The following is a 68,972-nucleotide window of genomic DNA, read 5'->3' on the forward strand; positions in this document are numbered from 1 at the left end:
GCATGAAAATGTTAGTTATCAGCCGAACACCCACATCAGTCAGTCATGCCGATAATGACTTGAACAATAAAAAGCAACATTAGCCAGTTCAGCTGTTGTCTCCAGTTGAGATTAGTGTGGCTTTCAGTTTTACTTGGAGCCAATTCTCTGCTTGTCTGCACTGAGCAAAACAAAAAAAAAAAAAACATACAATGACATGAAACCATTCAGTTGCTGTCTTTCTGTCTTTAGCATTCTGTCACTCTGTGGTGAGACTGTCAGCCCACAGACTCCCATTAAAGCAGCATGTTTCAAATATCTCTTAACTACAATCTTAAAATCCTCAGGGAAGTTATTAAAAAACACTTCCAAACAATCATCTCTCCAGAATTAAGGGGAACTCTTGAATTTCCTATTCTCGCTCAGTTATAAATCAATTCATTACAATATAATAACTTAAAATCAGAAAATAACTCGTAGTAATGTTAGAGAAATGGCACTGAAGTCCAACCCACTCATGATCAATGAGCAACCTTTTGATATAAGTTAAGTTTTCTGTAAAAAAAAAAAAAAAAAAAAAAAAAAGTGAGTACAATGTATGACAGCAATATATCAGCAATATAATCCCGCTCCTAAAACTATGGCAGAAAGAGGGGCGACACCAAATAACAGGAGGAAACACAGCAAAGAGCACAGGCTTCAGAGAAGAGAGCTGGTTTGGCAGTACAACAATTCAAACAGCCGTGGAAAAAGAGAACATGTAAGGTACTTGTAAGGTTAATGGCTCAAAGATCAACATGGATGAGATAAAGTCAATCATGAGATAAGATACACATTGAGTAAGACTATAAAACAATAACCAGACAGCATGAGGATCACCTTGCTGACAGGATCATAGTAGTAATATTAAGCTTACAGTAGATTTACCTGAGTTAGATACCTGGAGACAGTGGTTAAACAAAAACACTAAAGGACGACCCGACTTCAAACTCAACATTCTGCACACTTCTTGTTTTACACAATGCTCACATCAAATCTGGGTCAGTTTAACCTCCAAGAGGCCTTTCTGAACCCTAACTTAATCGCTCAATTCTCTGTTTGTAATCTGACAGTGGACCAAGTCCAGTTAACCCCTGTGGACAAGCAATAAAGACACACCCAGGATGTGAAGAAAAGAAAAGTGCTGCAGCACAATGATTGTGCTGTGTCTAACACTTTAGCTTTAGATAGGTTAGGTAGTTTTCTAGGCAGTCTGCATAGTCCAGTAGTTCACCTCAATCTGAACCCAAACATTTTCAGCATTCAAATCTGTGGATTGGCCAAAATCCTGATCCTGTGGCACTGGCGCTAAATTCAAGGATCGGCCATCCATCAAAAAAGTTCCTGTGAATCCTGAGGACTGGGCTGCAGCGACTGGATGAATATATCGGCTATCTACGATTTTTTCATTTTATTCAGCCAATTTAATGAGTTATCTCCAAAGAAGGATGTGAGCCACTGCTCGGGGATTTGGGCAAAGCTAACTGAATTAGCAGAATATAACTTATTGTGTTGTTACGTCTGTTTTGGGTACACCAAGAACTCCCATCCAATTGGGGTTTAAATCAGTCTTTGGAAGGCACCACGCAATGCTGACTAAAACATAAAAAAATAAAAATAAAATATTCCCATCAAATGTATTAAAAATTAAGTATCCAGCCTGTTTTGAAAATGTAAGGAGTAGAAAGTAAAATAAATACTTTAAATACCTGAAAAAACTGTATTTGTATGTACTTAGGTAAAGTACTTGTACTTAGTTACTTCCCACCTCTGGTGCTGACTTTTAGGGTTAGGCTTTTCAGGCTTTTCAGTTTTTTATGATGATCATGTTCAGTTTTAAGTCACAGTTTGGTTGGGTTTAGATAACAAAGCTACTTGGTTATGTTTAGGAAGAAGATCACGATTTGTCTTTACTATGCAGGTGTAAATAGCAACATTTACTATTTAATAGTATTGCTGGCTACAGAAGCCTGGTAGACTATTTACACTGGGAAGTTAATAGCCAAATTGGCTACTTTATCCAGGGTGCAAATAGCACTGCTGGCTACTGACACCTAAGTGCAAATAGCATCTGCCTATATATTATCACATCGCCCAGCCCAGCCCTTATTTGAGGTGTACCAATATACAATTTTAAAAGAAAGCTAGCAGCTCATTTCAGTGGCCATGGTATAAAAATATGTTTTTGTCAAAGCTCATTTGAAATGGACTGAAGGTGAAGTCATGTGACACTGCAGAGCTCGTCTGAGCGTCAGTGAATGCAGCTGAAGATGTTGTGTTTAAGTACAGGGTTGTAATGCCTTCATGGATTGATTAGTGCATGTAGTGCTGCTGATCACAGGGAAAACACAGCTGTCAGCCTCTAAAACACACACACACACACACACACACACGCACACACGCACACACGCACACACGCACATACACACACACACACACACACACACACACACACACACACACACACACACACACACACACGCGACTGACGGAGCATCACAATCAGGTGAGATGATGATAATGACGATGGTTCTGTTTTAATATTCACTTCTTTGATTCTTCCCTTCCTCCTCTGAAGAAGTCTGTCTGTTGAGAGAACAGGGGAGACGGGGGAGACAGAGGTTCACTGTGCAGGTCAGGAGGTACAGAGAAGTGAGGGTGGAGGAGTGAGAGCTCAGGCGGCCTCACACAGGATCTGCTCCAGCACCGTCAGCAGGTGTTTGAGGCCGTAGATGTAGCCGTGATCGGGGCTCTCGCTTGGGAAAACGTGGGCAAAGTCAATCATCCTGACCTCCACCTCTGCGTCTCCTCCTCCTCCACTCCCCTCTGTTGTATCAACTCGTCCTTTCAGCTTCTCCTCCTCCTCCTCCTCACTCCTCTCCCTCGTGTCGCTGTCCTCCGTCTCTCCGTCCTCGTCCTTCCCTTCCAGTTGTGATTTGTTTCCGTTTCCATTTGGTGGTTGTTGCGGCTCACCTGTCCGTTTCCAGGCGGAGTTATCTTCCTCACACACTGCAGGAACCGAGCTCACTGTCGTCTCCACGGCACTGCTGTCTCCACTGTTGCCATGGAGATGAGCCTTGGCACAGTGGTGGTGGCCACCTTTAGTATGGTTGGTGTAGATGGTGGCCAGGCTGTAGTCCCAGGGCACAGACACCTGGATGTTGTTGTTGTTGTACTCAGCCACTTCCCCTTCCTGTCCCACCCCTTCCTGTCTGCCTTTCCCCTCCCCGCCCTGGCTGCCATCACTCGCAGATGACAACATGGCGGTTTTCCCCGCAGTCGGGCTCATCGAAGGGGTGCTGAGAGGGGATGAGAGGGAGGATGAGGAAGAAGAGGAGGGCAGGCCCTCGTAGACAAAGAGAAGGGAACTGGCATAGAAGGTCAGCTGGTGCTGGGACTCGAACCAGCGGAGGATCCGCTGCACTCTGCAGATGCTGGCTGACACCGCATCTTTCCTCAGACTGATGCCGTTATGGAAGAATTTAGCCAGGCCTGAGGAGAGGAGACAGAGGACAGGAGAGGTTTAAATATTTGTCTCATTGGCTTTTCCTCTCTATATGTGTGATTCATCTCTTCCATACCTGTAATACACATCATTTCATACAGAGAGGCCGAGTTTCCATCGTGAGCACTAACATCATAACACATGAAGAACACTGGGTTCATTGAATCCACAAGAGTTTCAACTCTCCAGTCAGACCCAATTTATGACATTCCAATACTGTTAAAGGGATAGTTCACTCAAAAAGGAAAATTCATTCATCATCTACTCATCCTCAAGCCGACTGAAAGTCAGGTTTAGTGTTCCAGTCCACAAAACACTGCTGGGGATTTACAGAAAAACAGCACCACAGAAACAGCTGGAGTTAATGGTGACCAGTTTTCAAAGGGGAAAAAACAGAGAAAACAACATAAAATGCCTTCATACTGCTCGTCTGGTGGAATCCAAGTCGTCATTTACACAATGTTTGTAGCCTGAATCTTCACTGTAGATCCTTGGCTTGGAGCCACGTTCACATGCACACTGTCTGAAAAGGGTGTGTGTGGTGTGACAGCATGCATGTGCACATGAATGGCAGGTCAGAGCTTTATGAGACTTGGATTACACCACACAAGCAGTGTGGAGGCATTTTTAATCTTTTTTTCTGTTGTTTTTTGTGTTTGAAATCTGGTCACCATTTACTTTTTCTTCTGCAACACAGTTTTCCTGTGAAACTCAAGCAGTGTTTTGTGGACTAAAAAACTAAACCTGATCTTCAATCAGCATGAGGGTGAACTATCCCTTTAGCAATGTGGCTTTCTGCAATTTTCAAATCACAGGAGGTGCAATATTTGTTAAAGGCAAAATGTGTCAAAAAACGTTTAAAGTGTCATGAGGCAGAAATGCTCTGTCTTACAAATCAGATTCTACAGATGTAGAACCACTGGATATCAGTGTCCTCACTCTAGCTTTAAAACTGAGTCTCTCAAAGACAGTGATGGCAGCCGTAGATGTGAATGTCCCTGCTGAGTTGTAATTTGTTACTCAGACCCATCTGGGAAGTCATCTTTAGCAACTCTTTGGAAAAGGGCAAGCACTTTCAAAAGAAAAAACAAACAAACAAACAAACAAACAAAAAACCCTTGGTAGGTGATTGGATGAACCATCTGTTTATCACGTCTAACCCGGGCTAACTTCAACCAATCAGATCAATGATCTATATGACGTGACAAGAGAACGCGGAGGAGGTAACACACCACGCCAGTAGTCCCCTCCTAGGATGCTGAGTGCACCACTACTGGTGCAGACACAGCAAATAACTTGAAGCTTGGCAAGATGGATTCTCACATGATCTCACGATTCCAGCTGCCTCGCAAGAAAGAGTTAAAGAGACTGGGCAACTGATCAGTTATTCTGAAAGGTTCCTCCTGTGCTGTCACTCCTTCATTGTCAGTGGTACATGTGTTAGTGAAAACCTTTGGTAAAACCCACGATATGCACACATACAAATGCACAAATGCATAAACAGACACACATACCATCTTTAATGGTGTCCTTCACCAGTCCCCTCCCATAGTGCTGGTCATACGAGTCAAATGTGTCACTGCACACTTTATACACCTGAAACACAAGAAAAGAAATCAGATTAAGAGCATGTTTTTTGGAGTTGTGTTAGTCCCTGCCCCTAAAACACACAATATGCTAATATTTATTACTAACCATATAATTGATTAGTTGTCAACTACTAAATTAGTTGTAGACTATTTTGACAATGGGCTGATCAGTTTTAGTCATTTTTAAGGATAAAAAAAACCCTCAAAATTCCCTGATTTCAGCTTCTCAAATGTGAATATTTTCTTGTTTCTTTACTCCTCTCTGACAGTAAACTGAATATCTTTGGGTGGACACATTATGACACATTTGATGGACACATTAATCAACAATGACAATAACTGATACAGGACAGACTTGAAAAATAGACCCAAACATACAAAGCACACAGATGTACATGAAGTTTGGACCTATTTTTCAAGTGACGAGATTGTGACAGGATTAATAAATTGATTAATTGTCTTGAGTCATTTTTCAAGAAAAAAGAAAGTGTCCAAATTCTCTGATTTCAGCGATTGTGAAAGTAATCAAATTGCCATTTCACGCAGTTTCAAGCACATTATGTGTGTATGTACACATAAAAATACTGATTCTCTGTTATTGTGTTCATCTGTCAGAAGTCAGAACTTAAATAACGTGTGTTTAGATGCATGTTGACCAGGAATAACCAAGACTCTCTCTCAGTGATATCACACTGGCTCCATCTGCTGGTCAGCAGCTGTACTCACCCCTGCCTCTGTAACACCACACTGAGTAGCTACAACTACACATCCAAGCTGCTGCATGCTGAGACATCACAACACAAGCTCAGTGCAGAAGACATGCATAAGAGCAGCTCACTGACAATCAGCTGCATACCAAGAAGATTCAGAGTAAAGCCCAGACATGACATACTCATTTTCATAAACAAAGGGCTAACTTTTCTTTTATAATGAAAGAATATGTTGATACAATCATGATTTTAGATGAGAGCATGCAGATTATTGAGAATGATCTACGGGTGTAATTCCTACATCTTTTCAAAAGTCTAATTCAAGCACTTTTCAGGAATTTTCAAGGTGTGTTCTCAAGCTTTTCCAGCACCTTACACTTCACTAGAGCAGAACTCACCAGTCGTGAGACATGTTAGTGAATAAATTGCCCCAGTTCATGCTGGGAGAATTACAATCACAGGATCAGCAATCTGCCCCTCATATTAGCACTGATCATGATTTCAACTCTCTCTTGTGTTTCTTTTGTATCAAAAGAAGAGCGCACTGTAATTCAAGAGAATTACATCCAGGATGAAACCTCAAACTGTGTTCAGAGAATGAGCGGGATCTTTTTAGCCCAACAACACCATGTTAGCCTGGATTCATTAAGCTGCATTTAAGCAGCTCTACAGAATGAGGAGCTTCATAGTTCTGCATTTCAACGAGGAGGATTCTCTCCTCAGCATTTCACCTAATCACCTCCTAATCTTTTCCTTTCAATCTGACCCTCTGCTCCTCCGCTATCATCCCTCCATCAGGAGGATCATTAGCACTAATTAGCCTCCTCTAAATCTAAACAAACACACAGCAGAGATTAGTATGGGAATTTTCCAAGATCACTGCCAGGCACATTCTGTTCTACTGTACCACTACTGATTTCTCTCTGGTTTCTAAACAGCTAAATCACATCTTGAGCTACTACCACTCTAAAACATACTAAAATCCAATCAGTCTACTACAGAGACCAAATTTTTCAAAGACACCAAATACTACATGTTGAACAGCAAAGTAAATATTCAAAATTCTTCTACATGCTATGACAGTTTTTCAAAAAATAGATGGAAAAGTAGCAATATCACACCATGCTTAAATACCACCATTTATCACAATAAATTAAATCTCCTGTATCATGATACATATTGTATCACAAGATTCTTGCACAGCACCGCGCAGCACAGATGTTTTTTTAAAACAACCAGTCGCAGCACAGGTGGATTTTAAAGTAGGGATGCACATGATTAGTCCACCATAAGATTAAATGTTGCCACCCTCACTAGTCAGCACCAGAAATACTAGTTGGTAACTAGTTGCCTCTAAGCTTTTATGCAGTCGCCCATCACTAGTCGGGGCTGCAGCACTGTCTTTCCCAGCACATATACCCCAATGGCCCAGGCAACCCCACATGTTGTTATCAGCAAAGTAGGACAGATGACAGCTTGTAAAGCCAGCACAGCTTGGCAGTGTTTTCATATAGAAAATGGAAATAAAGCTCAACGTAGGCTGTGTCAGAATAAACTGGCATATAACCACTTGACTGCAGCAACATGTGACCACATTGAGCACAGAAGCAGACATTAACCTGCAAGCAGAGCAGCTGCTGCTGCTAGCACTGCTAATGTTAGCCACACTGTGTGGCAGCTGACATCGGCTCCAGGTGAACAATGTAGTTTACCCTCAGACAATGTGATCCTTTTCAGTGTGAGAAGATGAAGCATTTACTGAGCTGCTGTCATGTTTTGTAGGTTAATATTCAATGTTCGTATTGCACTGCGTCAAGTGTCACACATCAGCTGCAAGTGAGTGATTGTAGACTGTGACTTCAAATAGCCCTTAATACACACAGTATTTTTGGACAATGTTCAAAATTTCAGTGTTCTAAATTAATAAATTGTGCTCAATTTCAACAGTTTTCCAAGGGTTTTCTTACTGTTAGAGTAGTCAACTATCTAAATTAAAATTTGCATTAAATCAACAGGCAAATTAGTCGCCAGGAATATCTGTATTCTAAAGCAGCCTATCACACCATGAGTGGTTTTTGAAACAACAAATTACAACACTAGGGTTTTTAAGAAAATATTAATACACAAATTATGTTTTGTGACACTGCACTGATTCTCAGAAACACACAAAGAGTCGTGGCAGTGAGTTATCCTCACTCTTCTGATTCCATAATAAAGTTAACTTTTTGAACTGACTGTAAGCATATTCTGGTGTGTTCTTCATACTATGACAGTTTTTCTAAAATGAGATATTAAAAAATAACAATACATCACCTTGCGTACAGTATAACAATCTATCCCCAATATACTGAATCATAACCTCTGTATCATGATGTGTATTGTATGGACAGATTCTTACCAATACACAGCCTAAGAGACATAAAGCTGATGTCCAGTGACTCTAATTTACACAGAAGATCAAGTTAAACACTATCAGGCTGTTCAGGATAAACCATCACTCAGTAAGTTATTTCTGACTGTACACAAAGACTGGCAGTTAGAAATATATTACTTGCTTCCTCATTACAAAGTTCATGACCTCCTCACACACACTTCCTCTCCCATATCTTCATCCACTACTCACGCCAAGAAGGCAGCTGTCCTGTCTGTCCTGTCTCTTGAAGGTTATGTCATTTGTCTGTGGTTAGATGTGGTGATATGGACCTAGACTGGACTGGGTTGTCCTACACACTGAATAACTTTTTGAATACAGGCCTGGGAAATTATTTATTATTATTTACTAGGCATATTTACTTAAAGCTCAGTTTTCTTTTTCATTTTCAACTCCAAACTTAATAACAAACCAATCCTCTAAGCCCTAGATTCTCAACCTAGGGTACATGTACCAGTGGTGGCACATGAGTTACCTCTAGTGGTATGTGGAGGAAAGTCAGAAATATTTTTTAAAAACTAAATTAGCTTAAGTTACTTTAAAACATAGAATACTATCAAAATACTGCAGAATTTTAAATGAAAATACATAAAATGTGAGATCAGTGAAACGCAATTTAAAATAAATTCTGTCATTCCTCTATTTTTGTTTTAATATCAGCCTGATTACCAGGAGTTAGGAGCTAAACTGTGTTGGTGAGATACTAAGAGGAGGCGAAATGTAGAGACTGCAAACGGATGGCGCAAAATGAGACAATCATGGCCCCAAACATAAACAGTTATGAAGAGAAATACAGATCAGAAAGAAAATATTTCCAGCAGCCATGTTGAAAATAAAGTGGACGACAGTGAACTGAGCACAGGCACTACTGGTGATTTAAGCTCCAGTAACGTGTCTACAGCAGCTGTAGGCACCAACCAGGACAAAACAGTAAGGTGCTTCTTTCTGAAATGGTACACAGTGTCAGAAGAAACACTGCTCTAAGCATTTGTTATATTCAAAGTAAAGGGAAGATCTAAAGATCTAACGTTACAGATAATGAGCGTCAGCGCTCCCTGGTAGCTCAGCTGGAAGAACGTGCTGCTCTGTGAAATTTCACTATCAGGGCAGGTTTTTCAGCTGTATCGCCCAGGTCTACCTTATTTTATAGTAAAATCATACTGAAAAAATGTGTATCATATATGATACAGCAGGTGCATAAGATGATTTATTTGTGAATCCTTCAATCATTATTCTATTGAATTTCATGATGCAATCTCCATTATTCTACCACAACATGCTCTCATTTTAATCACTTGTGTGTTGCAAACAGTTCTGAGCAAGTGAGCACTTGTTAATAATTATCTTCTTAATTGATTTTCACTAAAACAATTCCCTGCTTATCACAATTGCATGTTATACTGATCAGTTCACTTTATATTAACTGAGCTGTTGCCGATCAAATGTGAAATAAAAAGGTTCCTGTTTGAAAAAAAGAACCAAACCAGTTGAAATATGCCAAATTTTCAAAAAACAATTAAAAATAACTGTTTAAAAATAAAAATTGTTGTGATTAATACATTTTCATACATGCTGGATGTATCAAATATGGATCATTGGGTGTTTTTGTTTGTTTCTTGCTGCAGGCAGGATGATGATGAAGATGAAGATGGTGAGAGTAGGCTGCAATGGAAACTGATGGCAGCGATAAACGTTTCGCTATTTGACTCTCTTCCTTTCCAACAGATAAGAAGTTCTCCGTTTTCTTTCCTGTCTTCTGTCTGGTGCACCCATGTGGTCGAACTAATGAGACACTGACATGATGTGTGTTTCCTGCTCCACAGCCTGAGCTCAGGGGTACATTCAGCAACAGCTTCAGATGAACAACAGTTATTTACACAGACAGACGTCACCTTTGTGTGTGTGAGTGTTTTGTGTGTGTGTGTGTGTGTGTGTGTGTGTGTGTGTGTGTGTGCACTCAGACCCACAAGAGGTGAATAATGAGCTGCTGAGCTCAGTAAACAACTGAACATATTTCACATCTCACATGGGTTAAACATTGACCCATTTCAGATTGTTCAACAGAATCTCATGATCATCACAGTGTGTGTGGAAGGTGGAACCTGTGTTACAGTGTAACTAGGGGCAGGGTATACGGACAACAAGTGGAGAAATATCACATGTATTATCTTTATAACCAGCAGTCTGTAAGTCTACACAAACAATATACCCAGAAACACAAATTACAGTTCACAGCGAAAACGAAACTAAGGAACAGTTCATTAATGCTAACCCTCATTTCTCTGTTGTTGTTGTTGTTTTGAACCTCTGTTGATATTTTACATACAAAGTTGTATCTATCAAATTCATTAATTATTTCCATCTCCAATTTTCAATTCAAACAACAAGATGATTTGAACTCTTCTTCAATGAGATACTGTCAGTGTCTGCCGTAGTTCTGTGGTGGGATGGTGTTGTGGAAAAATTCTGGACGTTGCCCTTTAATTATCTAATAACAAATAAAGTGAGGCATTTACAGACTATGCCATAAATACTACACAGCTAAATTAGTTCCTCTTAAACACAAAAGGGATATGGACACCTGCTGCTCTTTTTGTCAGTGCACTTCTCAAACACCTGTGGATTCATTTTGGTTACACAGGAATATTCTGCTCTGCTCTTAAAGGGATAGTTCACTCACAAATGAAAATTCAGTCATTATCTCATTACTCTCATGCTGATTGAAGGTCAGGTTTATTTTGTTAGTCCACAAAACACTGCTGGATTTTCACAGGAAAACAGTGTTACAGAATCTCCCAAACAATGGAAGAGAATGATGACCAGTTTTCAAATAAAAACCAACAGGGAAAAACAAACGAAAAAAACATAAACTGCCTCCACACTGCTCGTCTGGCATTATCCACATCTGTTTGCACACCATCACAACACACACACACCCAGTTCAGACAGTGTGCACATGAACATGGCTTCAAGCTAGGATCTACAGTGAAGATTCAGACTAAAAACATGGTGTAAATAACATTTTTTAGTGGGCTTTAAGAGACTTGGATTACACCAGATGAGCAGTATGGAAACATTTTATGTTTTTATTCTGTTGTTCTGTTCTGTTGTCATTTGAAAACTGGTCATCATTCACTTCTATTGTTTGGGAGATTCTGCAACTCTGTTTTCCTGTGAAACTCCAGCAGTGTTTTGTGGACTAAAAAACTAAACCTGACCTTCAATCAGCATGAGGGTGAGGAGATAATGACTAATGGGTGAACCCATTAAATTTATTTCACGTGTATTTCTTAAATAATTTTTGTTTTTCTTTTACAGATGGGAACAATTTTGTTATGATCAATATTTTCAATAGCAGAAATGTACAAACATAAATGTAAATTTAACAAATCTTGGCAGTTTTGTGCCCATAATACTGTAAACTGTTTTGTGAATGTAAATGAATAAAGTGTGTGACAATAATAATGAGTGCAACAAGTGTGGGATTTCTTGGAGGTTTAACAGTGGGTGAAGAGAGAGACAAAAAAAACAACAACCTTAAAACCAAATGTGGATATTCTGGCTGCTGATGACAGAAGTTGTTAAATACAAATCAAAATTTTCAAACACCTCTTTGGAAGCCTACAGGATGCAACATCACAAGCTTTTGTTTGACATCACACAGTTGATCAATCTGTTGATTGTTTTCTTGATTGGCTAATTCATTAATTCTGTCACAATCTTGTCAAGTGAATTATGCAAACATGTGGAGCACATGGATGTACATGTCTTTCCTGTAATTATTATTTTCATTCTCAGTTAATCTGTTGTTTGTAACAATTATCATTTATTAATTTAAGAGTCGATTCTACCACTAAGTGACATTCAAACTCTTCTACATGCAGCTGTTATTTACTGACTGTTGTAAAATAGCTTAAGGTTCTGTTTTAATAATACAGAAACCACAGATCATTACTCAAAGTAGGACTTCACTTCTTGGCAGAAAAAAAAAAAAAAGTTTTTAGTTACAACAGATGAAAAGTCATCTTGGGACATGAAAAAGCACAGAGACACCGAGTCTTTCATCAAATTTGAACTTGCTTATGTTCAGTGGCTGATTTACTACAGGAGCAGTTTAGTGCCTGAGACTGCCAATGCTTACATTATATTATATATATCAGAAAATATTATAATATTATATGAAAATATAAAAAATATATGGTGCCACCTTATGTTGACTCCAAGCCCTGCATGTTTATTATGTCCACAAAATCAAAGTGGAACATATACACATATGTTGAGGGACTGTCCAGGGAATTTCTGAAAGCAAGTAGCAAGAATCAGATGTAATGGATGTAGTTATACCATGACTTTCAAATATTATTCTCCTGAATGATCATTCTGCTCTTGCTTTATCAAGCCTTGTTCAGTGGAACAGCATCAAAAACAGTGGTGGTAATGAGATGGAAATAGATGGGAAAAGATATATGTACTTATTATTCATTTTATGTGAATGAAAAGAAATGTACAAAAGGTTTACCCAAATGAATAGATGAGCTATATAAATTTAATTTGAATTGTTACCTCTAAAATGAATGAAAAAGGAAAAAAGAATAAAAATTTGGTAGATTAAAGATCTTCCACAACAGGTGAGACTCACCCTCATGCCGAGGACCAGGAAGCCGATCTCCTCCATCAGGGGGTATTTTCTGATCTGCTGCTCCCGTTTCTCCTGCGAGGCGAACGGGTCGTAGCTCCGCTGGCCCAGCTTCACATCCATGATGCACGGCTTGACGAAGCGTCGAGTCACATCCTCCAGCTTCAGGTACAAGTCTGAGGCGGCAGCACAGGTACACAGGGATTATATAGCTTGTTAACATATTTTATTAAAAAATAATACACATCTGTTGGAACAGTGCTAATAACATGTTTCTGATATGATGGAGGCTCTTCCTTGTCTTCATGCCAATGTGTCCAGTTGTCTGACAAGTGGAATGTGATCTTGTGATCTGTGATCTGGGGGGAGTTTACACCACTTTAACAGTACTAATCCTGCAGTACAGCAACCTGACAAAGATGGTTCGTTACAGAGAATCATCTGGAAAGTCGTTGTTAGAAACTGTTTGGAAAAGGGCATGCACTTTCAAAAAACACTTGGATGAACCATCTGTCTATCATGTCTAACACGAGCTAACTGCAACCAATCAGATCAAACTCTTGCTAAAGCCGGTTGGGAGAAGATGGGTAAAAATCTTTTCCATGGAGAAAAGCCTTCTGTGTTGTTCTTTTTTTTTTTTAAAGATTAATTTTTGGGCTTTTTTGCCTTTAATCATAGTGACAGCTGAAGATATGACAGGAAAGGGGGGTGAAGAGAGAGGGGATGACACACAGCAAATGGGCCACAGGTGGGATTCGAACCAGCGGCCACTGCAGAGGACTAACAGCCTCAGTACACGGTGTACACACTCTACCAACTGAGCTATAGGGGAGCCCATTCAATGTTGTCCTTTGTTCTTATTTTAATGAAGAAATACTCTCCAGTTCTTATGTAACTGATGCTATCACAGTATCTACGCTAACCTCTTCAGGAGCCGCCAACCAATGTTTGTTTGTTTGAGACGAGTTGCTTCCATGGACGCTTCTCACTGTCATCACACCATGACCTAGCTGCCAGTAGTCCCTCCTAGGACACCGATTGTCTGCACCATTTTTGGTGTGGATACAAAAAGATAACTTGAAGCCATGGCTAAATGGATTTTTGTGTGATCTCATGAATCCAGCTGCCTCGCATGCTAAGGTATATAGTAAGTCTCACCACTGGGGCTGTCAGGGGATGACCAGGTGCCGTAGTACTTGGGCAGATGGCTCTGGAGTTCCAGAAGGCATGGATCACAGCATTCCTCTGCATACACCTAGGACACATACATGCAAACATCTTCATCATCATGCTGTAGTATAAATTTAGTGTAATTATTTTCATTAAGTTTTAATGTGGTGGGTACTTTGCGTGTTATTCAATTAATTGCTTAGCCTATCAAATATCAGAAAATACAGAAAGTTCCTATAGTCAACACTGCTGGTTTTCTCTGACCAACAGCCTCAAAGCTGTTGGTCAGAGAAAACATTTGGAATGCTTATTTCTAAGAGTGTAGCTTATGAAACATATAAAGAGCTTCATGATTGATTAAATTTTACATGATCGATCAAATTCTTCACGACTGATTAATCAATCATCAATTAATTGTTATCATCCTTATTATGAACCTTTTCCATCCCGATGCCACAGGTCTGATAAAAAGACAACAATTTGAGTTTGTGAGCATGAAAATGGTCAAAAGTTCAGCACACCATACAGTCCTACAGCAGCCTGATGTGGTTACATATATATCATCTAGACTGAATAATCAATTATTAATCAACTATGTATCTACTAACTATTTTGATTATTGATTACGTTTTTTTATATAGAAAACAATATCAGATTTTATTTTACGAATTGTGAATACTTGTTTCTTTCATCCTCTCTGGCAGTAAACTTAATATCTTTAGGTCGTAGACAAAACAAGACATTTGAGGATGCCATCTTGGACTTGGGGAAGCAGATTAGGATTAGGGGCGGGGCTAGACAAGCATGTTGCTTCTTCCTACTCTTTATCAGACATCAAATGTGAATTTATGTTTCTGATTGTAAGTCTGTTCATTATTCATTATTTGTTTCTATTTTGTACTGTTTTTTCTTTCTACATACATTTTATCTTTTTAAATGTTTGAAATAAATAGATCAAATCAAATCCAATCAAAGCACTGATCAACATCTCTCACCATTTTCTGTCCAAACAACTAATCAATTAATTGAGAAAATAATCCACAGATTAATTGATAATGAAAATAATTTTTAGTCACAGCCCTAGTATTGTTATTCAGAACCTTATAAAGCAAAAAATAAATGCAAATCTAAAACTGCATGCAGATCTTTAACATATTATTATTGATGTTCTGGAATGTTTGTCTCCCAGCTGTAACTTTAGATTTGCAGCTGTGTCCAGGATGCCTGCTCTGTCTGAAATGTGTGTGTGTGTGTGTGAGTGGATTGGTTTGGTCAAGAGACATGCACACATGATGCCATGACTCACTGCTGTCTGTGAGAGAGTTGCTGAGGCTGACAGTGCTGCTAAGCTCTAAAGCAAACACTGAAGCAGTAGACACACGTGTCACCATGTGATTACACAGTCAGACCCATGTGGAACATCTGATATTTACACTGATTATTAAAGACAGATTGAGGAGGAGTTTCCTCAAAAACAGTGTCTGGACTCAAATAAAAATAATCTCTCTTCATCATCATTTATGACCCACTAGAAGTGTGTTTTAGAGCCTGCAGTCCTCTGCATGGATTTGATTATTTTGCTGTGTTTGTAACGTTTCTGGGCGTCAACCTTTGGGCAGTGGGTGTATAGCCCCCAGCCAATAAATGCATGAGTGTAAGTGTGGGACTTTTCCTCCAGGTGCCACATCATAACCACTGAGCCTGGAAGGAGGGGCCAACTGTAAATGTTGTTTATAAATCACAACTTCCAAAGCCTGTCAATTCTGCCTTTAAGAGTTTACATTTATCCATTCATCCATCCATCTATCTCACAATGAAAGTGCTACTCCCAACCAGTGCTGGAAAGAGTACTGAAAATCTATACTCAAGTACAAGTACTGTTACATCACTATTATATTACTCAATTACAAGTAACAGCACTGTTGTTAGAAAAATTCTTCAGTAAATGCACACAGTATTCTTCTCAAAAACTACTCAGAGTATTAGTTACTTTACAACAGTTGATGTTTAATCATTCTCTCCAGGAAGTTGTAATGTTGATGATTCATGCAAATTCAACCATGATTGATCTGTATGATTATGTAATTTTTGTCCAATCTCTGCAACTTTTCTGCAAATTTGACCAATCATTGTAGCTTCCCATGAGTTCCAACAATTATAGAAGTTCCCCACGCAAGTGTCATAAATGTAGGTTTCAATGAACTGACACAATGGTTGATCATTTATCATTTTTTGTATTTTAATTTTGCTGTTTTGTCACTGGTACAGACAAGAACACAAGGTTATTGACATCAATGTTCTGTGCACTTTTATATTTCATAATTTTGTTTTTGCTGTTTTGACTGAGTTTAAGCGCCAAAAGGATTTTGTTTCTTTGAAGAATACCCCCCAAGTGCACAAATAAAGCAGATTTTGTTAGAATTTTTCTAATCCTGAACCATTTTGGTTACTTAGTACACTCAGAATAGAATGTGGTTTTATTCTTCCTGAAACAAATAGATTTTTCAATTATATAGAAATTTGTTTGTTTTCAATTTTTTGTTTCATTTTTACTGTTGCTGTTGCTGCAAAATTCCCCAACCATGATTACATTCACAATTAACTGATTAGTTGTTTGGTCCCTGAAATGTCAGAAAATGATGAAAATGTTGATCAGAGACAACTCAAAAATATTCATATTACTGTCCAAAAATATTCAAATTTAGGAAGCTGGAAACAGAGAATTTTCAATTTAATAGTTGATCAATAATAGATAAATCGTAGCAGCTTTAAGTGTTTTATATTGGTTGTTTGGTTTGTTAGTTTGTCCAGCTGTTCCTTCCTTTGTCATGCACAATTTATTGATTGACTGAGACAAAGAGGCCATGATAATCAAGTGGCATTTGTGTGGACTGCACATGGTATTATATCATTCTTTATTTTAACAATGTAATCCCATTTTTACAGTAATCTGATTATGTCTTTTTTATCTGTAACTCTAATGTAATGGAATTACTCTCCAAACCTGTATTTGATTATATTTAAAGCTGATTGTTTTTAAAGAGTTTTTGAAAAGCTTGAAATTAATACTCACCTGGATTTTCTTTTTACTAAAGAAATTGTGAAATACAGAACTTTGCTCTATAAATTGAATAATTATGATCTGATTTTCACACATTTTTGAATTACATCATCACATTTTCAGCAGTTTCATTCAAAATAATAAATAATGATCATAAATATTTAAAAATGTATATTTATTAAGCTATATCAAGTGAACATAATGAGCCAGGAGTGCATTTTACAGGAGTTGATATTTCTGTGTCCACCTCATTGTGTGAGAGTATGAAATGTTGAAAAGTATAGACGTTACCATGCTGTAAAACTGCATTTCTCGTGGTCCTCTTGGTGGAGGCTGAAGCTGCTTCAGGACTGTTCCATCTGGATGCTGCAAAATACCTACAACAGACACAGAGATGGCACTGAAAACCAAAGCAAAGACAAAAAGCAAAAGTAAAGCTTTGGAAGGACAATAAAGAATAAAAAGTGACACCTGACAAAGAGATTGTTTTAATATATCGGTGGTGCTTAGACTCTTGTTTTTCCATTGCCCTCTCCCTATTTCTTCCCAGGAACATGATTCTGCTCTATTTCTCCTGATTTCTGACAAATTTTCACTTTTTTTTTCCTTTTCATTATCACAACCTGTTTCTGACACCATGCGGTATGCATCCGTCCTATATGACCCTAAAAGTCTACAGTTTCCACCCAGACACCAATACAGCTTCAGCTGTTTCTTAAGGGAACTTTTAGAGGAAAGGGGCATGCTTTTTGTAAAATCTGCTCTGTCAATTTTGTTTTAGGGCAGGGGCAAAAAAATAAATGAATGAATGAAAAGGGATGAATATTTATTTATACCAGAGATTTATGCAAGTTAACTTTAGAGGGAGGAATTATCTTGTATTCTTTCTTGAGAATTAAGTTAAAAGTCACCAAAACCACATTTTTGGGTAGTGAAATCCTCACGATTTTTTGATGTCTAAAGGGTGGTAAGTATGGCTGAAGTACAGTAAAATTGTGATTTTAAGACACCTCAATCTAAAGGTACAATCTGCAACATTTTCCTAGAAAAAAAACAATGTATAGAGAGATGACATAAATCCTTTCAAGTATCACTTGACACAGTAGAAATGTGTTGGTTGGCTACCGTCAACGTTCATCACAGTTCACTCAGAAGTAAATCACTGCAAATGGAAAACATTTTGATCATTTAACCACAAACAGTTCACTGTGTTCACTGAGGTCAAAGTTAAACACTGAATCATAAACTCGAACACATACAGCTTCAACAACAGCAATAAATCAAGTACAGCGACAAGAGGACAGAGGGAGGAACATGATTACATAAAAAGTAGAATCTGTCAACACTGCAGTGGTGACATTAACTAAGAAATGAGAGGAACAATTAGAGAGCTGCACAATGGGCTTTGCTCTTAATATATATTTGACAATGAAATACTGCAGTTCTCCATGAGCTGTGAATGAGAAACTCCACTTTACTGTCCACTAACACTACTTTTACACCACCTGGCAAACATGACCTGCTGTTCATAAATTCAGTCTGAGATATGAACATGCAGACAGGAAAAAAATGACATGGAAAAAAGTCATGCTATTTGATAATTAAGATAAGTCAGAAATTAACTACAGCTAATGTATTCTTGTGTTGTATTAAAGGGAGCGTTCACCCAAAAATGAAAATTCAGTCATTATCTACGCACCCTCATGCCAACTGGAGGTCAGGTTCAGGTTTTTAGTCCACAAAACACTGCTGGAGTTTCACAGTGTTGTAGAATCTCCCAAATAATGGAAATGAATGGTGATCAGTTTTAAAATGTAAAAAAACAACAGAATAAAAACATAAAATGCCTCCATACTGCTCATCTGGTGTAATCCAAGTCTCCTAAAGACCCAACATACCAAGTTCATTAAAAAATGTTATTTACACCACGTTTTTAGTCTGAATCTTCACTGCAGATCCTTAACTTGGAGCCATGTTCATGTGCACACTGTCTGAACTGGGTGTGTGTTGTGTGACAGTGTGCAAATGGCCTGTCAAGACTTTAGGAGACTTGGATTACACCAGACGAGCAGTATGGAGACATTATGTGTTTTTTTTTTTCTGTTTCCTTTTTTTCACATTTGAAAACTGCTCACCATTCACTTCAATTGTTTGGGAGATTCTGCAACACTGTTTTCCTGTGAAACTCCAGCAGTGTTTTGTGGACTAAAAAACTAAACCTGACCTTCAGTCAGCATGAGGGTGAGGAGATAATGACTGAATTTTCATTTTTGGGTGAACTATCCTAAATTTCTATTAGCATTAATTAGGGCTGCACAATATGATCAAATAAATCATGGGAAATGGTGGGAATGTTCATTTTTGCATCACAATTAAAACTCATTTTCACTAAAAATTATTTAAACATGATGATGTGACATTTGTTGGGGTCTGTCCTAGAACTGCAGATATTAATTGATTATTAATCAACTTAAATTAATTGTTAATCGAAATATGCATTTTGATAATTGATTAATCATTTTGGGTAATTTTTTAAGAAAAAAAAATCAAAATTTTCTGATTTCAGCTTCTTAAATGTGAATATTTTCTGGTATCTTTACCTCTCTGTGACAGTAAAGTGAATGTCTTTAGGTTGTGGACAAGAGATTTGAAGACATCATCTTGAGCTTTGAGAAACTCTGATCAACATTTTTCACAATTTTATGGACCAAACAACCAACTGATTAATCAAGAGAAGGATCAACAGACTAATCTACAAAGAAAATAACTGTGCGGCCCAAGTCTGCTCCAAACAAACATGTTTTCTTACATCTGGAGGACAAGATTTGTAGGTCAGGGCATCTTGGCAGCACTACAGGACTTCATCATAATGCTGTTTGCCACACTTTCCTTTGGTAAAAGAACTACAGCCTCTGTCATTTGGATATTGCGATTTCAATCATATTTCGATTAATTTTGTAGCTCTAGCATGAGATTAAATCACCTAAAGTGTCTCCCTCTGCCAGCTTATTTCCAGTGTAGACAGAAAGATGTGGTGAGGAAAAGATAAGTGTCCTGTTACGTCACCACATGCTGACCACAGCTGATTACAGATGGACTGAATGAACCTGCTGTGGAAGGATTAGTCTGCTCTTTGGCTGATCTCTAGATTCTTCTAAGAACACACAGATGTACAAACACATGCAAATACTAAACAATCTACAAAACCTCTACACACATGTAAAAATAACTTCTGTAGTGAGGGCAGCAGCATCAGCTTCAGCTCTCCATCTGTGTCTACACATGATGTGTTCAGGCACAGTTCTGAGTGTAGGTCACCCGTGATTTGGAAGTGCTCAGAACCCAACACTCAACCGCTGCAGCTATGCTCAGTGATGGCTGCGGTCACACACATACAACTGAGACGCCACACCGCCTGTTTAGACAGCTGTATTGATTAAAACAGATGTGAATCTGCTCTTTCAGATCTGTGTGAGACAGACCGATAAAAGACACAGCTGGAACATCTGCTGTGGAGACAAGAATACATTATATTTTCATTTGCAGTGGTGAATTTTTAAATGATCTGAAATAACCTCACATCAAACAACATTATCAGCTCTTTAATCTATGACAATGTACTATATTCATAAGCTGATCATGTCTTTAATTAAAATTTTAATATGAAAAGTAAGTAGTAACTGTACACTACAGTAACATAACATACCCCTGAAGTACTCATTTGTTATCAAGATTTAAGAGATTAGAGTTTTCAATAAGATATATGTTAAAATATTACTTTAATTAGAAATATCGTTTCTTTTGAAATCAAAATCTTAGTGCACTTTGCACTTTTAGCCTGCTGGCCAATGTCAAATGCCAACAGCCCACCATAGGACAGCGACACAGACAAAATGAAAACACATACTGAAAGATTAAATATTGAAGAGTATTTCCCACTATCACTATAGTTTTGATTTTGTTCATAAATATTTTTTGGCTATTTTTATGCTGTAAGTTTAGCTTTTTCTGCACAGGCAACAGAGCAAACACCCCTGGTCACGCCTATTTCAAATGGCATTTACAGGCCACAGGAGAGGAGTGGAGACAAAATGAAAAGAAATATTGAACAGAACAAGCTTGTATTGTTAAGATTTTTTACATTTATATTTTTTTATCGACAAAAAATTGAGTGGGCTTATTTGAAACACCCATGGGCTTAACAGATATGTTAGGTATCCATCATGCCTGTGACAAACTTTTGATGTTTTTTGACAAATTTAAAAAAAAAAAAGTAATTGGTATAAAAAAATTATTGACACTTACAATGAGAGATTCGGCTTTCATTTGAACTAAAAAGTTGTCACCTAACTTGGGGCAGTATATATGAAAAATGTCTGAAACTGGATGTAGAGGGTTTGATAGGGACGTTTACTGTACTGCATACACTCACTGAGTCATTTTTGGTTGTTTAAATCTTACATTTAAAACAAAAAAATATTACGAAGAAGATGCAATGAATTACAGTCCAACCTTACAATTGTTGTTAGTTAAAATAGTGGAGCTGAAAAATAAAACTACTGTTTTCACTCAAATATACGACCCACAGTATGGGTGTGCTAAGGGCTGTCACAGTATACTGGTACTGCTAATAACCATTATGTTTAAAAGATGAAATATTGATATCATGTTATAATAGACATATGACAATATTGTGTAAATAATCCAGCGCCTCTTAAACCTGCTGTATGCTCTTCAATCATTTGGCTCCTTCCCACACACAGAATCCATCCCCCTACACTCTGGATGATAACAATTAATCGATGATCAATTTGTCAGTCATTAAGGATTTGATTAATCAAGTAAAATTTAATCAATCTGTGAAGGAATAAAAATCTGAAATTTAGCAGAGATTAATTGCATGACTGTGCTCATGTGCATATTCAATATGTCAGCCTTTATGTCTTTGTTGTGTTTCATAGGCTATGTAACACTGTCAGAGAATATGCAATATGTTGCTATAGAAATAAAGCTCTCAATGAGGGGGAAAAACATTTGGCATTGTTTGGTAGAGGCTTTGTTTGCTCTTTTTTTTTTCTTTCTTTTTTTTGTATCAACTAATTGATAATGTTGCAAATGGCTGATTAAGTGCTTAGGATCTGCAAGCCCACTACACTGGTATTTTGAGTGAAATTCATTTGCCAAAAAAAAAGGAGACAAAACACAAAATAAACAAAGTTAAAGATGATTGTGATTGATAGCATTAGCCTAATTCTTTTCCAGACAAATTTTCTGTACATGTATCACAATAATATCATCATCATGAATTCTTTTGGTCGTAATCATGTAAATGTAAAACTCTGATATTGTGACAGCCCTAGTTGTGCTCAGTGGACAAAACAGGTTTTCAGTACCATATCATATCACTGTGAGGCAGCCTGGTGACTGATCTGAACAGCTTTCAGTAGGATTATGTTTCACTACGTACACAAGAGACAAAGATAGACAAAGCATGAAAGACAGGGGAAAGCAGTGTGTATGGATTGTAACACTAGTGGAAATGTGGATGCATGTACAACTACAAAAAGGAAGTCTTCAGTAAACACGGTCACATGGACAGGTCTTCTGTCTGTGTGTGGATGCCAGCAGGTGTGAATGAACATAAACTATACCAGTTCCACAGTAAGTTTGTCAGTAGACGTCCTGGTCAGTCCATCTGGGTGTGGACAGTCAGTGGAAACCAGCTCACCAGTGTGTCATTCACTCAAGATAACAGTTACAAATGTATCACTTGTGTGTGTAAGAGAACGAATGACTTATAGACACACCAACACACACACAGTCAGCTGACGTGATGAGACACCGGTCCTTAGGACTGAAAAAATGTCCACAGATATCTACATTACATGTGTCAGCCTCTACATTCATTTTGACACTGTAACATATACAGCACAGTATAACCTATATCTTGGTCACTATTCTCTAATTTCATCTTCAGAGCTGCAATCTGCAATCTATCTTCTTGTTTCTTTCATCCTCTCTGACAGTAAACTGAATATCTTTGAGTTGTGGACAAAACAAGACATTTGAGGATGTCAACTTGAACTCTGGGAAACACTGTTTGACCATTTCTCAACATATTCTGACATTTTATAGACCAAACTGATTAATTACGAAAATGATCAACAGAGGACACGTGTCTTTCAAGCGACAAGATTGTGACAGGATTAATTAATCGATTAATAGACAACATATTCAACAGATTTATTGACAATGAATATAATTGTTAGCTGCAGGCCTAAACATCTTTAAGGGATCCTTATCAAATGATTTTTATGTATAATAGCGTCAAACACTGACACAGGTTTGGCTAATATTTGTCTATCACAGTTATACTGGTCTATAGCAATATCAGCATACATAACACTGATATAACACCTTGATATTCTTGTTTTTTTGTTTGGTTTTTAACAGATAATAATGCTCATTTTTTTAATATTTTAGTTTTACAGGCACCATTTTATGAATAGTCAATCCTTTTTCTTAATTCAAGTTATATATATTTTGTACTATTTGTGTTTTTTTTTAAATTTACAGTTATTTCTAATCATTACAAACAGCCAACCAGTTTAAGTTATTTTGTTTCAGTGCCCTAAAAATATCAGCCAATGTATCAATATCAGAATTGTTTTAACTCCATGATATCAGTATCAACCTTGACCGCAAAAGTCCTGTATCTGCAACGCTCTAATTCAAAACAAATTATACAGCTGATAAATCAGATTTTCTTATCTCTCAAAAACTATATCAGGCCCTTTACTGTACTCACCAAACTGATGTGGGAAAAGGGCAATAGTGCGAAGTTTGACAAGGCAAGAAAGACTCTGATAGGATGGAAACAAACCCAGGTTAGTCAAAAAGGAGGGGCAAAATCATAAAGGTAAAGATGTTAAACAGGCTATTATTAACATTCATCAGTCCAATTACAGACCAGTGAACTCGTAGTGATGTCACTATGTCCCCAGATCTCAGCAGTTACTACCCAAGTTGTAATAAAGTGGAACTGTACAATAAAGCGTACAGTGATACTATATAGATGCCTCTAATTTGAGAGAGGACAGTGTTAATGTTTACCTCCCTGTCATATAACAAAATATTTGTTTATCAGCAACTCTTTAATAATAATCTAAGACAGAACTGACTGGCAGTCAGTTTGTAAAAAGCTTCCAGGTTGAAAGTCTTCAACATAAAGAAGCAACATGGAGCAGCTGACAGGTGACGTCTGCTGAGTAACACACCTGGACTTTGACTTTTGCCTCTCTGTCTTACATCACACACTGTAACTACATTATGATCTAACTGCATGCACGCACAAGCGTGTGCGCGTGCACACACACTCACACTCACACTCACACACACACACACACACACGGAAAGAAAAAAAGATTTGCATGTTAAGTTTTATGTTCCCTGACAGCGCTGATAACACCCTCTGGGCTCTTTCTAGCTTGTTAAAGCCTTTTTGAGCTTGACAGGGTTTGTACTGATAAATTCAAAGTCACATATGGAAGCATTCTTCTCCTTGTTGCTGGAAAACCTAAAAATGGAAAATTTTTCCATCTTAAAAACGGCACCAATTTGATTGTGTTATTGTGTGACTGGATTCACCAAAGATCACACAAACAAATGAACAGACTGAGGCAGCAGTAGATCAGCAAACCCTTGTTCTGTACAGTAAAATTATTTTTTACATTTTTTTGAAACTTTTCAGAAGTTTTTTTTCCACTTTCTAATTAAGAAAAGACAACAAAATTCTAACATACTATGTACAGTAGAGCTGCAATGGTTAATCAACTATTCACCACCAACTATTAATTGGTTTGAGTCATTTTTTAAGAAAAAGAGCCTTTTTTTCTCTGATTTCAGCTTCTTAAATGTGAATATTTTTTGCTTTCTTTACTCCTTTATTATATTAACCTGGATATCTTTAGATTGTGGACAAAACAAGACATTTGAGGGCATCATCCTGCACTCTGGGAAACCCTGATTGATTGATTGATTGATTGATTGATTGATTGATTGATTGATTGATTGATTGTTAGGGCTGGGTTAAAAGAAAAACTGATAAATTGATTCATTCCCTTGGCCTGGTACAATATCGATTCAGATAATCCAAAAATCAATCTTTTAATATATCTTTTTTCCAGCCGATGTCATGCACAAGATTTCACTAATTTTAGTGTGTTGGTCAGGTCATATTTTACTTTTACATATTTCTACTTTCTATGTAAACATTGATTATTTTCAATAATTCTCCTGGTTAGACGGTTCCTTGTGCAATTTACAGCATTAGTCCTCTGAGAATCTCTTTCTTTCATATCCAGACAAAATTGGTATTTTACTAACTGAAATATCCCAAACCAAACTGATACCAAATTGAATCGAATCATGAACTGAATTCATCTGGGGCCTTGTGAATAGAGATGCACCGATTTCAATTTTCTTGGCCGATTCTGATTTATTTATTTATTTTTTTTAGGGTCTGACCTGCCGATTCCAATTTTTAGTTTTTCTAAGAACTTTAACAGACAGCATTCACAAACATATTTGCAACTTTTCTTGTAAAAATTAAATTGGATGTTCATAATAAAACACTGACTGTTAAATATTTAAATATTAAATACTAATTTACATTTTCTCCAAAGTCCTCCAGGTTACAGCCAGGCCTTATTATAGTTTTACATTATGAATAGGGGGCACACAATATCGTGAGATCAATCAATCTCATGGGATTTCGCAGGATGTGATTTCACATGATCTCATGTGGAAGCAGATGTAAACAAACCAGAGACTGACGCGGTAGAACAGTTTGCTGTGGTAAAACTTTGCCGTGAGAAAAACAGACGCAGAAGTTAAATGAGTCTGGATGAGAAAATGTTTGAGGAGACACATCAACACAGGTTGTTTATTCTTCATCCAGAACAGGAGGTGAGATTTTAACTGTCAGTCTGTGAACATTAGCCTGAAGAGCTACAAAGTTCACTGCTGTTTTGTGACATTGTCAGCTGCTCTGTCTCGTTGTAGACTGTCTGTCTTCTCTTTATCCTGTTCTTGGAATCTATCGCTGACGCTGACTTCATGCAAGCAAGTGTCTGAGTGTGTGTCGCTGTGATCAGTACTGTGGTGGGTGTGATATCACAGTCAGTTTGTCTGCTGCACGCATGACATGACCATCATGCAGAATAAGTGTGACAATGATAGGCACAGAATCAGATATGTGACGCTGACGGACGGTCTTCAGCATGACCAGCCCTGACAGGTGACCGGCTGGTCAGCGTCACATATCCGATTCTGTGCCCATCATTGTCACGTGTATTCTGCATGATGGTTCCAATCTCTTGCTGGTTGATCGGTGCATCCCTACTTGTGAACTGAATCAATTCAGGAGATCTGAATCAACACCCAGCCCTATTGATTTTATAGACCAAACAACTATCAATCCACCGATCAAGAAAATAATCTTAATCAGCTATGAAAATAACTGTTTGTTGCAGCCCGAACTTACACCATACATGCTGTTAGATAACACCCATCTTCACAAAACAAATTCAATCATGCTATTCTACATATTAATATTTTCGAGATGTGATCTTTAGATCCAGATATATCATATCATACATCTACTGTAGTATGTAGAGAGAGAGGACAGCGTTAATGTATAATATGTATAAGTACCTCAGACAACCCCACTGCAAAAAAATCTGAACTATCCCTTTAAATACACATCGTATAAAAACCAAACTGTCAGACACTTCTAATCCCCTGTAGAGCTACAACGTGCCACAGAGAGTCACACAACACCAAATCAGACCACTTGTAGAGGAGAAACAGAAGTAATGAATGAAGCCGGTACTTTGGGCCCTAAATGGAACACTCCTGTTCATCACTAACACACATTTAAACAAAGAGCTGTAGTGAACAAGTGACTGGAGGCCTGAGGACACAGAGCAGTGGGAGGGGAAGTGAACAGGATCATTTTCAGTCAGCAGCAGTACGAGCTGAGCAGGATTCCAGAGCTCGTTCTACAACTGTTGAGGAGACTGAAGGAAACCACTGGCTGAGTCTCAATACTGTGTCAATACTACTTCTCCCTGTGTGAGTTGAAACTCACTTACAGTATGTGGACTGTGTAAATGATTGTTCACTAACAAACCTGAGGGTAAGATAACATCATCCATGTTTCTGTCAAACACACAGTGTGCTAGCTTCACTTACCTCTTTCTTCATCAGTCTGGGAGTGAACACTGCACACAGGGAGGACACATTCACAAGAAGTCATCACACAAATATTCAACAGAATACATTCGAGACACAGACACCCTCCTAACACATTTAGAATTCATTACTCAAATTCCATTACTGATGTACATTTGATTCAATCAATCCTTAAGGGGTATTTTTCTAATAATGTCTGCACTGAAAATTAGTGCAAATAGGTTATCTTGGCTAGGGCTGCAACTAACAATTATTTTCATTGTCGATTCATCTGATTATTTTCTTGATAAATCAGTAAGTTGTTTGGTGTATAAAATGTTGATCAGTTTTTTCCAAAGCCCACCATGATGTCTGCAAATGTCTTCTTTTTCCCACAGGACAAAGATATTCGGTTTACTGTCAAAAATGAGTAAAGAAACTAGAAAATATTCACACTGATGAGGCTGGAACCTCAGAATTTTTCTTTCTTTAAAAAATTACTCCAAACCAACCACACAATTAACAAAATAGATATCTTAATAATAACTTAATAATCAATTAATAATAAATTTGACTAATCGTTGCAGCTCTACTCTGAAGTTTTACTGCTTAATTTCTGTTCAGAAAATCCTAACTGCTACATTTTAGAGATCTTAAAGCATATGCAGGACTCCACAGACATTCAGCCTGCCGTCTGTCTGGCAGATCTCACTAGCGATTCAGATCACTCAGTCTGGACCGAGGAAGAAATGAAGGCTGAAACTTCCCATTATTCTCAATATGAATTATTTTCTTGATGAACTGTTTGGTCTGTAGATGTCAGCAATTTGTGAAAAATGTAGATAACAGTCTCCTAAAGTTTAAACTGATGTCTTCAAATTGCTCATTCTGTCTGGCCAACAGTGCAAAATACAAAGATATTCAGATTCAAAAGGAAAGACAGCAGCACAATATGCAGGGTAATGTTTTGGTATCTTTGCTTGAAAATGATCAATAGATTAGTAAAAGAGTTTCCAATGAATTTTCAGGCGATTATGTAATCAGTTAATTAACTTATCATTCAGCTCTAAAATAAGTAATACTTTATTGTGTTATCATTCTGATCTTGGATTTTGTGTTCACACTCACTTATTACAACAAACCCACAGAGGAAAACCTTGTTCCACTGACTGACAGCAACTCATGCAGCACTTAACTAAAGCACATGGAGGCTTATTTATTTTAGGGCTGAACAATTTTAAAGAAACATCTAATTGCAATTATTGTGACTGATATTGCACTTACAATATAATTTGTGATATTAGAGAAAAGGATCATTTTTTGATCATTATTCTCATTTTCATTGAAAAACACATTAAAACAATTACGGTGTTTGTTTTTTCAGGGATCTGGACTAAACAAAGATGTTTTCTGAAGTCTAGAGAATGATGTGTTGGCCAGGACACCTCTGCAGCACCACGGTATTTCATTTAAAATTGTATTTTGACACACATTTTGCCTTGAAAAAATATTGTGCATCCTGTGATTTGAAAATTGCAGTAGAACATATTGTGATAAAATTTTGATTTATTGTTCAGTCCTAACTTATTGATTTAATCTGGTGTTCCAAAGAATTCAAGAAGTAGCCTAATAACTGATGATTATGCAAGTTATTATTTAAGACTGAAACTGGAGATTCTATATCATAATAATGACAGATGGGTCAGACAGATGGTTTTTATTGAGGGACTGGTAAAAAACATGACGTATGACACAAGGTCAACACTAAGGCTAGGTATCAGAGCTTAATAGTGGGGTTGGGGATTTCAAGCCAAAATGCTATTCGATGTTCACTGGGAACTATTTGATAATTATTGGAAGATTGACTGTGCTGCTTCTCTGACATGGTTTCAGTTAGTTTGGATCCAGTCCTCTCAGCAATACTACCTGTACCTGCCTGTAATAACACCAGATCTGGTAGTATTGCAGTATTTCCAGGCACCAGTAAAAGAAGGGAAACAAATAATGGAAAATAGATTTTTAAAGACAAAACCATAATCAACTCTTTGATTTTTTCATAATCTAATGAATTTGAATACCAAAAATCATGACCCATCCCTACTTAATACCTTTAAGATATCAACCAAAATAATTCAGTACCAAGTAGAATCAAAATCTCTCCTGTCAAGTACCTGTACTTGATTCCATTTGTACTCAGATCTGGAAAAAAAATATTATTTGTATGGCTTTGGTCACACTTAATCACCACAAGCGTTCATTTAACACGAAATGACTGGCCCACAGGCTGTCATGTGCTGATGGAGTTGGCAGATTAGCATGCTGAGATGCAACCAAAACATTCTTAAGTATGGGTCTGCTACACACCTATGGCATCTAGATAAAAATAAAAAATGCGGAAAGATTATTTCAGGAATGCTTCCATTCACATGATGGGTATCAAATGAAGTACTCTACTGGTATCTGTATCACTTTAAGCAAACTGGAATTGGTACTGGTATTGTATTTTTTAAGCGATACACAGTCTTACTGAAAACCCACCTGCACTAACTCCTAAGGCAATAATCCTAATCTGATAAAATGACAATTTCCAAAACTCAGACAAATACATAAGCTGCTTCTTAGTTCATGTGACTTTTGTTCAGTCCTGGAAATCCTGTAACTCAACACAGTGAACACAGCTGAGTCAAATGCAAAGAAGGTAAATGTTGGACTCCGCCAAAGCAAACAATGAGAACACTACACTGAGATAGTTCAGGTAAAACAGGAACACTTCAGCCAAAAAGCATGTGTGGACAGACAGGACTGTCCAGTCCGACTGCAGGCCACTCTTGATAAGACCATCCTGGTTGTTCTCCAACATCGACACGTCTTTCCAGGAGGCTGCTATTCATCAAGGTAACTGACTGACCAGCAATGACTCATCCATCTGAGACGATACTGTAACTAACACCAGCTGCTCACTGTATCATGCACAATCAATTCAGCTCAACACCTCGCCTGATAACACACAATGGAGGTTTTGATGATGTCAAGTGTCCTGTGTGTGTTTGAGTGACAACTAGAGAGACAACATAAATTTTTTTTGCTTGATCAGATTTAGTGAAGGGACCCACATGTGAAGATGTAGGTGGTGTAGATTTTGAGTCCCATCTCACATGCATGCTGCTCCCTCATGTATGAAAAACTCACCATGCCAAACATCCCAATTCACAGAAAACGTACCTGACAGAGCAAGAGCTAAGACATTTTCTCTATTGTAACTTTGTCATCTGCCCTTTGGTTCAGGATACATCATACAGTAAACACAACTTACTAAAAGACAAATTTCATTTCTCACTTCCATGTTACTTCATCTTCCCACAACCTTTTTCCAATAATAAACCATGGGTGGCAGATGCAAGCAGTGTGAACAAAGTTCTGTGCTAATATTGATGACAAACTCCGTGGTGGGTTGTTTGTAGGCTGTAATTTCCACTGCACCCTCAGTTTAGCGCTGCTGCTGCATACATGCGCATCACATGCTGTGCATGGGGCACCAAGTGTCAAAGAGGGCATGGACACAGCCTCTCAAAGCTCTGCTAACAGCATTAATAAACTCTGCAGGGACGCCCTCATCCTCAGCAGCCTCAGTTTTAAAGGTTGCTTGAAGATATTGGCATCATATCCAACAAAAATGTTATGACTGGCAGCAAGTGTCTTTGAAAAAGGTGCCCAGCGCAGGCCAGCGGAAGACTGATGGCAGCATTAAGGTGCGGTAACATGGTCATGATTCCACAGGGCTCCACTTTAAGTCAGTGCTAAAAGCTGAACAGAGATTTGAAAATATTACTACCAATATTTGTGATTCATTCAACACACATTTTAAGATATCAATAAGGAAGTTTTACAAAGAATCTGACAGTGTATAAAATGCTGTATTTTCAACAACAAAAGAATTGATATTTCTGTCTTGACTTGTAAGAAATATCTTTAAAACTAACAAACATCATATGTGTTGTATGTACTATGTCTGTCTATCTACTGTCCAGTGATCATATGTAGGTTTCAAACTGAACCTCCCCACTGTAACTACTGTTAAATTAAAAAAAAAACTCTTAAATAAATAAAATGCCTTGATGCTTAGGCCCAGTGGGCCACTGGACTCGCAGCAGGAAGCCCTGATACTCCTGATATGGCACTAAAAGAAAGGATGTAAGGTACCCATTGGTTCCAAACATGTCATGGTAGCTTGTCAGGAAAGAATAGTGATACAAATTTAAGCTTAATTTTGGCATTGAAAAAACTGGCAAGGCCATTTTCAAAGGGGTCCCTTGACTTTTCACTTCAGGGTATTTGAATGAAAATGGTTTCTGTGGGTACCCAAGAGTCTCCCCTTTACACTTCATGCATTTCTTGCATGCTGCACAAATGTGTTATGATTCCTACACACTGGGATCCCTAAACTGTACTGAAATTACAGAAATTCGGTCTGACTGGAAAACTGAGATCAGAGTTCATTCAGTGGGCGCAGTTGTATTCATGAGTGATGAGCTTTGTCCCCTTTGTAGCAATTTCATTGTAGTGATAGCATTTTTTGAAACTTGACCTCTCTGTATGAAATGACCTATAGTGACCTCAAAGATAAACCCAGCTTCATGAAACTTCACAACCACAAACTACAGATGGCTTTCCTATGTATACTGACAATACAGCTGTTTCCAGAACAGAAGTGCCCATCATCCAATTGCTGAAAAAGGCAATTCTCACAGAAATCTCCATATTTCAAAAGAATTGCTTCCCAATTCACAGCATGACTTATTCTATGGTGTTCCCCAAGGTCGTGGTGTCAATGTGGTATTTTGGAGGAATTTGACTAATTTTTTCATTCTCAAGTGGTTAAAAATTGTACAAATTTGCATAAAATCTAAACACACACTATTTTTCCTGCCAGACATGATTAAGTAAAACCCTATGAAATAATATTGCCTCTGCATGTCACCCTCTTTTCTTAATTCATGGATATATACAATTAGGATAATGCACCAGATGGGCAGGGCACAGTGGTCACCCTGCAGATTAAGCCATAACATATATATAAATGGTAACAACCCAAAAACAGCTGTGGCAACTTTTGAGACATGATAGAGCATCATGGGAACAGTCATAATGCATTAAACTCTTATACATTCTGAACTATGGTTGTACCAGTATCCGAAAACTCCTCCGATGCTGCCTAAAATGCTGGTATCAGTATCAGCGAGAACACAAATCTATGCACCGATCTGATACCATGGAATTCATTAATCCTGAAACAGGACCCTGTTATCTCTCAGCAGCACTTGCATGTCTTTTTTCCTAGGATGGCATGTTCTATAACAACCATTCCCAAACTTAAGAATGCCAAGGCCCAATTTGAAATGTTTAATCACAACTCTGATCAACACACAAGACTAATGATGCTTTGATGTTAATATATGTCAGATCACCAAATACAGTGTAACACCTGTTAAACAAAGTCAGATAAATGAAAAATAACATGTAATGTAAATACCTTGGCTTTGTTTCATTAGGTCTGATTACTTTGCCTTTTAAAAGAAAAGATCATCATATTTTATGGTAATCTGAAATGTATCAAATTGAAACTTAACTTTTTATTTACATTATTTATTTTGCATGACCTCTCATGGCCCACCTGCAGGCCCTTCATGGCCCACCAGTGGGCTGTAACCCATACTTTAAGAATCACTGTTCTATAGCATTCATTCTCTATCAGTATTTGCTCATGTTGTTGAGTTTAACTTGCATCATGTCATAACCATACAACAACGGTAGGGATCATATCATACGCATACATGGTTAGTGGCATCCACCTATAAAATGCGCTGGTATGCATTGCTTGGGGCACTCAAATGGCCAGCAGCAGCCCTTCAGCAGCAGTTTAAGTGTGACAGATTCAACTTTGAGCCGAGGTTAAATTACAGTAAGAAAAGATCTGTTTGTCAGTTTACTCACCCACTTTATCCACTCCATACTTGTGACCCGCCACCTGATGTGACAGCGGGACACAGCCGTTCAGGTGAGCCGGGCCTTGTGGCGCCAGTGGCCGCTGGCCACACTTGTCTTTTGCGGGGGGCCCGGCGGAGAGCCGCGGGGTCAGGCTGACCCCCACAGCGGCTGAGCCGGGGGTCAGCTCCAGTCTTCCGAGAGCCAGAGAGGACTCCATCATGACCTGCCGCTGAGTTGTTGACATTTGTAGAATTTAAAAAAAGGGAAAAACTCTAAGTCCGAGAAAAAAATTAAATAAAAAGTCAAAAATGTGACAGTATCGATTCACATAGTTTTATTACGTAAGCACAGAATGGAGCCCCGCACATAAACTGTTTGGGCGTGAGGGTGAAAAGCCTTCATGGAAATGGTCCAGTCCAGACGAAAGCAGCACAGCAGCCTCGGTTGTGTTCGCCGTTTTCGACCGCCAGCAACAGACGCACTGACAGGCAGTGACACGGTGGTAACCCCCGCTGTGTCCGCTGGTGAAGCACGGCTCCAGAGGCAGCGACAAGTCAATGATTTTCATATCGTGAACAGCAGCATAAATACATCCTGGCCACATCCCTCTTCACACCACTGTCAAACACATCAAACGCAGCAGAACACAGGGACACTTCCGTTACAGGCTACCAAAATAAAACGAGCGGGACTGTATACACGCTACGCTGTGCCGATGAAATGATGAAAACGAAAAATCCCGTTATTAAAAGATTTGGTGTAGCCTTGTCCAACCGTTACAGATTCTGCTCGATCTAAAACGTAACTATTCAAAATTTAAAAAAAAGTATTTGGCGCTTTTATTTTGAAAGACAAATCAACGAACCTCCGCTCTTATCAATATCCAGTTCAGCTACCTTGACAGAGCTCCACTTCCTCGCTGCTTCACAGAAGTAAATACTGTTGTCACTCAATAAAGGTGATGTTACGACACACTCCAGAGTGCTATCCACTTCCAGTCAGCAAATACACAAGCAGGCAGGACCAACAGATGCTATAATAGTCCAGGAATTGCATAAAGAGGCTATTCAGTCCAGGTTTTGATTGCTAACTTGTCGATACTGTTCATTAGGCTGCTAAACGAGCCCGTCCTCCCGTCTCAGTCCAGCCCAGCAGAGGGACACCACAACCGCCTTCAACACCAAGGCCTGCTCGTTGAACACGAGTACAAAATCCATTCACTGTCGCTGTAAAATCCATGATATTAAAAGAGGTCGGTAGAGTCCTCCTCAGCCATGTTATCCAGGTCAGTGTAGGCGGCTACCTCTCTACGTAACGAGCAGCGCCCAAAGCCTCCCACACGTTTCCGACACTTGCCACTACTGTCGCAAAATACACAGCGCGTTTCACCTTCACGGCAGCAGCACATTGCCTTCATCTGCATTTACCATCAGTGTGTGCGTGCGTGCGTGTGCGTGTGTAATACATGCAGAATTTATAAAAGTGCTGCTTTCCCTCTCACACACGACCTGTAAAATTAACACAATATTAACATTTTCAATACCTTATTATTAATTGTAACATTATTATTATTATCAAAGAAAGCAGCTAAGTACATTCACTTGAGTGCTGTACTTAAATACTATTTTGAGGTACTTGTACTTCACCTGAGTATTTCCATTTTCTGCTTCTTTCTACTTCTCTACATTTCAGAGATATCACTTTTTTTTTTTTACTCCACTACAATAATTTCAAAAAGGCACTTCTCCCAAAGATCAAAAATACCTATTTTTCAGTATCTAGAGGCCTGAAAATCAAATGGTTTTTACTGAAAATATCCAAAAAATGTAACCATCATTCACTTGAGTGAATTTACTTAACAATTTATTAAATACAACTTTCTTGGGCTTCTAAAAGTCGAAGATTTAAGTTTATCCAAAGAAGAAAAGTTAATTATCTCAACAAAAGAACAGTAGTTGGTAAGAGTTTTTCAAAAGTTAAGAATCTCAAAAACTCTAAAATCTATTGCAGTACATTGCCTTGAAAGTTTGAGTTTTCTCAACTTTTTCGTTTTTATAGTGTAGAGATACAAAAATGATAAATTAAAATTAAAATATTAAAAAAAAAAACTCATTCATTTCATTTCCATATAGTTTTTTGCAAAAGCCACAGAGAGCCACTGGAGAGCTGCTAAAGAGCTGCATACGGCTCTGGAGCCACAGGTTGCAGACCCCCAACATAGTCTAAAATCACAAATCACAATTTTGCTAAGGGGGCTTCACAAACTGTACAGTGTGTGACACCCCTGTCCTGCAGACCATCTAAAGAGTAAGGTAAAACTCCCCTCAAAAAAACCTTTTAAAAGGGAAAAAATGAAAGAAACCTCAGGGAGAGCCACAGAGGAGGGATCCCCCTCCCAGGATGGACAGGTGTGCAATAGATGTCATGTGTACAGGATGTAGAGATGTCTGCCTTCTATTTCTGATCTTCATGAACAGTCAGAGATATGGTTTCACTGAATGTTATGTTATGTTCCTAATTGTAGATTTTTATATGTATATATTTGTCAGACCCTGATGAAGAACTAGGGCCCTATTTAAAGGATCAATCTACCATGCATGGTCCAAAGTGCATGGTGCAAGGGCATTAAGGGCGTGTCCAACTCCATTTTGCTAGCTAAACAGCACTTAATCTGGGCTCAAAGTAAGGCACAAAGTGCAAAGGGATTGTTTTTAATCTCTAAATTAATGATAGGTGTGTTTTGGTTGTAATATGATGCAACGTGTCATCTTCCTTTCTCTTTAAGATTGCATGCCTCTGGTGCCGCTGTTATTTAAACAACAGATTTGTCAAGTTGGAGAAGCAGACAGAGATGCTGAAATGACCCACTTGTGATGGAGACACGGTGGTTAACCCATGGGTCAATTGGGCTGGGTCATAAAAATTAACGTCCTGATTACTAACAGATGGGCTTCAGGTGGGTAAAATGAAGAGTCTCTCTTGAGAAAGAGAGAGAAAAAGAAAAAAAAGAACCTTGACAAAGTACAGATAGAGTGAGCACAGCATCGTTTTTGAAAAGGGGACACAGAAAAACCTGGCTCCTGCAGAGCAAAGACTCTGCTGTCGCTGCACCCTCAGTGAACCTGAAACAGAGATGTACTTTCTCACCAGATGTGAGAAATATAAACATATTAGGGAAGCATATTTAAAAAAAAAATCTAATTGATTTCAAAAGGTTTTCTTAATTTATCAGATGACCTGTCCTATGAGAGGGGGGGAGTCAAACAGCTGCAAGTTAGCAGAAGTCTGCCATAGACTGAGGGACAGTAAGTGACAGTTATGTCATGCACACGGTTATTGATGTGATATTTGTTTTGTAGTGTTCTTTTCTGTGATATGCTCCTTTCTTTGTTAGGTCATGCCAATAAAGCAATTTGAATTGAATTGAATTAAATTGAGAGAGACACCCTGTGTGCACTTTTACTCACAATCCTGTCAGATTTAAACAATCAGTGAAGTTATAGCTGCTGTGCGTAAATGGGCACAGCATCTTTCACTTATGCAGACAAAGCTTAATTAATCAAAATGTTTGTAGATTAACTGCAGTGTGCTACAAGCAGAGTGTAAGTGTGTTGCGATTTCGCCTGCAGGCACATCTTAGTATCCTATAAATAGCAGGAAAATACTGCCTCAGTGACTTTAGGTCAATGGTGCAGTTACATTCTGCTTCTTCAAGAAAGCAACGTGCCAGTAATGTGCCTGACCACACCTCACTTTAAGACAAACACATCCAAGGGCGCACAGATGGGCGTAAGTACGTTTGCTACCTATGCAACTTGGGTGCTGGGCAAGAAAATGAGAACTGTGTCAGTCAGGAAATGACAGTCAGGTGGAAGATAAACCTTCTACAGTCATAATATGTTTGCGTGTGTGAGTACCATTTAATTAAGCAAGACCTCCTCGATCTAGTTGGTCATTTTCTCCTTTCTTTCTGCTCACAACAAGGTCTGCAGATTATCCTGAGTAACCCATAATTTCTAGAAAGAGACTTCGCTGTTAAATGTATTTTTTTTTTGTGCTTTAAGCACCACAAGCAAGAGTGCTGTCTAGTTCCATTACATTGGAGAGAAGGCAGACATCTTAATAAGTGGAAGAAAATGGATGGATGGATGGATGGATGGATGGATGGATGGATGGATGGATACAGAAACAGGTCTCTAACAGCTCTCTCTGAAGAGAAAATAATGTTTATGTGGTTCAGGTGAGAGTAAAGATGAAGTTCATTTCATGTTTTATAGCTCATCAATGAGGATTTAAGGATTAAGGGAATTACACTCTCTATGACACAATTAATAACTAATTAACTATAGTGGACATTTTGACTGGTCATAGCAGGAAAAACGCAGGTGTAACAGCTCAGTGTCAAATGTGAGTTAAGTTAAACCAGTGACTCAGAGTCTATAATACAACACATAATAATGAATGTAATTCAGCTTTCCTGCTGTAATACATATAAATGTCCTTTCTTAAAAAGATAGCAGCACCTTGGAATTGACATGTAGTCCAGCCATCATTAATGTTAGAGGTTAGATCTATGTTTGACAAGTCAGAATGTCCACTGTGAGAAAGGTGTTTTGTGGTCAATATGATAACAACTGATGGTGGCAGAAGTGTGGAGTCCCTGCAAGGAATGTGAGCCCAACAGCATAACCTCAAGTGGTGATAGGACTCCTGGGATCAGTGGGAGGTGAGGGGGTGCAGCAGTTTTGTTCGAGCAATATATTCACCAGTGTCCAAGCAAAGCAGGATGCCAGTTGGTAGTTGCAGTTGCTGTACAGGCAACAAGCCTGGAAGGGTTTAAAAGAGAGAATATATGGCAATTCACTGGGCAGTGAGGCTCCACTAGGCTCCAGGGATAATCTATGGGACACTGGGCCTCAAATCGTTGCGGAATCCCACTAGGAAGTGGAATACCAAAAGGCATTTGTGCAGCAGAGGGATCCTGACGAACAATGGGTCCCCAGAAAAGATGTAGTTGCTGTGGCTGTTCCAGTGTTTGTTTTTTCACCCACACCAAAAATTGACAACTTTGTTCCTCATGTAGGAGGCGCTGTCATGTCTACAATATGCAAAGAAGAGTGCCTTCAAATATAATCCAACTGACAGTTGGAAAGAGTACTGAGTTTGTACTCAAGTACAAGTACTGTTACATCTCTTACAAGTAATCAAATTTTACAGTCTTCACACACCTTGAGAAAAACAGCACCTACATCAGAATGCTGTTTGTTGTCTGTGGAGTCTCTCAGTCATCCAGGTCATGGAATTCAGGGAGGAGTCGTTGTAGGCAACTAGACTTGCAAGCAAGCAAGAATGCTGTTTGCTGATTTCAGCTCAGCTTTCAACACGATCTCACAATCTCCCCTATGACACAATCTCTCCCATGAAGATGACTGGCAAACTTAAAACTCTTCCTTTGAGTGCCTCACTCTGCAACTGGATACTGGACTTCGTCACTAACAGACCCCAGAAAGTTCAGACTGGCAGTCTCACACTTTACAGCCATGACTGCAACCCCTGAGAACCCTGTTGTGAAGTTTGGGGATGACACCACCATCACAACAATGAGACAGTCTTGCAGAACGATGCACAAAACATAACCTACTGCTCAACGTCAGCAAAACCAAAGAGCTGATTGATGATTTTTGGAAAAATGAGGCAAAGACACACACCCATGTCTACATCAGTGGAGCTATATAGCTCTATATAGCTATATAGCTATATGGAGCTGAGGTGGAGCAGATGAACAGTTTTAGGTTTGTTAAGGTTGGGGTCCTGCCTGCTGAGCCTGTGGTAGACCCCTGCCTCTGTGCAGGGCGACCTTTTCTAGCTACTGGTAGGATTTATTTGTTTTTAGGCTGTTCAACAGTACATAGCACAATGCCAATGTGAATAATATTAATAAATAACAGATGCATATCATAAACAGAAGTATACAAGCAAGGAAAAGAAAACCAAAACTTTTTGTCAGGCTTGGGCCCTTTTGGGATCGACTTTTCATGCCCGATTAAAGTTCTTGTTCAAACTCATTGGGCATCATTACATTAAGTAAGGGATAATGTACAGAAAGCAGGCCACTGCTGCAAAACAAGCCCCAACCAGGTGATACAGAAACCCTGAGGGGGCCCATCCCACAATGACAGCCCACTTGTTAAATGGCTACCTACAAGAAAAAAAAATAATAATTTGACACAATCTCAATTCCAAAATGATTTTGTGATTTGAAAACATCCCATTGCTCCTCCAGAGTCTATGATCAGAACTGCAAATGGCATGTTATACATAGAAAGTCTGCTATAATGAAATAACATACCCAAGAATGTTGCAATTGACCAATCAAGTTGAGCAAACAAGGACAAGATACAGTGTAACTATATCTGCTGATGTAGATCTCATGGAAAGGCTTGGTCTTCCAGGATGCTTCCTCTTCCTCCTCATCATCTTCTGTCTTGTGCTGTCTGAGACGCTTTCTTTGCAGTTCATCTCAGGGGGGCATTTTCCTGATGTATGCACAGATGCTGCTTGTTTCATCCTGGATCGTGGCTCTGACACTGACTAATAACTGCACTCCCTCTTTTTGGTTGCTGGTGGAGTCTCAGGGTGCTGGACTTTGGGTGGAACCCTCCATGCATTCTGAGTTTTCATGTCTTGACAGGGTATTTGATAACTGGTAGGGTGTACATGTTAATGGCTTTGGTCTCATTCCTACCTACTAGACGTTTTTGGCTGCAGCTGACCTCCTTGTATCCTTTTCATGGTCCCGATTGGTCTGTGCAACACCCAGGTGCTATGAAAGGCAGCAACACTACAACTGAGGCACTATTACTGTTAAAACACTTGGGCACAAATACAAATACAAATACAAATACAAATACAAATTCATACAAATTGGCTGCATATGAACATATCTGTAGGAGAGAGGATTTATTCTCTTAGCTGTCTGCCTCAGGTTTGTCTTTGCTATGAACAATCTGTTTGAAGTGTCATATTCTGCATTACCCTTCATAATAAATCTGTTAGAATCAAAGAAAACCTTTTCTCACAGTATAGTTTTTAGTGCTATGATCGTTAATGGTTTACTTTATTGGATCTTTTCTTGGGTTCTCCCTGATAGAAACCCCTGACAAATGGCTGTAAAATACTGTTTTATTGAATTACAGTCTAGTCAGAAATGAAATGCCTGTGAAATAAATGATCTGAGGGTCTGACAAAAAATTACATCCCCCTGAGAAAGTCTCCAAATGGCTGCCTAATTGCACAGACAATTACCTGTTTGAATGTTTATGCTATCGTTCTTATTGGCAGAAAGTCCCATAAACACAAATACAGAGATCAGTAAACAGATAGCAGCTGTTTACACTGAAATGACGTTCTGTCCAGTCTGTTCTCTCGCTCTCAACAACATAATGACAGTGTTTATGCTGTAGGCCTACATTGGTCTTATGTAATATACAAACAGCTATATTACTATTCTGATTTCACATATGATATCTGTTTGTATTATATAAGTTGAATGTAGCAGCACAAACCTCAATGTCCTAATAATAATAATAATAATAATAATAATAATATTAATTATTATTATTATTATCATTATTATTATTATTATTATTATTATTACAAGGAGAAGAAGAAGATAATTAGAAAGCCAACAAGATGGTCAGTTTCACATATTTCACATATTCAGTTCTTGAAGTTGAAAAGAGAACTAAAAGGTACTGACCTCTGTAGATAAACAAATCAAATACTAGTATTTACCGTGGTGAAAAGAGTACTGAAAATCTGTACTCAAGGACAAGTACTGTTACATCACTATTATATTAGGTGTTCAAAAAATACTTAAGTAAAAGTACAAAGTATTCTTTTCAAAAACTACTCAGGGAATTAGTTATGGTTGATGTTTAATCAGTCTGTCCAGGCAGGTGTGATGTTGATGATTCATGCAAATTCAACCATTCAACCTTCAACACAACCTTTCTGCAATTTTGACCAATCACTGTAGCTTCTCATGAGTTCCACCAATTACAGAGGCTCCACACATTGGCATGTTATTGACATCAACGCTCTATACACTTTTATATTTTATAATATTTGTTTTTGCTGTTTTGACTGAATTTAAGCACCAAAAGATTTTGTTTCTTTGAAGAATATCTCCCAAGTTCACAAATAAAGCAGATTTTGTTTCTAATCCTGAACCTTTTCAGTTACTTAGTACATCCAGAACAGAATGTGTTTTTATTCTCCCTGAAACAAGCTGATCTTTGAATTACAAAAAAAAGGGGCTATTTTGATTGCAATTTTCACTTTCTCTGGCAATTTTATTGCAAAAAATACCTAAAAACATTCCAACATTTGTCAGTTGTTTTTTTTTTTTTTTTTTTTTTTTAAATGTTGCTGTGAAAATAGGCATTTCAAACAGCATTAATGGCTAAAAAAATGCAGATGAAAAGTTTGGATATTAATTCAAATTATACTCAATTATAGTTCTCAATTATAATTTTAAAAGTACCTGAGTAGATTACATAGTGAAATGTGTGCTTAAGTATGAGCAAAAGTACAGACTTGAAAATAGTACAAGTACCCCAAAAAAACTACTTAACTACAGTAACTTGAGTATTTGAAATTAGTTACCTCCACCCCTGAATGAATACTAGCTTTGGAACTTTTAAAACGGTACTCAGTGCTACAGATGATACATGTTCAACCTGACTCATGAAATAATAAATAACAGAAAATTCAGTTTTTTTGAAATTTAAGTTTTATTGGAACTTTTCCTAAAAAAAAAAACCCTGATCATTTACATATATGATATTTTTTGTGTCATCAAGCTTTTATGAAAATTCATTGATCCCAATATTTTTTTTAATTTAGAAACAATAAGCATTTCCTGTTGCTTCTTGGCAAAAATAGCTTGGTCAGTGTGAACTAAATTGGTCAATATAATATGCAATTATTGTTTTAGTGCTAACTTGCAAACTGTAAAAAATGCATATATGTAAATTTCGACTCTAAATTTATCTTAAGATGACATTTCATTTTAAGTTACTTTGTTTTAGCCTATATTTGTGAATATGGTAGAATAATTCAGAATGCATCATGAAATTCAATAGAATAATAACTGAGAGATTCACAAATTATTTTATGTACTGACTGTATCATATTTGATGCAAATATATATACATTTTAAACATCATTTTACTATAAAATAAAGGCATAAATTATTAAGTAGTTATATGTTTTTTCAATATAATAAATGTTTATACTGAAATATTAGTAACAATATAACTATATCTTCCTATAACTAACTTTTTGGGGGTGTGATTATGGTAATTTTGTTTTCCTAATTTAAAGATTTAAAGGACTGATTTCCACCAACCTAGAGTTGGTGATACAGTGGAAGAAAATGGTTTTGGTCAGTTTTATTTTATTTCTGTCAGTCAGATTTAAATGAGGTCTGTTTTATGGCATTAATGAGGCAATTAAAGTTTGTCTTTGTTCAGTAAAGCGAGAGAGCCTTGTTCTGAGAAAGTGATTGGTTCTATGTTTCTGTGTAATAAAGAAAATAAGTATGAGTATTTCCTTTCTTGACATTTTGTGAGTTCATTTTGTTTATTTTGTCACGCCTCATCTTAACATGTTTAACCACAATATTATTTTTTTGACTGGCAGTGACAGCCAGTCAGCCATTTCAGCCATTACCTTCTTTAATTGTGGTACCCCACAACAAAGACAAGTGATATTTTAGCTGGGTCATGTGACCTGCTACTCTGTGTCCTCCTTCAGTTTTTCCTCTAGCTCACACAGTGACATAGTCATGTCAGTTGGCCCAAAAATGTCTATAGATAAAACTGAGTTTGCCAAAGGTACTTAAACAATTGTATTTCTCATCTTCTCTAAATGTTAAAGTTCTCAAGTCAAATTATGTGAATGTGACAGACTGCTGCTCTGTGCAGGCTCATTCTTTACCTGGATGGATGGATGTCAGTTTGATTCACTGATTCACAGTTTGGAATCAAAGAAACAATGGAAACAATTCTAATCTTTGTAAATAACACCACCTGCTGGAAGACAGTGGAAAAATTGCACTTAAGGGACGCTGTTGTTTTTTCAAGGTTTGCAAACACAGTGTGGGGATTTTCAGATGTATTCTGCATGCCATAAAAATCAGAAGTCAGACTCTTGAGACTTGCTTGAGTTGTCTTTTCTATTACAGTGAAAAATTAGTCTGCATTCGTTCTTTTTTATGTCAAAGTTGCATTATATTCGCAGACTAATTCAGTGCAGACTTTTTAAAACAGTCTGGAACTAAAGTGCAGCAGTGTTCATGTGCTGCTTTCAAGTTATTCAGAGAAGGCACAGTGGATCAGTCAAAAACAAGCTGGTATTGTCATCTACATCAGGTTTCATCTGTTAACATTTTCACTTTGCCATGCCACCAAAATGGTGCCTCTTCGGTCCCCAGGACAATACATGCATACAAATGCAAGAAAAATATCTGCATAATGCATTATACTATCAAGCAAAGTGTTCTGTGTGTTGTCTTTATTGTAAATTAATGTAAATCCTTAATAAAAACTACATAGAACACTGTAGATATAGGATTTTAGTCAGACCCCAGCGCCCCACCATGAAATATGATTTTTTTTGTATTATTGTGTGACACTATTTCCTGTCTATACACTTCAATACATGTCCCTATACAAAACTCTCAATATGTGGGTTAAAATATCATTTTTCATGTCATGTCCCCAGGTTCTCACTCAGTCCCATTACCCTGACACATGCCACTCTCTAAAACTTTGGGGCATTACCCAAGTAACAGGATTGACAAGAAGCATCATCATCTGAGTCTCATGAAGGCCACCTGAAGACCTAAAGTAAATTATCTTACTGTATTTTCTGTATTGTGGATCATATTGTTAGTGTGACGTTCAGTCCTGTTACCAAAATAATTTATTTGATATTATTTTATATATTGCAGCATCGATGCCATGTGGCTACATTTTAAATATATAAAACTCGGTCTAAATACTCTCGGTCCTGTCCTGTCCTGTCCTCAGCCACAATGTGTCCTTAGCCACAATGATTCATCTAGAAACCTCATAATAAATAAATAATAAATTAAATTAAATTAAATTAAATTAAATTAAAATGATCTGAGATCGACTGTTACACATTTTGAATATGTAAACCTGTGTGTTCTTAGAGTCAGCGCTGAAAAAAATTGTGAATGCAAATGACACCGCTTCGACGAAATAAACTAAGTAAACATAAATAAATAAATAAATAAATAAACAAACCTACCTGTTTGTAGAGGGCAGTAAAACGCCAATGTAGCGTCTAGCTTGCCGAGCCAAAAGAAGAAGCTATTCAGCACTACGTTTCCCATGGTTCACTTCGTAGGAGCGACCGTAAACAGAAGAAAGCGGAAACAAAAGAGGTTTTACAAAAAAAAACACAAACACATCCCTGTCTGTTGAAGTACTCAGAGAGCAAACAACAGCTACTGACTTCATTATCAATCATTCATTAACAAAGTACAGACAGAGCGAGTGGAAGAGAGCTGAGCAGCAGACAGCAGCAGGAACATGGCGCTGAAGAGAATACAGAAGGTACGTTTTTGATTAGCCAGCTAGCTCTGGTTACAGGCTAGCGCCAGCAGCTAACTAACCCAGTGGAGGCTAATGGTACAACTCAGTCCCGCAAAACAGGTCTGTCAACACAGATTTCAACGCTGGTCCCGCTTTAAATCTACTTCTGGCGAACTTTGTAATGTTTTTGAAAATAATTGGTGTGTTGTCACGCCTCATAAGACATATAGCAGCCAATGACAACTTCAAAGTTTCCTGCTAGCTCGCTAACAAATAGCCAAGTTGGCACAGTAACTCCTGTGGCTGCTGCCTCATGTCACCCTGTCTGTCACTGTGTGTTGTCTCAAGAACAGCCCTGTTGTACTTATTGAAATGTTGACTTTTTAGCGGTGGAAAAGTTCCGCTGTGACCGTCGGCAATCTCAATTTACGGATCACAGTACCAGTCAGTCATCACTGTTTTTAATTCAGTGCTGCCAGAGGAGCTGTCTTAATCTGATATTAAAAGGTGACAGACAGCAGGGAAACGTCGGGGACTTCTAAACAACTTGAAGTCCTCAGAAAGGCCAGAGTTTGTATTGTAAATCATGGAATGTGTCATGAGCTGATAAGTTATTCAGCTAATTTAGGGAAGATTCTAGAAAGCTCCTCTTCTCCTTGGTGCCACTCCTTTACAACCAGGAGGTAACCAGGAAGTTACCTGATGAAAGGTGGAGCAGGACAGTGAAGGAATGTTGAGATAAAGTGCAGCAAGGACTCATGGGACAAGTTACGTATATAACATAATAACATGTTGTGACATTATGAAATATTTCACGTTATAATGTGATAAGTTCTTGTTATAACATGAAATGCTTCACATTTTAACATAACATTGTCATATTATGAAATATTTCACGTTATAATGTGATAACATAAGGTGATATTATAAAATATAAGTCATCTTGTTCTGACCATTGCAGATTTTGTGCATTTTCCTTAACATATTGTTTAACATCTTAACAATCAATAATTCCTGCAGGACATTAGTTATGTGGTACACAAAACATATCTTGTAAGTTAATACATTTTAATCAGTTAAATTCTTCAAGGTGATTAACTGATGAATGATTAACATCCCTAGTTATAACAGTATCCTGTTATAATGTGTTAAACATCTTACTATAACGATAAACTTTCACATTATAATAATATTAATCCTTTTTTCTTTTTCAGGCATGGCAGCAATACGTTGCTGTACATTGTGACCCTTTTAACCTGGTGCTGCTGACATCTCTTTATTAGTGATTTAATAGATTATCATGAACCTTTTAAGTTAATTATTTATTATTTACTTATATTTGCAATCATACAAAACCCTGTCATATTTTTTCATGCTTTGAAAGTGATGGCCTATTTTTGGTGATATCCTGATCAGGGATCAGAGCTTAGTGTTGTTTGAATCTTTTGACACGAGCAGCATCTGTGCAGATACCTTACCTAACTGAACCAGTTTCTCTACAAAAGCCTTTTCTCCAAACCCTCAAATACTTTATTTTTAATGTTTCCTTAAAGTGACACCTGCTTTAAAAGTGAGGGCTCTGGAAAGACATGTACATTTACCAGGCAGAGACTGCTGGAGTACACCTTTTAAACCAATACTGTCCAAGAATTTAGAATCAGAAATTGCAAGATTAAGAAAATTATATTTTTATAGTGGCACTAAAATCAGTTAGAAGAAAAGAGAAGGTACATCACTGGTACAATGGTTGGTCCAAAGGGTTGTAACATTGTGATTTAAAAGCCTTCTATATTTAAGGTAGTGTGTTCCCTCAGAACTGTTGCTCAATTTCTGTATTTTCTCTTTAAATACAACTAAGTTATGGACATTTAGTGCAGAGACGAACATCCATTTAGAACATCCTTTTATAATATCATCATCAATTGTAATGTTTTGCTGTGGACATCATCAGTAAACATCAGGGCTGCTCAATTAATCAAAATTTTACTGAAATTGCAATATGGCTTTATGCAGTTTTCAAATCGCAGGAGGTGCAATGTTTAATAAAAGCAAAATGTATGTCGAAAACGTTTAAATGAATGAATGTGGTGAGGCAGAGATGTCCTGTCCGATATACCAGATTCTACAAACGTTTGGTACAGATTCCTGCCCCAAAAAAATCACACCATAGCCATTTTAACATGTCTCTCAATCAAAATAAGAATAACAATAGGAAAATTATCATTACCTCTAGTATCACAAAACATATCTTTACTGTAATATCAAAATAATCGCAATTAGATATTTTTTCAAAATCGCTCAGCCCTAGTAGACATCGCCCAGCCCTACATGAAGCTGACCTTTGAACCAGTAGTTTGACAAGGCTCCTGTTTAGGGGTGGGAATTTCCTGATAAAATGATTAATGATCTATCTTCATGCATCACAATTTTAAGCTTTTAAGCCAGGGGGTGCCGGTTTGATTGTGTTGGATTGTATTGGATTCCATCTGCAGTTGCATGGCACATGTTACATTTAGGACTGGGAATCTGTTTGTCTGATTTGATTCTTGATTGAATTAATACAAAAGGGGCACAATTTTCATTCCCCTGCTTCAGCTCCTCTGAACTATAATATGAAACATAACTCCCGATTAAATGATCTGCAGACTTTTTATTTTAAAAAGTTCACTGTATTAATTTATCAATGATGAATGTATGAATTTATCAATTTGAGAGCATCCTACAGTCTCCTGCCTGCATGAGAATAACAAAATGAGGGGGAGGTGGAGTGTCCTGTTGTGTTTTTATCAATGTAATGTCTCCAGCAGTGGAGAGCAGCCTCTCTGCTTTACCATCAGCTCTGGTGAAAGCCATCAATGAAAATCAATTTTTGTCATTTGTAAATCAATTCAGAAGCTTCCAGGTCTGCATCATGATGCATCTAAGAATCCAGTTTTTCCCCACTCCGAGTCCTCGTACTCCTCCACCCACTGAAGAATACCATGAGATGTGGTGGAGAGCACCAGACAAAGCTATTTGACCCTGAGTTAAGAGCTTTTTGTTAGATTGTTGGCTGGTGTGTTACCTGATACAAACTGCACCACACATGAATTGAAGCTTGCGCAAAACAAAACTGTTCAGATATTATGGCTGCACGATATAGTGAAAAATCCATATTGCAAATATTTTGACTAGAGATGCACCGATTGCAATTTTCTTAGCCAATTCCCATTTTGGCCGATTCCCATTTTCAGTCTTTCTAAGAACTGTAATTGTCAGCATTCACAAACATTTTTGCAACTTTCCTTGTAAAAATTAAATTAGATGTTCATAATAAAACACTGACTATTAAATATTCATTAAATACTATTTAAATTTTCTCCAAAGTCCTCCAGGTTACAGCCAGGCCTTATTATAGTTTTACATTAAGATTATGAATCAGCTAAATGTGGAAGCAGATGTAAACAAACCGGAGACGGACGCGGTGCAACAGTTTGCTGTGGTAAAACTTTGCCGTGAGAAAAACAAACACAGAAGTTAAATGAGTCTGAATGAGAAAATGTTTGAGGAGACACATCAACACAGGTTGTTTATTCTTCATCCAGAACAGGAGGTGAGATTTTAACTGTCCCTCTGTGAACAGCAGTCTGCTGCTGGCTAACATTAGCCTGAAGAGCTACAAAGTTTATGGCTGTTTTGCGACATTGTCAGCTGCTCTGTCTCATTGTAGACTGTCTTATCCTGTTCTTGGAATCTGTCGCTGACACCAGCTTCAAGCAAGCATGTGTCTGAGTGTGTGTAGCTGTTATCAGTGCTGTGTTAATATCACGGTCAGTTTGTCTGCTGTGCGTATGACATGACCATTGTGCAGAACATGTGTGTGACAATCTCAAGCTGTGTAAAATGATTTATCAGTACTTTATTAGCTGCATGACTAACAACAGTGTTTGTTTTCAGGAGTTGCAGGACCTGCAGAAAGACCCTCCAGCACAGTGCTCTGCTGGACCAGTGGGAGATGACTGTGAGTACACACATGCACATGCACACGCATGCGCACGCACACACACACACACACGCACACACACACACACACACACACACACACACACACACACACACACACACACACACACGGCATGTCATCATTTCTCACCTGAGTGTATTAGAAAGTGGCTGCCTCCTACTGTCTGTTGACAGCTTTCAGTTATATGTGTTAAAAGTGCACAAATGTGACAAAAAAGCTTTCTCAGAATAAAATATTTAATAGAATTTAATGAAACCAACAGAAAAGGCAGTTGTAGAATTACACTTATTATTATTACTGTCCTAGAGAGAGAGACAACAGCTGGTATTGTGATCGTTATTGATTAAAAAGGGTGGTTATAGTTAGAGGAGAAATTCCAGCAGTCCAAATTCTAGTCCAGCACATTGCAGATAAAGTTAACTGAGCCATTGTATATTCAGCCATCCTTGGAAAATTCTGAACATAAAGCATTTATGGCAGAACTAGATGAAGATTTAATTGATACAAATGCTGTTTTTTATTCTGCTTATTGTCCTGAATCTTTATCAGTTCCCTTATCAAATCCTTAGCTAGCTGGAGCAACAGTCATCTGTTATCATCTGAAATGGATGGAATCTGAGAATATTTGTACAGTATTCCTTTTAATTTAGTTTTTTATAGTCAAAGAAGAATCTGCTCAGCCTTCCTGTGTGGTGCTAATGTCACTATAACACAGAGTATTTAGTCTTGGTAACAGACGTGCTGCTCTGTTGGGAAGCAGTGGCATGTGTGCATAGAGTGTCAAATACATAACGTTCTTGAGATTTAACCTTATGTTGTGCAGAATCGGAATATTTCTATTGTTTACACCTTTATTTGAAAGGATCATCTCACAGACACACAACCAGCACCGTCATCTTTCTTTGTGAAATCAAGCCATGCTTTTGACCGTGTCTTCTTCTTGCTGTGACTTCTCCTTATTGCAAGTTTCCAGCAGCACAGACACATGAGTTTGAGGAATTGATAAGCCAAGGCATATTTAATTCAGATTATTTAATTTATAAAAGGACAGCCTGCATGACATTGATTATTTATGTGAAATGTAAACATGGTTGCAACAGATTTGTCCAGCTGTAGTCCTACACTTAGGATTTGCTTGTACGTTATGAAGCACCAAGACCCCTCAGATCATCTGGAACAGGTTTACTCAGTGTTCCCAGGATCAGAACCAAACAAGGTGAAGCAGCCTTTAGTTTCTGTGCTCCCCACCTGTGGAACAAACTTCCAGAACACCTGAGGTCAGCTGAAACTGTCGGCTTATTTAAATCAGGTCTTAAAACATTACTGTTTACTGCAGCCTACCAGTGAAGTGGATACGTTACATATTTTTAGGATAATCTGTAGCCATTGTTTTTATATTTGTCTGCTGTCGCTTTTGTTTTATGTTTGCTTCTTTCTTTATATGCATTTCTGTAATGTTTTAAACTATTTATTGTTCTGCTTTTAGCTTTGTTTTTAATTATCTCAAATGCAATTTTAATGCTCTTTTATTGTTTCTAATTTAATGCATTTTCAAGTTCTGTAAAGCACCTTGAATTGCCTTGTGTATGAATGGTGCTATATAAATAAAATTGCCTTGCCTTGCCTTGCCTTGCCTTACACTTAACAAGCAGACGCACTAAATGAACTATTAAGTGCAATACAGAATACAGTAAATCCAGAAGCCTTACATAATAAAACAGTAAGTACACACTGCACAGGACGAAATACAATCTAAACTACTAATATGATTTTGATGGATCTGACAATTTGTAACCAATTCTCAATGATTCCAGTTCCCAGTTCCCTTCCCTAGGCAGAACATGGGTTTTTTGTGTGATCAACAATTTTTATTTTAACTATAGATCAGACAAGACACTAAAAACATACAATCAACAACAACAGTGTGCCACAAATGGCATTGTAAACAGAAAAAAAAAATAGTGGAGTCAGATGTGGTAGCAGTAATAAATGATGCACAAGGCAAGTGAGAAAAAAATACAAATCTATAACATCATCTGTAGAGTACAACCACACATTTCCATTAACTTAAAAAGCTGGCCTGCTCTGGGTCTAATGGACACAGCAATACCTGACCATGTCTGTACAGTGGCAGGTTTGACCCTATTAAATCATGTTGTTGTGCACTTAAGGGATGCGGTACACTGGTGGGACACTATCCAGCTTTCAATCAATGAAAGGTTGGAAACGTAGTTAAATATTTTCCACTTCTGGAACAGCAGTTCCTCTAGTGTGACCAGATGTACTATTGTTGACTGATTATCAGCCTGGCCAGGATTTTGCAGGCTGTCTCTGGGATTGTTGCAGCCCAAAATGCCTGACTTCAAGGCAGATTTTCTAAAACATTATGTCACATGTTGCAGTGTTTTTTGCAATGAAATTTCAGGACCAAAATTGCAAACGAAAGTTTGCTAAATTTTTGCACAGTTCATTAATATCAAAATCAACTTGTCCCATAGTGCAGATGTACTAAATAAAGTTATTCTGAGTGTTCTAAGTCACCTTACTAAAAAGGCTCAGGATTACAGAGACTAACAAAATCTGCTTTATTTATAAATGAAGAAGTGCACCTTAGGGATAAGAAGAAAAGTCGTTTTGGTGCTCAAAGCAACAAAACAGCACCAAATTAAAAAAAAAAAAAATCAAAGCACACAGAGCATCAGTAAATGTCAATAATGACAAAAGTTTTTTTAGTGCCCATGACAAAAAATATATATAAATGCAAAAAATAGTCAATAATAAAACAACACATTGAGTCAGTTCTTTGAAATGTGCGTCTGTGATGGTTGCACATTGGACTGCTATGATTGGGAGAACTTGTGGGAAACGATGATTGGTCAAACTTGCAGAAAAGTTGCAGTTTTGGACAAAATATCAAGGTTGTGCAGAATTTATGGGGGTCAGTTGAATTTGTGTGAATTCTTGGGATTACACCATCATGCCTTCCGGGACGTTTTGATTGTAGAAGCTCATACTTGTGCCTGAATGATGATGATGATGATGATGATGATGATGATGATGGTGATGATGATGGTGATGGTGTCTGATGAAGACTATGTGTGATGTGTCTTGATTACATTTTGTGTGTCTCTCTCTCTTCCTTAATTGCTTCTAGTGTTTCATTGGCAGGCCACCATAATGGGTCCGGTGAGTATCACAGCATCACTTAAAGCTCTCATTCCACACACACACACACACACACAGTTGCATTTCTAGTATTGGTGAAAGTATTGGTGAGAGGGAGCAGAGGAGAAGCTGAGCAGTGATGTTGTCAACTGTAAAATTAAAATGCAGTTCCTCAAACAAATTGATGAGGCGATCCTCTCTTTCCTCCATCCATTACTGACAGTTTGTAACTGACTCGACCACCTGACTTTGCTACAAGCTGATTGGCTGTTGAAACAGGTGATGTACCTTATGTTGTAACAGCCACTGGTGGCTTGACCAGCTGAGTAGCAGGTGATGCCATTAGCTGGTCTGATTTGAGCCAAGACAGGCCAGTTCACACTGCTGCAAATTTTCTTGCAACATTTTAAAACCATTTTGTCTTGTCTTTGGTCTACCAGATAACCAGATAAGATTCTAGATAAGTCTGCCTGTTCTCACTGAAGGTGACTGTAATGTGCTGACAGTTTTACTGACTGTGATGTCTTACATGTCTTTATGTCAGGGTGACAGTCCTTACCAAGGAGGAGTTTTCTTCCTCACAATCCACTTTCCCACTGATTACCCATTCAAGCCACCAAAGGTAAGAGCTGGTTTAGTCACTGTGGAATAAATCATGGTTGTTGTGCACTCAGGAAATTTACCCGTGGGCCAAATCTGGCCCCTGATAGGCTGCCAGGAGGTTCTCCTGGCCTTATGATGAAAATAAATTGATTCACACTGTTCTACCAAGGGAGGAGGGACAGATGTGTCAGTTTTGTATGATAGGATGAGTGAGACTGTTAGTAGTAGATCTTTGCAGGATGACTCAGGCTGTGAAAGTGCAGTAGGATCAGACAGTGAGCTATACAGGGAATACAAGACAACTACTAGCTGAAGAGGGGCAAAAGTTACACAGAAATGTGTTTCATACAAAAAGAGCTTAAATGTGCTCTTCTGTTGCCTCTTGTATGTTTATGGTTTATATTTATGAATCATTCCAACATTTAGTGACTGCATGATGGAAGAGGTTCCAGCTGTTTGTTTTATAACCTCTTTCATGTTACCAAAACATTAACAACTAAAACACAGTTGCAGTCATTAAATGCAATAAAATGTCTGATTTAGCTGTCAGTCCTAAAGCTCATTTAGTTAATAAGTTATGGTGAGTCAAGTTATTACGAGCCTTTTGATGTATATTTATTTTGTTTGATGGCCTCCGATCATTTAGCAAAAGCTGCCCCTGGGCAAAGTAGGTTTAGTTTCCCTGCCGTGAGGGATAATACCTGACAATCTGTACATTCCATGATTATAATGGATGACACAGAGCTTAGAACAGTATCTCTCAAATTTTCTACGTCATGTATCACCAATATTCTCTCCATGTACCACTGCTCTGCTCTTCATAATACTTGTAATTTTAACTGTTTCAGTGTTTTTGAAGTGTTCGTTTCAAGCCTCTACATTTTACTTCATTATCTGCCATCACACTTTAGTTTGTAACTACTGATAATCATGCATGATGCACTACAAGCATGATAGTGACTTCATAGCAGGCTGACATTGAAACAAAAACATAGGAAAGACAGCTTATTTGTATTACATTTTAATTGTGTCTTATTTTATGTATTTCTTTTAAAAATGTGCATTATTTTGATAATATTATATGATTGTTATTGTATGATTTTAGATACATTTATTGCATTTCTAAAAATATTCCCGACAAAGTGCTGTAACCAGCTTTAGAGACACATTTTGGACAGAACCTCTTAATACAAAGGCAAACACTAGTAAAATAAGTGTGTTGGTGAATCCTCTCAGCTGATGCAGACCTGTGTGAATAAAATGTGACTGTTTTTTTTAAAGGTAGCATTTACTACAAAGATTTATCACCCAAATATAAACAGCAATGGGAGTATCTGTTTGGACATCCTGCGCACACAGTGGTCTCCAGCACTAACAGTGTCTAAAGGTAACTGAAGTCTCCTGTTGCTGCTGTCACTGGGTTAAATTGAACTGCAACAACTCCATTATTTTGATCTTATGTCTGTTTGAATATTCTCTGTATTTTAAGAGGCAACATTGTATTGGCTCATTTTCAACATTCTTTATCTCCATGTAAACTAACTTGATATTTTTAACTCCTCTTCATTCCAGTTTTATTGTCCATATGTTCGTTGCTTTGTGATCCAAATGCAGACGATCCCTTAGTTCCAGACATAGCACACACCTACAAGAGCGACAAAGACAAGTGAGTATACACACAGGCTCAGCTGGTGCTGGTTATTATGGTTATCATCCACTCACTTCTTTTCTCTCGCTTCTTTTCTCTCCTCAGATACAACAGACTAGCAAAAGAATGTACCCAGAAGTATGCCATGTAAAGAAGAAAAAACATCAAAGACAAAAAAAGAAAAACATGCTGAGAATTTTTCTTTTTCATTCCTTTTTTAAAGTCACATCACACTGAACACTGATAGTATGGAATCATTAAGTAAACTTGGGTAACTGTCATCAAACTGTCATTATTCTTAATCAGATCATGACATATACGGTCTTTGTTATTGAAAGGAGAGAGAGGCTTTTACTTTGAGTGGATGACCAAGATTGCCTGGAGTCATTTAATGGATACTTTTTACAATTTTACAGTTAAGCATGTTGTTTTTACATCATTTTTTTTTTATTTATGACTGCATTCCTCATTTTTAAAATAAAACTAAGGGATTGTCAGACAAATCCCACTACATGCCATTCAGCAGCAAGCCTTTTTATAGAGGAGCTGAATGATAATGCAGCAGGATATTATACATGTACATGACAAACGCTGCTTCATAACCGGAAAATCCCTCATTCAGTCTCTGCTGCATCCATCAACAGCCAGCAAGAGACACACCGAACCATGGAAATGTCTTGGATGCCAAATATGTAACCTCTGACACATCTGTAAAACAGAAGAATATCGACATAATGTCTCCTTTGAAGGAATAGTTTGGATTATTTGAAGAGAGGTTGTATGAGGTACTTCTTCAGTGCATTACCTACAGTAGATGGAGGTCGGCACGCTCCCAGTTTGGAGAAGCAGACACAATTACGACCATAGACGCTAAGCAATGTACTGCTGTGGACAGGGTCAGCAGCAAAATGTAGCTTAGACACCTAAAAAAATCAGTATAAGTTAAAGTGTATGCTCTATTTAGAATATTTCCACCACTTAACCTTGCTGTCAGACAGACTTTTCCAGTGAGAAACCACAGTTATATAAGCCAGATGTTCTCTCCAAAGCCACCACACTCTTCTTGTAAAGCCAGTCATTTTACCTCACAGATCATGGGAGTAACGTGCCTACTGCTGCCTCAATCTGTTAGTTTGTTTGTGTTATCGTGGGTTTTAAAAAGTTAGTTTGGATTCAGCACAATAGCAGAAACAAACTAACCGATCAGCAGCTGAGTGTTGTGGAAGGTACAATGACTGTTTTTGCCAATGGAGTTCGGGAAAGCGTGATACTTTGCTTATATACAGGAAGTTTCAGATCAGAAAAGGCTGTCTGATGGCAGAAGTGGTAAAAGGATTCCAAATATTTCAATATAATATATAATCCAAAATATCCCTTTAACTTTTACGTTGTGGGTGATGGAGATTTTGTTGTTCTCTTGCATCTTGTAGCAAACTGATTTGACTGAAATAATGTACTGAAATGGGAGCAATTACAAGTCATGTATTACTGTTTCTTCACTTATTATTATTATTATTATTATTATTGTTATTATTATCATCATTATTATTATTATTATTATTATTATTTTTTTTTTTTTTTTTTTTTTTTTTTTTTTTTTTTTTTGTGTGTAGTGTTGAAAAACCCTGGAACTGTAATATTGTTTTACTCTGTTTCATTTAAATTTGAGTCATCATAATATAAATCTGTCATTAAAATACTGTACTCTTTTCCTTGAGTAGCTGTGATGTTGGGTTTTTGGTTGATTTTACACAGGCACACAGATCAATTCTTCTGTCTGAATATCCATCCATGCTGTAGGAAGGGTAAAAATCCCAGTGTCTGTTTGTGTGTTAAGTCTCTTGTGTGTGGCACCTTTTGTACTGAATTAAAGAATGGTATGCTTTTTATCATGACTTTATGGTGTCACAGAGCTCAATATTGATGTGTGGAAGGCAGTCTGTAACTTTGTGTGATCTTGTTATGTTGACCTGGTCTAATTTAGCGATCATATTGTTTGGTATTAGTATGATGAAATTCACTTGTAATTACTACTGAGCATTGAATGCTCACTAACAGACATGAGGGATTATCTTTGTAAACTTTTCAAAACTATGGTTTAAAATGCTTAATGGAGAGTATTAGAGAACTGTTAGATGACTAAAACAACAATCTTAAGATAGTAATTTTACACATTAAAATATAAATAATACATGTTTCAAAAAAAAACCCATAAACATAAACAAGACTTAACTATGGCTGGATTCATTAGCTGGAGGGGCTATGGGGCAAAAATAAGCTCCTTGGCCCCTATGAACCCTTTGTCTCTTCAGTTTCTCTAAGATAGAAAGCTACCTGGCCCCACGTTGGCTGTGTTGTGCTTTGATTAAACCAACATTAATTCAAGAGAATGTAACAGCGCAAATTTAAAATAATTGTGGTCTCAACATCAGATAATACATCAGGTCCCACCTCACAGCCTTCATCACATCAGATAATATTGCAGTTTATATTATATTGCATATTAATATATAATGCATACATGTTATTCTAATACATATATTCTGAACACATTTTTCAGTAAGATTAACACAAATTGTATATTGCAAAATAGTCTGAAAATATTAAGATATGTCGCCTAGCCCTACATGACAGTATAGGTAAGATCAGAAGAAATGTGTGGAATAGGTTTTATGAACACAATGTGGCTGAATAATTACAGTCAGACACTTCATAATCAGGTTTATTGCCAAGTTGGTGTTTTAACAATAATAATAATAAAAACAGTAAGCACTGTAAGAGAAAAAAAAGTAATGCAAAAGTCAAGAATTAACAAGAAGAATTGAGCAGCAGTACAAACTTTACCATCATTGTAGGCACAGCAGTGATGCAACCTATAAATACAACTGAAGTGCTCCATGTTATTTTAGTCCCTGATACTTCTGTGTTCTTGTGCTCTTTCTTCCTGATGTTACCATCAGCTGGGTTTGCCACATCTGTCACAACTGCCCTCCTCTTCTTCTTGTCAACTACCATTATGTCTGGTTGGTTTGCCAACAGCTGCTTGTCAGTCTGGAACTTGACATCTCAGGATTTTATTACTGGCATTGTGTGTCCCTTTGGAACTTCAGGCCTTCATATCCACTATCTCAGCATCTTTGTAAGGCCAGTATCTTGGGTCCTGTCTGTCTGGACCTATGGTACGACCCTGCCTCTATGGATCTGGTGTCCAGGGCCTTCCAGCTATTCAGTATTCTCAGTTGTTATATAATGGTTTCTCTTACTGATAGTTACTCTGTCTACCTGACCTGACACCTTCCCTGAGAGCCCATCCAACTCAAAACCCGAAATAAATCAAATGAAGGACTGCCAGTCTCAGTGTTTAACAGCTGAAAAGATTCTGTCAAAACTACAACATGAGCGAACAAGAAAGAAAAATAAAAGCTCAGTATTTTCAGGGTCTCCAAGTATCAGCATATTAAACCAAATGTCTTTTATTTTAGGTGAAATTGCCCATTCTATTACCACTTAATTTTACTGTTCATGGTGTTTTAAAAGCAGAAATTGACTTACATTTGAAAATATTACCAATAACATTGCTATTACATTTTCTTTCAGATCTTCAATCAGGCAAATTCAAAGACACACTGAGTACGTAAGAGTGTTTTTTATCATGTGTGTTAAAGGAATTCTCTGAATATGTGGAGTCATAGGAGTGCCATAAGAAGAAGAAATCAGTAAAAGGACAAGAAAATAAATACGGGAATATAAAGAGGAATAAATAAAATAAGAAATAAATATGGAAACAAAGATTAATTTAAAAAAAAAAAGAAGCAAAATAATTGTAAGCATTTTCATGATTCACATTTATTTGTTAATTTTTTCTGCATATATTTTTAATATAAATTTTAAATTAAGAGAAGTGTGTATTTATTCATTTATTTTTTCATTTTTTATTTGTTATGATGTCACTTATTTATATTTATCCCTTAATTTTTCCATGCTTTTGCTTTTCCCTGTTGCTTTTGCATCCTACAAGGATTCATATGTTCACATTTATTTATTATTTAATATCTATTTTGACATTTTTAATGTTCGTATTTATTCTTTTTTTTAATACGTAATTTCTTCTTCTTCTTATGACACTCCATATGAGGAAGCATTCAAAAACTTCTGAATAAATGAACTGAACTGTATAAATTATCCATGTTCATCCATCAAGTCAACTGTTTTCTCCTACCGCTCTTGTTTAACGTAAGGTCCTCCTTTTACTTGTAATGTTTCTTTTGTTCCACAAGGTGGCGCTATCTTTGGTGAAGGCATCATGCTTCTGTCTTTGACCCTTTCCCACAATGCACCGGGAGAGATTGAAGGCGCCTTTTGTTGCGGCTGCATGTCAACAAGCAGCACGGGGAGAAGGAGGAGGAGAGGCTCTACTGCATTTCAAATACTAAGTTAATGCGTAAATAAAGAAACACACGGAGTTTATGGGATACAACGTCTGTCTTTCATTAGTCTGTGTGACGTGAATAAACAGCGCCATGGCTCCGTTCAGCCTCATGACAGCAGGTGTGAGCTGGCTGGCCAAGTCCTTCACTGTCTTCTCCTGCACAACTTCTCTGACAAGGTAACAGCGGCAGTTAGCTTGAAGTTCACTCACTGTGTGTTCGCTGCTCACACTGTGGCACAGCGAAGCTAGCTTTAGCTTTAGCATGCTCTCAGCATTCAGCATAATGAAGGTTAGCATGTCTGTCTGTCTGCAGAAATGAAATATTTTAATGGAATTTTTTTTGAGAATGTTAACATTAGTTAGTGTTAGTGAACTCCTTCATAAATTAGGTTAATTAGCTACTCTCTGACCCTCAACCTACTTGTTATTGAATTAGCAGTCTGTTAGTTGTATTAGAGTGTCAGCGAGTTCAACAGTCGTGAGGAGCTTTTAGCTGTAAATATCTAACAGGAAATGTATATTTGCTATTAAAGCCATATTCACATGACCTCATTACATCTAGCTTACAGTCATGCACGTGTGGTCAGGTCTACAGATGGAATCATGATTTCCTTTAACAGGTGCTGCAGTTAAAGTTTGATGCTGATCCAGAGTGACGCGAGGCCACAGACAGGGAACAGACTGAACCAAATGCTGCTAAAATATGCATGTGGCTCGTAGATTTGCTTCACTCACCACGCAACAAAAACATATATAATCTGTTGAGTGGCTGGTAACTTTTGAACAGTCACAGTGGACAAAAAAAGTAAATTTCGCACCCAGCACACAGATGATCAAGTAAGCAGTACTTTAGTGAATGAAACAGATATACGTCTCCATAATCTGAAAGGGATAGGTCACTCAGAAATGAGAATTTAGCCATTATATATTCACTGACATGCCAGTTGAAAGTCAGGTTTAGTTTTTTAGTCCACAAACCACTGCTGCAGTTTCACAGTCGCAGAATCTCCTGAACAATTGAAGTGAATAATGACTAGTTTTCAAACATAAAAAAACAAAAAACAAAAAAAAAAACCCATATTATTCCTCCATACTGCTCATCTGGCGTAATTCAAGTCTCCTAAAGCCCCAACATGCCGTGCACAGTGTGCATGTACACATGGCTCTAAGCTAAGGATCTACAGTGAAAAATATGGTGTAAACGTCCTCTTTCAAGTCAACTTGTCATGTCCGGACTTTAGGACACTTTGACATTTTATGTTGTTTTGGTCACTTAAATTGTTTGTGAGATTCAGCAGCGCTGTTTTCCTGTGAAGCTCCAGCAGTGATTGTAGACTAAAAAAATTAAATGGTGGGTTTAAAAAAATTAAACCCAACCATCACTCACAGTCTTGTCAGTCTTTCCTGTAATCTTTATTTACATTGTGGAGTGGAAAAATGTTGATTTGATGTCCAGGATGATGTCCTGGATGTCTTGTTTTGTCCACAACTCGGTTTAAAAAATAACCAGAAAATATTCACATTTAAGAAGCTGAAATCAGAGAATTTTGATTTTCTTTTTTCTTATAAATGACTTACACAACTAATCAATAATCAGAATAGTTGGCAATTAATTTAATGATTGATTAATAACAGATTAATTGATTAATTGTTGCAGTTTAATAGGTTGCCAAGTCTACTTACAACTTTCATTTGGAAACATGAAATTTTGTTGTGTTTTCCTTTAATTTTTCACTCCTCTGTAGAATTCTGTCATGAAACATAATTTTGGTTGTTTATGGCACAATACATCTGACTGTAACATTTTGAACATGTATATGTATTTAAATATGTCATTTACCACCAGTAATGGACGGTAACAGAGCACATTTACTTGAGTACTGTACATAAGTACATTTTTTGAGTATCTGTACTTTACTTGAGTATTTGTTTTTTTGGAAACTTCTGACTTTCACTCCACTACATTTCAAAGACAAATATTCTACTTTTGACTTCACTACATTTCTAGGAAGGTTGTTTATAGGTGTTTCTACAGGCTTTGTGTAGCAAAGTGGTTCTACAAGCAGGTCAGTGCAACATTAGATGGTTTCAGAGAGGTACAAGCTTCTGTAAATGCATCGTAAAAACAATTTACTTCAGAGAAGGTGCAGGAAGCCTGTATATTAGAGAGAAAATTTTCTCACTTGAGAAGCTGAAACCAGAGAATATTTGGCATTTTTTCAGCTCTAGAGATGTTCAAACTACTCTTGAGTGCATCACTAAGTTAATAGATTTTAGGGATGTCCTGATACAACTGTTTCACTTCCGATACAATACCGATATTGCAGCCTTGAGTATTGGCCGATATCGATACGATACGATATCAGCACGAATCACACGTACTTTTATTACTTATTTTGTAGTGTGGAATTAGGGGTGTGCGATATGACGATATTAGATCATGAAGGATTAGAACGTGAGATCGTATGGATCGTTCAGGGGTCCCTAACAGGCGGACCCACACACCGTCCTATACGGACCCACACGCCGTCCTATACGGACCCGGACCTATAACCAATAAACTATTAAGAGATTTTAAATTTTGATGGGACGCTTCTATTTTAACTGGCGCAACTTTTCTAGTCTTTCCGGCGCTGGTTTAGCTGATCAGGAAACGCACAGACCAACTGCAGAGAAGCTGCGTGTGGAGGAGACTGTTGTTAATGACGGAGTTTATTACAACAGTCGAAACTAACGTGATGGTTAATGACATCGACATCAACCAGATGCTCTTATAAAATTAAACAACTGTATAAGGAGGCCTAAACGTAAAACAGGAGAGTCTGTGTTTCTCTGTGAGAAACTTTCAGACCTTCTCACAGCAGAGTGAACAGGTGAGGGAGGAGAGGAGGGCAGACTGATCACTAATACATCGCGGATGCCGTCGTCCTCTCGGACTGATTAAAAAACATAAAAATGCCAAAGTTGGTGACAAACCAAACCTGAATGTCCACACAAATAAAGTCTTTGTGTGAAACACTGCAGAGTGTAACACCGTGCTGTTTAAAGACAGTCTGCTGTCATTAGTTTGACAGAGAGACAGAGGGTCGTGTCTAGAAGGGAACCCTAGACCTGCGAAAGATCGCGCGAGTTTGATTATTTTAGTAGAAATAACGAATACAAATCTCGCAAGAGTTGCGCAAATAAAGAGTTCCCTTCTAGACACGAGCGAAAAAGGTGCGCAGCTCCAAAAATAGAAAATCATGTCATGGTGCCAATGTTTTTATTGTGGCGGGCCGCCATAAATAAAACTATTCACTGATCCACAGAGAGTCACTGAAACACTGATCACTGACCTGCTGTGATGAAAAAAATACTCAGATTCTTTACTTAGGTATTTTTACATTGTGGTATTAGTGTTTTTACTTAATTACAATTTAAAAACCTTGCATGTTATTTAGGTATGGTAGGTTAATATCGGTATCGGCCGATATTTGTCATTTATATATAAATGACAAATATCGGCCGATACATATATAAATATACATATATATATATATATAATTATTATTATAAATATAATATATATAAACATATCGATATCGCTAAATATTGGTTATCGGCTATAATGGATATCGGTATCAGTCAGAATTTTCAAATTGCAAGTGGATTTTTTGAAAAATCAACATTTTTATTGCTGTTGTTGTACTTTAATGGTATTCTTGTTGGTATTTTTTGATGACTAAATACAGACCTGCAAACTCATAAGAGGAGAAAAAGGTGGCATGTTGGTAAACCAGTCCCCTGTTGGGGGTCTGGGAGCGTCTGTCCTGCTCCAGAAGAAAAATGTTGTGATTTTAACATGCTAACAAAACGTTCTGGTGACTGTTTCAGTTAAAAGAGTTAGTAACATCTTCTGTTTGTGGTTTTTGCAGACATTACTACCTTTACTTTTACCTTTGTGCTTGGAAAAAAAAGTAGAAAGTAAAGTAAAAACAGTAAATGTAAATCTAAATACATAGCATAATACATAATATAAATACATGAAAGATCGTGATAAAATCGAAATCGTGATTTTCTAATAAAAAAATCGAATGATATTTTTGCCATATCGCCAACCCCTCTGTGGAATGTTAGAAAAGGCTTGATCAAGTGATGTTACTCAAACAGAGAACAACAGTCAGCAACCAGAGTCACCTATGGATAGAAGTGCTGGAGCGGAAAATGGACTGCTTATCAGAGCGCTTATATTAGATGCAGTCCGATAAAATCCGATACTCGTTTTTTGGCTGATATCGGACCAATATCCGATATCAATATCAGATCGGGACACCCCTAGTAGATTTGTTTAAAGTTCTCTCTTTAGCATTAATGGATGCTTGGATGCTCTCCACATAATATCATATTTGTGTGTATGCATGCTGCAGGTGTACCAGTGTCCTCCCAGCTACATACATCAGCCCAGTGAAGTGTCTGAGCTCTCAGGCTGGTGGCCCTCCAAAGAGACCTCTGAACGGTTACATGAGATATGTTCTGCAGCAGCAGCCAATCGTGCACAGACAAAACCCAGGTAATTCTGCAATGATAGATGGATGCTTCTTTAAGTTATTGATTTCAAAAAGCAAATTAAAATCACATCACAATGTCATTTCACAGCACAGGGCTGAGCTTGATCAGTCTGGGATCTTTTCATCCTAAATCAGATGCTACAGTTGTGTTGGTAATGATCATATTACATTTGTTGCTTTCAGAAATCAAGTCAGTGGATATCATCAGGAAGATCGCCCAGCAGTGGAGAACCATGAGCCCAGAACAGAAACGGGTATTTATTTCTTCACTTCTTAAACAGTATAAACTTTAAGCTTTTTATTTCTAAGTTTGAATTGTGCCTCAGGTTCATACAGTGCAGGGTAAGGGAAGAGACAAAGTGGATTAAATATAAAACATACACTTTATTTCATGTTGTCATACAGTCTCTCTGTGTGGGTTTTGACAGTTTATTGTTGGTCTCTCTCCCTTTCAGCCATTTGAGGAGGCCTCTCTGCAGGCCAGGGAGCAGTTTAAGTTGGATCTTCAGCGCTACCAGGCCCAGCTGACCCCTGCGCAGGTCAAACAACAAGCCCTGGACAAGAGGCAGAGGATGGCTAAGAGGAGGGCCATCCGCAAGAAGAGGGTAAGAGATGGTAGGAGGGAGGAATCAATCAGGGAAAGGCCATGGTACTGTTTTTCATTTCTATGCTCTCAGAAACAAATCTTAGGCTTGATATCCAAACTGTGTTGAAGTTTGACTGCAGCCCCCTCACTGTAGTGACCCGTGTCGGGAGGAACACTGCAGTGTGCACACAACCATGTTTGACTTTAGGTGTTACCCTGAGAGCCAGACATTCATTTTGGAAGTGGAAGTAACACTCTGCAATCTGACTACTAACCTCCCACCCGTGTCTGTGTGATTCAGGAGTTAACCAGCTTGGGGAAGCCTAAGCGTCCTCGCTCTCCGTTTAACATTTTCATGTCGGAACACTTTGAGGAAGCCAGAGGAGCCACCACACAGGTGAGTACCCACAGCAGCATGTCGTTTCTCTGCTGACTTCTCCTCTTTGTAATTCAAGGATTGGTTAAATTCAGTGGTTTTGTTACTGCAGAATAGGGCTGGGCGTTATACTGGTTTAGTCACTGTAACCGCTGGCAAGTTCTGCCAGTGGGGATTTTGCTATACTGTCATTACTGTGAGAAGTGTTCAGCACATTGAAACTAATTTGCTTTACTGTGGCAGCGATTACATGTGTGTAGCGCTCTACCTGCATGGAATCGCTGCCACAGTAAAGCAAATTAGTTTCATTCTACACACATATTCATACAACTGAAGTTAAGTCCAGTAACAAATATTTACCTCGCTGACAGACTCAGTGCAGCATGCAAACTAGGCTCTGGTGTATCTATTTTTTCATGCCTTCATACCCTCCTGATATTTTACTGTGTAAAAGGGTCAACTCAACTGTACTCCACTGTCTTAATGTAGGTGGAGCTGATCATGATGGTGACACTGTTCCCACAGCTGGGAAACAACACAGAGGAGCTCTGCTGTTTTTTTTTTTTTACTAGTTAGTCCTTTAACTTGATCTCCAGCACCATGTTTGTCAGCTCACCTGTGCTGAAGTGCAGAGACTGGCCCCTGCTGGTATAAGCTGCACACTCCATTACAGCATTTCTTATCAGTTTAATAGAAAAAAGAGCGTCTGTATTTAGACTGGTACTAAAAATCATACTGTCAGGATTTCTTAATGGCCTGGTATAATACGTTTAGAAGTGGTAAAAGGACTGCATTTTGTACAGCGCTCCTCTGGCCACTCAAAACATTTTACAACACGTCATATTCACCCATTCATACACTAATGGCAGAGACTGCCATGTAAGGTGCCTCTGCTCCTTCGAAACTTCCCATTCACGCAGTGATAACTTTGCTTACAGGGGCAATTTGAGGTTCAGTATCTTGCCCAGAGATATTTCAACATGCAGACTTGAGGGAGCTGGGGATTGTACCAGGAATCTTCCAATTAGGAAAGACCTGGCTCTACCACTGAACCATAAGATATTGACAGTGTCCTGCACTGGAACCTGTAGTTTTCCATCCATTTTTGAATACATTTGAGTATGTGCATGATTTGTACATTTCCTCTGCTTTGCACAACATTGATATGTTTTGTGTTGATGTGGTTCCTTCAGGCAAAGATGAAGTCACTGCTGGATGACTGGAGGAATCTGTTCAGTCATCAGAAACAGGTTGGACAAAATTATTCCATCTCCTGGACTCTTATCATTAGAAGGCCTTTGTGTTGCTGTGCACGTGAGAAACAAGGACTTTACTATTGAGTGTTCTCCTGTTTGTTTCAGGTGTACATACAGCTGGCTGAGGACGACAAAATCCGTTACAAGAATGAGATTAAGTCGTGGGAGGATCACATGGTGGAGATTGGGCGGGAAGACCTGCTCCGAGAGAAGACACAGTCTGCCAGGAAAAAACCTGCTGCTAAAACTGCAGCAGCCAAGAAAAAAACAGCTGCTAGAAGTTCAGCGGCCAAGAAAGGAACAAAGACGGCTAAAGGCAAGACAGTGAAGACGGTCACTGCCACAGGGAAGTCCAAAACTACCAGGAAGACGACGAAGAGCAGCTCCACAAAAACTGTCTGACATGTGTTCATCTACTGAGTCTAGAAGGAAACTAGTGTCTTCATGACAGCTGAAGACTTCTGATGAGCAGGACTGCGAACTGCTCAGTTCCCAGCTGTCATGAAAGCTTCTTAAGTTCAACAGGGCAAAGTTTTTACACCATTCAGACAGATCAACATCCAAATAATGCTTCTGTTCACCACCCTCTGTACAAACACACATCCAGGCTGTGATTGGATGATTGAGTCCCTCCAAATAGAGTGGATAGAAGAGTGGAAGCTAAGAAAGTGAGCAACTTGATGAAATATAATGATTTCAGAAACGTAGACATTTGAGTGAGGTGTTAAAGTGATGATAGGAAGTAGAGATCCGCTTCATACAGTTCTGTCTGTAACGTTTCACAGCACTCAGTGTAACCACAGGACACATGATGGGAAGATAAAGGTTTTTGCCGTCCCCAAAACAAACACATTTTTCTATTTTTGCTATTTCATAAAGAGTGTTACTGTAAAGAATAAGTCAGGTGTTATTCTGTATTTGTCTTGACAACATATCCATGAAAAGACCCAAACCAGCTTAGTCCTAATACTTTGATTTCACTGCTGTTTGTGGCTCTCAGCTCCAATTACATTGCTTCCTACGAAAAACTTTAAAAACAGCTCACAAATACATTTACATTTTTTAAGAGGCTTATTAAAGAATAACTATCACTTCACATCTCACATTTTCCCCATGTTTTTGTGTCTCAGCGTCTAACAGGGGCAACAGTTTTCTAAACTGATCCACTGTTGAGGGAGAGCGCTGCGGCCGACAGACGTGAAATAGTCTGCAGTGGAATCCTTATGAACAACTGCAAAGTCTGACCACTAAAAGTTTGTTTTACCACTGGCAGGCTCAGATTGTTAATCTGTGTGACAACATTATGGTAAAGATCTTTACCAAGATGGAGCGTTTTGTTTTGTTTTTTTCTTTTCTTAAAGAGTGAGATCTTTGTTTAACCAGAAACAGCTGTTTTATTGCTCTCATCATATTCCATTTACAGAAAAAGTGATTTTCATTATCATAAAACGCATCATTCAAAGTCCACAGAAACAAATTAAAACTCACCAAGAACATCTTGTCTCATCTTTCTACTGTCACCAGCTCTGCTTTGGTTGAAATAAATCTTGAAACGAGAGGGAGGTCACTGGAGAAGCTGAAAATGTTCACGTCTAACTCTGTGAATAAAGGCTTTATTTTGACCAAGTCAGGGTGATTGTTGGAGCAGTGGGAAGATGTACCATGATGTTTTTGCTGTGTTTTATTTTGTTTCTGTTGAGTTTAAATAAAGATGATGATAAAATAACCATTTCTGACAAGGTAATCTGGCAGCTTTGGTGAGGACAATCAATCTGTTGATTCTGATTATCAAAAAGGATGTTACTCTTAAACAAAAACATTTGTCTCTGTAGGGATCATTTCCATAATATTGTCTGAGCCTATCAGTGGCAAAAACAGGCAAAACAAACAAGTAACATGGACACAAAAACACAGGAAAATGGGGTCCATGTTGGAAGATACAGAAGTTACCCTTAAAAGTTGTTCATTGTTTTTAGCAAAGAGGAGGCATTTTCATGGGTTTTGATGACAATGAAAAATAATAGCAGCCTTATTCTTTACAGAGTGTGTATCAGCTGTGGGTGTGTGCGCTCAGCAGTGCAGCTTGTTGGTTCATTGAGTGAGAAAAGTGTTGCAGATTTACAGAAAGCACTTCCTCTTACGACCAGACGGTACCATGGTTCCCATGATTTCAGCGTGAATTCTTTGTTTCCTGGCTGGTATCAGTGTAGCATAAACTTGTACAGTCACATCCTCAAACTGTGAAATCCCTCTGTATGGTCTCAGTAACATTATCAACTGACATTTTGTGTTTGAAACACCAAAAGGTCCTAATGGTTTTGTTCCAGTTGAGTTTATATAGCTGTAAAAAGGGAGTAAAATGAGCTTTTCTTCCCACAGTGTTTAATCAAATGATTGTTCTGATGCATAAAGGGACATTCCCCCCTCAGATGCCTGCTGAAAGCTACTGTACTACTTTGTCCTGACTTCACTGTATGACAGTCATGAGCTCATCAGTTACATGTCAGAAAACCAACCTTCAGCCAGGGTCAGTTAATCACAACTTCCAGATTCTCTCCAGTCTGTTTGTAAAGTCACAATAATGAAGAACATCCTTTCAGTATTGACGGTTTGTTTAACTTGTAGAATGTATGTAGTCTGTCATGTCCAGGCAACATTAACTATGGCTTGCTTTGTATTGTGCATTTACTGAATAAACATTTACCTTTCTACAAAATGACTCTTTATGTTGCCTAGAAGTTCAAAGTGCCATATTTTTTTAATACCGTATGATATGAGGACATTCACTTATCTTGGATTGCCACACATAGATCAGGGGTTTGCAACCCGTGGCTCTGGAGCTGTATGTGGCTCTTTAGGTAGTGTCCAGTGGCTCCCTGTGGCTTTTGCAAAAAAGTATATGGAAATGAATAACAGTAATTTATTATTATTATTATTTTATTTTTACATTTTAATTTCCACATAGTGTTACTGGTCTAGACTGTAAAAACAAAAAAGTTGAGAAAACCCAAACTGTCAAGGCAGTGTACTGCAATAGATTTTTGAGTTTCTAAAACTCAAAGATTTAGGTTTATCTAACAAAGAGAAATAAATTATCTCAAATAAAGATTACAGATTGCCAAAAATGTTCAAACATTTCAAAACTCAAGAGTTTAAGTTGGGCTCAAAACTCAAAAATGAGTATCGCATTGCAGTATGTTGTCTTGAAATGTTGAGTCGTCGCAACTATTTTTTACAGAATAAATTGATTCTTACAATAATTTGTCATCTAAAATGTGCGTCAATGTGTACGTCTATGGCTCTGTGCCTTCTCTGCTGAATTTCAGTGTTGGTTCTCAAGTCTCCATAAACTAGCTACGAATACCAATTCAAAACAACAGAAAAGTCCTCAAGG

The 68,972-nt window shown here is 37.9% G+C and overlaps 3 protein-coding genes across 3 annotated transcripts; 2 read left to right on the forward strand and 1 right to left on the reverse strand.

The window, feature by feature from the left end:
• Positions 1-2,449: 2,449 nt before the first annotated feature.
• ipmkb (inositol polyphosphate multikinase b) lies at positions 2,450-34,112 on the reverse strand. Its single transcript, XM_084740874.1, has 6 exons — positions 33,345-34,112; positions 17,412-17,497; positions 14,048-14,144; positions 12,893-13,065; positions 5,038-5,119; positions 2,450-3,510 (listed from the first exon to the last, which is right to left on the reverse strand). Exons 1-6 carry the CDS (start codon positions 33,580-33,582, stop codon positions 2,693-2,695), a joined length of 1,494 nt encoding a protein of 497 aa, XP_084597000.1. The 5' UTR covers positions 33,583-34,112; the 3' UTR covers positions 2,450-2,692.
• A 10,657-nt stretch (positions 34,113-44,769) lies between these two features.
• Positions 44,770-55,877, forward strand: LOC146312530 (ubiquitin-conjugating enzyme E2 D4-like). Its single transcript, XM_084740333.1, has 7 exons — positions 44,770-44,986; positions 48,902-48,965; positions 52,123-52,154; positions 52,678-52,755; positions 54,018-54,123; positions 54,309-54,402; positions 54,490-55,877. The coding sequence occupies exons 1-7, from the start codon at positions 44,963-44,965 to the stop codon at positions 54,533-54,535; spliced, it is 444 nt and encodes a 147-aa protein (XP_084596459.1). The 5' UTR covers positions 44,770-44,962; the 3' UTR covers positions 54,536-55,877.
• Positions 55,878-58,705: 2,828 nt separating this feature from the next.
• On the forward strand, positions 58,706-67,797 carry tfam (transcription factor A, mitochondrial). Its single transcript, XM_084740994.1, has 7 exons — positions 58,706-58,990; positions 63,220-63,362; positions 63,544-63,614; positions 63,816-63,965; positions 64,248-64,343; positions 65,516-65,572; positions 65,684-67,797. Exons 1-7 carry the CDS (start codon positions 58,905-58,907, stop codon positions 65,978-65,980), a joined length of 900 nt encoding a protein of 299 aa, XP_084597120.1. The 5' UTR covers positions 58,706-58,904; the 3' UTR covers positions 65,981-67,797.
• Positions 67,798-68,972: the final 1,175 nt, after the last annotated feature.

The sequence above is a fragment of the Lutjanus erythropterus genome, chromosome 17, assembly GCF_056507025.1.
Source record: "Lutjanus erythropterus isolate fLutEry1 chromosome 17, fLutEry1.hap2, whole genome shotgun sequence".
Taxonomy (NCBI): domain Eukaryota; kingdom Metazoa; phylum Chordata; class Actinopteri; order Lutjaniformes; family Lutjanidae; genus Lutjanus; species Lutjanus erythropterus.

What these genes read in the sequence shown, in the direction of transcription:
- LOC146312530 (XM_084740333.1), top strand. Translation starts at nt 44,963, where the DNA reads ATGGCGCTGAAGAGAATACAGAAG. An exon ending in CGCTGAAGAGAATACAGAAG is followed by an intron (nt 44,987 to 48,901) that starts GTACGTTTTTGA and finishes GTTTGTTTTCAG; the next exon opens with GAGTTGCAGGACCTGCAGAA. An exon ending in ACCCATTCAAGCCACCAAAG is followed by an intron (nt 52,756 to 54,017) that starts GTAAGAGCTGGT and finishes TTTTTTTTAAAG; the next exon opens with GTAGCATTTACTACAAAGAT.
- ipmkb (XM_084740874.1), bottom strand. Translation starts at nt 33,582, where the DNA reads ATGTCAACAACTCAGCGGCAGGTCATGATGGAGTCCTCTCTGGCTCTC. An exon ending in GTATGGAGTGGATAAAGTGG is followed by an intron (nt 17,498 to 33,344) that starts GTGAGTAAACTG and finishes TGTCTGTTGTAG; the next exon opens with GTATTTTGCAGCATCCAGAT. An exon ending in TCCTGGTCCTCGGCATGAGG is followed by an intron (nt 5,120 to 12,892) that starts GTGAGTCTCACC and finishes CTTGTGTTTCAG; the next exon opens with GTGTATAAAGTGTGCAGTGA.
- tfam (XM_084740994.1), top strand. Translation starts at nt 58,905, where the DNA reads ATGGCTCCGTTCAGCCTCATGACAGCAGGTGTGAGCTGGCTGGCCAAG. An exon ending in TGCACAACTTCTCTGACAAG is followed by an intron (nt 58,991 to 63,219) that starts GTAACAGCGGCA and finishes TGCATGCTGCAG; the next exon opens with GTGTACCAGTGTCCTCCCAG. An exon ending in GGGCCATCCGCAAGAAGAGG is followed by an intron (nt 63,966 to 64,247) that starts GTAAGAGATGGT and finishes TGTGTGATTCAG; the next exon opens with GAGTTAACCAGCTTGGGGAA.